The following is a 72,089-nucleotide window of genomic DNA, read 5'->3' on the forward strand; positions in this document are numbered from 1 at the left end:
TACCGCAAAAGATAACGCAGCGCAAAAGCACTAACAAACTGAGCTTCCAACACATGAGAGTTAATAGGACTAAAAGTCACTTATAGTAAAGTTCCGCAGCTCAAGATATAATTGCAGTTAAGCTATGTATTAACGGTTAACAAATATAAATTATTAAAAAAAAAAAAAAAAGAAGACTCCAGTGCACTGGATCATTCGGGTAAAGGCGTTCGTATATTAGTAATTAATATTACTTATTTAAGAAAAAAATAAAAAGAATTGAACGCACTGTGTCGTTGTGGTCAATGCGTTCGTTTTTATTCAATAATGTCACTTACCGTAAAAGTGAAGAATTATTGAGTACACTGGGTTGTTAAAGTAAAGGTGTTCATTAATAAATAAACAAAAATAGTAACTGATTAGTGTTCAACTCGTCATTTGTTGAAAAATGAAAGAAACAACATTTTAATTGGACAAATATGGTTTTGTTTGTATAGCTGAATGATCAACTGCATTTAGTAAGCTTATCTTGCTTTCAGAGAGGAAAAGCAAGAAAAGTAATACACTTAGCTGCTCTTCTCCGTGCATATGTGAGTATACAAGTATAGCTATAGGTATACAGTCAGTTGCATGCATATACGTATAGATTTAGCTTCCCCTCTCTACCACCGATGCACACATTTGGATTTCTCATTTCTCCCTTTCTCATATCCCTTCAGCTCTCCCATGAACTGGGCCTTCGAGCCGTCAGCCATTAAGCCATTAGAAAACGTGTGCATAGTTCCTCTGCTGGCTACGATGAATTGGTGCTTAAGGTGGCTCCAGCGCCTAGTGCCGTATCAAAATGGGGAGACTAAAATTAATCATTATTTTCTTTAAAATATGGTATAAAATTATCGTAGAGACTGTTGTTAGCCATATTCTACATTATATCTGTTACTTTAGTGAGTCAATATAAAAAAACAAAAAAGTTTTATGGTGCCCTAATTGATGAACTGTTACGGTACGGTCCTAAGTTCAAGAGTAGTTATACCTATATATATGTACTCTGCAGAATGCAGACAGCTGAGAGCTGACTTGCACTCGCAACTGTATACTTAGTCTCCGATTATTTAAAGATTTTGTTCGATAACAAGACACTTTTCTCATGTCATCGAAAACTTCGTAATAATATATACAAAATAGTATGTTTTTTACACCTTACGGGTTATTTATATAAGTGCAGCAGTAGGTTGTATATCGCGTAAGCTTGCATTTCCTATCCAACCCGTCTTAAAACTACGATTTTGTAAGCATGATTTCTTACAACTTTCATCGTCAACCTTCATTTTTTTTTATACGAATAGAAAGATGGGAATTCAAAGAATATAATTCAATTTTATTAACCTAGGTTGGGTGATTTATAATTTTAACGTTGAGGACACTGGAGCCACCTTAAATCAGCGTCGAAACATCGGCACACTCTTTAGTATAGGCACTAGCAATCTCCGTACTAATGTCTGATACTACAAAGCTAATAAGCTGTGGCATACATTTATAGGGTACGTTTTTGGTGTTGTCGGTCAGTCGGTCCCATTCCTCAAGTATACCTATGTTCACTATGTGTATAGCTTGACGTGATAGAGGAATTGGACCGACCTACTTATCACAAAAATAAACGTACTCAAAGTATCATGAACCAAGATATTGTAGCGTCAATTATTCCAGCGTCAAGGTCATCAATAATCTCACAGACGTACATGCATTTGTTCTTCAGAATTGTAGGGAATAATTAAACTACCCATTATGTAGTATACAAACCGTTATGTGCTATTAACTATTCTGACACGGAGTACTTCGACCACTTACCATATTTCTCAATTAGGAATTTGATGAGCAAGGGGGATTTATTAAAATTAAATGTATTCAAGTACACTGATTACGCGGAAAAAATCATTGAAAATTTTTTTAATCGAAGGGTCCATGTAAAAATTGTATTTACAGCTTTATTTTACTAATATCTCGTAAACGAAATATTCATTTCATACATCAAACTTACCAAAACCTTTTAGTTATGTTAAGAGGTATTTTTATGGAGTACTAGCAGCCCCCCGTCTCGGCTTCGCCCGAGACTTACTAAATAAAACACCGTAGTGTGTTGACACGTAATGTGAAACATTTTTAGTTAGAAAATTTTACACATATTCCCGATACATCTCAGAACAAAAATCTTCTTATTAAAAACATATTTTTTCGGAATCCATATAGTTTATTTGGTCAAATAATAAGGTGTACAAATTCAAAAAAATAATTGTGCTGAAAATTTATGCCATAAAATAATCGATGGCTATAAGAAGTTGTTGATTTAGTTTCTTCTGTGTAATTCACGAAAAGGGCTATTTTTTAAAGCTGTTAAGATTTTAAACCCCCAAAAAATTTATATTAAAAAAAAATTGTTTTTTCTCATATCTCACAATTTTATTACCAGAGCAACAAAGTCCTGGACCTTTAACCCAACATTTTTATTGCCACAAAAACACAAATACATTTTCTACTCATTAAAAAATCTGAAGTAGGATCTTTAACGATTTCAGAGATTGCTGTGAGGGTACAATGAAAAGCTGATCTCTCACGTAATGGACTCTTAAGTTGACGATTTTGACGCTGCTGTTTCAATCTCGATAAATTTTCTGCGTCAGTTTCTTGACGCCTCAAATTGTATTCATTAGATACATTTGAGGTTTTCTTTCCAATATACCCTTTTGCGACTATTGGTATGCTTACGACTTTTATGACCCCTAAAGGCTATTTTCAGTCAACTTTGTTAATTTTAATACATTTTTTGGCAAGGTAGTTCGACGTCCGATGGCCCTAAAAAAGACCGGTGAGCTTCTTAAGTTAACTCTTTTTTGACTGCAGTTAACAGCAATTGTGACTGCCTGGATACCTCAGGGTGATCTTCTCTGGCTTGCTGTTGAAGACCCAGACTGATTGGGAGAAAAATTACAAAGTCCGAAGCTTTGGGGCTAGTTGTAGTGCTCTTTCCCAACGTCTCCCGGTATAACGTTAAAGACGTTGGTGTCTAAAGCACCTTTTTTATTTTGCAGATTTAGTTGTTTTGGTGATCTTAGATGGGGAGATTGGTTAGTGATACTTGTCCAGTGGAGGCTGTCCCGTTGGCTCAAGTTTTTTTTTCCTTTATAGCTGTTATAGGTTTGCCCAGCGCAGACCTTGGAGAGGATCAGTGATTCCTGGTTGAATGCTTAGAGTCGAGAGGGTAATATAGAGTCGTCGGTCACCGGGTTTCCCAGCCTTGCGAAGAACAACTCCGCAGGTGACGTCTGCCAGTGAATAGCTGACTTGGCTTAATAGTGCCCGTCTTTAGTTAATATAGTCTTTTAGTTGACGAATCGCTTCCGGAAATGGTAATAAAAATGTATTTGTTGGCAAGGTAGTTTACACTAAGGTGGCCCCTAAAAAGAACCGATGAAATTGATGGTTAAGTAGGGAACTTAAATCCTTATAATGGCCCTAAAAAGCGCCAGTGGTGAAACTTCCAGGCTATTCTTTATTATTATTCCTGATGATGAAGAGCTGGCTACGGGTTGCTTGATTCTTACCCTGGGAGTCTCAATGTACGGAGACTGTGATGGAGGGAGGTACGCCACTGACCAAAGAATATCTCGTCTCGGGTCGTTCCCCGGATAACCAACTGCTCAATTGCTCATCTTTAGACGGGAACATGTGGGTAAGCGCGTTGGGGACGCGACTACCAAGAAGGTAGCCGTTGTAGCTTCCCGTGCCCATCACAGCTGTTTTTCCTTGCTTACATTTGTAACCTCAAATTCTTTATCTACACCAGGTGGGATGGTAGGACTGCCACACAACTCTGAAGAGTTGGTGCAGATTGTGCTATGGCTAGATATGTCTCCTGGTATTCTGACAGAGACGGCATCGGTTGGAATTAATTTATTTTTCTTTGATCGCACTCGTCGAGATTCAGGGTGAAGGGACACTTGGGTTCCTTCCCCCTCAGAGAAGAGTGTCGTCCGTAATCGGGATACCCAGCTGCAGGACTATCACCAGCATTCTCTGAACAGCTTGATGAGCTGCCGAAGCTCGACTGTACAGCTAACGATACGCTCCGGCCTATTATAACCACACTTATTTAATTATGTTGCAGGTAGCTTCGATTTTATGTCGACGCCACCTAGCGGATTTTACTGAACTAAAGTGAAAAGCTGGCGTATTTTTGCAAAACTTTGAGCTCATTTATTGCTATTGTTATTAAATTTTTTAAGATAAAAACTATACTAAAACCATCTAAGAAGTATCATGAATCAGTGTGCAAAATTTCAGCAAAATCGGTTCAGTAGTTTTCGCGGTTAGTGATTACAACGGTTTTAGCGACTTTGCTTTATATATTAGTAAGATATGTATGTACATCTGTATCAATAAAATATGGTATTTCAATCATTAAATCAAATCAAAACCTTGTCCATGAACGTTGAAATTATTTATTTAATAACAATATTATATAAGTGTGTTCTGCAACAACAAGATCAATGACACGTCAAAAAAGCCTACACATTTTAGTGGCTTGCACCGTGTTACTTACGAAAAATATTAGAACATAATTGCTATACTTTTTAATTTTGTATAACTAAAGTTGTAAGGTCGATTATCTTCCTTAACTATCTGATTTTTTAAATTAAATATTATACCTGCATATTAAAATAAATCGTTTACTGAACTTATTCGCTACTGGCCCTTTATTTTATCTAAAGGAAACTGCTCTATATGTATTACCCGAAAAGTAACACACGCTCTACAATGCGGACACATGTGTCTTTGTGAGCCTTGTTCTGGTACAATAAGTAGACTTTCTGACACCCGTAGGATTTGCCCTGTTTGCAGAGTTCCAGTTACGCAATCATCTTTAAAAATCTATATTACTTAATAAGTAAGTGTTAAGTTGCATTGTACTTATAAAACCGATGAAAGATTTCACGTGCACATACAAATCGAGCTATGTGACGTTTCATACGTGTAAGTTAAAAGTTATTGTATTAAAATCTTTATAAAACTGTGTTAAGTGTAAAAACATAAATATTTCTTAAATAATAAAAAAAAATCTTAAATTTGGAAATACATTGTTTTAAGTTGCATCGCTCGTCGTAAAAAGTCATATATACAGTAATAATAATAATAATGTATATGTGTGTATCTGTATCAATACAATGTAGTTTGTGAACTATTAAATAAAATCTAACCTTTTTCCTAAAACATTACAATTATTTACATCCAATAAAGTAAGTGATAAAAAATATAATCGACACGAACCAATCAGATTCATGAATGTGCGCTGTTGGTAATATCACAGGGCGAAAAAAAAAGGTATTAATACAATATGTCATGTGTGATTATTATAAAGTTATTTTGTCTAAAATATGGAAAAGTATTGTAGTAGGCCCAGTTTATGATAATATGTTGTCATTGCTGGGTTCCTATACAGATTACTTTACTGTGAACTAATTTGATTAGCTGTAACTTGCTAATTTTTAACAAGTTGTAAATCGCATTTTTGTAGAATCTTATAAACGTTAAAAAAGAGTGTGATAACAAAGATAATGAGTAAAACTAATTAAATATCTGTTACTCTCTTTGTCAATCTTTTAGTAATATCATCATTAATACGAACTCCGATAGAATATAAAAATGGCTTAAAGATGGCTACTTCAGTTATGAGCTTGCTGCATCTGCTTGAACAGTATTTTGTAATAATTTCAAGTTTGATATGTTGCTGCGTTCAGTACATACATTCACACATGCTTACACTGACATACAAATACGTGTTTTTCACTTGTGTGTAGAGCACATTTGAAGGTGTAGACCAATTTTTTGTTTTCGTGTAGAATAAAAATTGTGTCCAACTTTTCGTGTAGAATGTGCTGTGTAGAACTTTTGCTACCCCAAATTGGTTCTACACTTGTGCAAAATGTAATTGTGGCAGTACACAGCAAAAAACCAATGTGTCCAATCATTTTATTTTAGTGCTGAACATTAGTTGTTTACAACACGTTTTCTTAGCTTTGTGTAGGATATCTTGTGTAGAACTTTGGTTACTCCAACTTAGTTCTACACTTGTGTAGAATATAATTGTGCCACTACACAACGAAAAAAAAAAATGTGTCCAACTATTTTTTTTGTGTTGAAAAACAAAATTGCTTACAACTCTTTATTGTAGTTTGGTGTAGAATGTACTGTGTAGACCTTTTGTTACCCTAAAACTTAGCTCTACACTTGTGTAGCAAACAATTGTGCAACTACACAGCAAAAAAAATTTGTGTGCAAACATTGTGTTATATTGTTGAACAATAATTGTGTATAACTTTTTTGTGTAAGATGCTCTGTGTAGAGTTTTAAGGTGTAGGACTGGCCCCTTCTCAATTTTTGTATTTCTGACTTAAAATTTCTTATTTCCTGTTATTTTTCTTTTAATAATTTTTTTTCTCTATCTTTCTTGTTTATTTATGAGAGTTTGATTTTCTTTCATTTTTTTCTCTTTTTTTTTACCGAGAGCTTTTATTAAATCGCTAACTACAGAAGCCCTTGGAATATCATCTGGATTTTTTGTTTGTTTTGTCTTTAGTGTTAGTTAGTTTGTTTGTCTTTAACAAAACTTTGGGATGGTAAAAACTAATTTCATATGTTCTGATATATTTTATTTAACTAAAATAAAATAAAAAATTTAAACGTATGGTATATTTTAAAATTTCAATAAGATCGTGTTGTCGCTGAAGTTGAGGTCGATAGGAAGTGTAGAGTTAGGGTGTCTCCGTGGGTCGTGAGACCGCATTGTTGCTGAAGATGAAGGCAGTTCGTTGTTGGAGGATTGACAGCAAGTATAGGGGCAGGTTGACAGGATCGCTCTCGGACTACCTTTATTTGACGTTATAGTGCATGAGAGAATGTTAGTGTTGGTCTTACAGTCGATGAGAATTGTTTTGCCAGTAGGTCCTTTGAACGAATAGTGCCAGTTGCTAGGTCATACATAAGGAAGTAAAATACTCTCAAATTTTAGTAACAGTTTATTTTAAGAAAGATGTTTATTATCTTATAATTAATGACAGACTGACCCCTTTTTCCTTTCGATTGACAGTAATAAAAGAAATAGGTATATATATACATCGAAAATAATGTCATAGCAACGAGAAAAGAGAAAAATAAAAAACAAAAGATAGCTCGAGTAAATGTAGCTAGAGTGGTCCGTGAGAGAAAATGATCTTCTCGCACCATCGTCCATTTTAGTTAATGGAATACGGCCCCAAGTGGCTTCCTTTCACTAAAGTCGTCGTGCACGTCTTGCTGATCACTCGAGAAAAACTCACCTTCAATTACCTTTTATTCTATACCTCCTTATTAATCTGCCTTCTCTCTCTCTCCCTCCCTCCCTCTCTCTCTCTCTCTCTCTCTCTCTATTACCACCGACTTATCCTTCCATTACAACCATCTCTCTTGCTCTCCCTTTATATCACCGCATTACTGTTCCATTTCAACCTCCCCTCTTACTCTCCTTTTTTCAATAATAATAAAAGAACTGTCAATCAAAAATAATAACAATTTAAAGATAACAACTTAACTATCGGGAATAACTACGATTTTCTATACTTATCAATACATACTTCCAATTTGTCTCTTCTGCCTTGCTCGCGTGCGATAAGGCGCTGTTGCTGCATTGTTTTGACTCATATGTATTTTATTTACAGACAAGATACGACTGCGTGTGTATCGGCAGTACCGTATCCATAGAAAAGACATTTCTTATACGAGAGTCTCTTTACATTGGTAGCCTGGGTTAATACTCGTCAGTATTACGGCACTTAGCGATCCAACCCCTTGAAGCTGTGATTTAACTAAGATTTAAATTCCAAGTCATTTCTGTCATATCAGTCGTGTACTCCATCAAGATACTATAATATTATACTACTGCCTCGATTACTACTACGCTGAAAGATGAGAATTAAAATGGTTTAGTACCCGAAAAAATACGATTCCGTAGTCTCGGATTCAATAAGGTCACTGAAATTTAAAGCATGATTCATCCGTTTTTATTAAATTGAAGGGAAACTTTTATAAATTAAACGCGAAGAAGATTTGAAAATTTTGAAAATTTCATATATATGAGATGTAATAAATAAATTAGGCTAGTTTTTAATAGCACCCCATGAATAAGGCAAGTGTACGAAAGGGGCCACAATTACGATTAGTTTTTGTAAGGGATGTTGAATAACGCTGGTCTTTCTAAAAGTCCGTTAATAAGGCAGCTATTCGGTTCTTTACTTGTTTAGAAAAATAAAAATGAAAGAGACTGTGTGCGTATAAAGGTATTTAGGTATATTAAATATGTTAAGCTTGTTTCTGTTTCCTTCGTTTATTGTGGACTAGCAACCCCTTTCAGTCTAGGCTTTGCCCGAGACTCACTAAACACAACACCGTAGTGTGATGACATGAATTGTGAACATTTTCAGTTAAAAATTTTACATTAATTCCTGACACTTCTCAGAAAGAAAATCTTCTTATTAAAATCATACTTATTCGAAATCCATACAGTTTATGTAGGGATTTTCATTGAAGGATCTTGGGTGAGCATATTCAAATATACAAACTGTTGTAGTGTGTATATATTATTTACTACAGTACATATTACGTACTACTGTAGGGTGCTGACTGCCGTCTGTTTCACATGAGTTACATTCGGCTACTATTTCATGTTTTAAGTTTAATCTCCATCAGTTGCCTGATGAGGTCCGAGAAACTTGGACGAAAAGTAGCAAAAATAAAATAATATATACACACTACAACAGTTTGTATATTTGAATATGCTCACCCAAGATCCTTTAATGAAAATCCCTACATAATTTTACGTGAGCGAATTAAGATAATTTATATATCCATATAGTTTATTTGGTCGAATAATAAGCTGAAAAAAGTTTAAAAAAATTATAATTGTGCTGAAAAGTACTATACGTTCCTTATGCCATAAAATAATCGTTACGACACAAAAAATATATAATTTAAATTTTTTTCTCTTATCTCATAACTTTATTACCAGACCGATGCTACTGCATCAATCTCAACAAATGTTCTGCGTCAGTTTCTTGCGCCTAAACTTGTATATTGTACACTAGATGCCTTTGAAGTATTTCTTCTAATTGCCCCTCTTGCGACTTTTGGCATGGTTAAGACTTTTGTGACCCCTAAAGGCTGTTTTCTGTCAACTTTGTTAAGTTGTAATATATTTGTTGGCAAGGTAGTTCAACTTTCGATGGCCCTAATAAGGACTGGTAAGCTTCTTAAGTAAACTGTTTCTTGACTGAAATTTCTAGCAAACGTGACTGCCTGGGTTCTTCAGGGTGATCTTTTCTGGCCTGTTATTGAAGCACCAGACTAATCAGGAGGAAAACTACAACGTTTGAAGCTTTGAAGATAGTTGTAGAGCTCTTTTCCAACATCTTTTGGTATTACGCCGAAGACGTTGGTGTCTAAAGCACCTTCTTTTTTTTAGACTCAGTTGTTTTGGTGATCGAAGGTGGAGAGATTGGTTCGTGATGCTTGCCTGTTGGAGACTGTCCCATTGGCTCAAGTTTATTTTTCCTTCATAGCTGTTAGGTTCGCCCAGCACAGACCTTGGAGAGGATCGGTGAATCCTGGTTGAATGCTTAGAGTCAATAGAGTAATATAGGGTCGTCGGTCGCCGAGGTTCGCATCAGCCTTGCGATGAACAACTCAGCTCGTGACATCTGCTAGGATGACTAACTTGGTTTAATAGTGGCCGGCTTTACATAGTCTTTTAGTCGACGAATCGTTACTGGAAACGGTAGTAAAAATACATTTGTTGGCAAGGTAGTTTAACCTTGGATGGCCCTTAAAAGAACCGATGAGACTGATGGTTAAGTAGGGAACGTAAATACTTATAATGATCCTGAAAAGGGCCAGTGGTAAAACTTCCAGCTATTCCTTATTATTATTCCTGATGATGGAGAGCTGGCTGCGGGTATCTTGACTCTTACTTTTGAGTCTTTATGTATACGGAGACCGTACTGAAGGGAGGTATGCCACTGACCAAAGAGTACCTTGTCTCCAGGTCGTTCCCCGGATAACCAACCACTTATTGTTAGTCGGGAAAGTGGGCCTGAAAAAAACCTTCTCTGTGGGTATACCGTTAGGACGACCACTGAGAAGGAGATCGTTGTGGCTGTCCGAATTCCTTATGGTTGTTTTCTGTGGCTTGTAGTCCCAGGACGGTTTGAAGAATGGCCATGAAACCCCAAAATGCTACAGCAGATTATGCTCTGGCTAGACACATCTCCTGGTATTTCGCTGGAAACAGTAGCATTTAAGTAGATCACTTTTTTATTGGTGACACTCTCCAATCTTGGTGGTGCGGAATGGAGTTTGGCGTAAGTCGCTTGTTCATTAGAGAAAAGTGTTGTTGGTAGCTGGGATACTCAGCTGCACGATTTTCAGCTTTACGCTTCAAGAACTGGCAATGATCGACCATGAGTGTTCGGTACTTTGCTCGGGGATATAATAACCAGACTTACTTAATATGATTGCAGGTAGCTTCGATTTTACTTCTACACCACCTAGTGGATCCTACTGAACTAAAGTAAAAAGCTAGCGTATTTTTACGAAACTTTGAGTTTATTTATTGCTATTGTTATCAATTTTTTTAATATATAAACTGTACTCAAACTATCTAGGAAGTTTCAAGAAGCAGTATGTAAAATTTCAGCAAGATTGGTTGAGTAGTTTTTGCGGTTAGTGATTAAAACGGTTTTAGCGACTTTGCTTTCTATAATAGTAAGATTCGTATAAATCTTTTTAATCATTTTTTTGTAAAGTTATTATTTTCCATACTTTTTTTTAATAATTTTATTTAATTACTAGTTAAGAAGGTGCAATCTTATTATTGTTTGACAGAATTCAATATTTATTTTCTTTACCTTATTTTTGCCCTTATTACATTTATATCCACATTATAAAAAGCAATACCAGGCTACGTATAATAATATTTTACACTTGGCACACTTAGCAAAATTGATCGACTAATCCACACTCGATGAGTGATTGAAAGCTAAGTACTAATATCTAGCGCAAATAGATATACTTTGCGCAAAGTTTTATTTTCGTTATCTTATTTATACTAAAGGACCGGCACTTTCTGACTCGATGTGCTTGAGCTTCGCAGCTCGCTTCAGTTGTCAATTAACAGTTTTGAGAGTCACAAAGTGCCCAGTCAGCTTTGTAAGGGAACAACTTTCATCTCTTTTAAGAGACTCAAAATTCTATCATAGGAATAGAAAATAATAAATATATTTATGCAAATCATCACCGTACATGGTGTGCCTTGTGAAAATGTTCTATTTTAATACTTTGCCAAGACTCTCAAAATTAAAAAAAACGCGTTTTTCAAAACTTTGAGAATTTTTTAAGCAGAAATTGTAGGATTTTGGTACATACAATCCATCAGTTTTTTGTTTCAAATGTGCCTAAGAATATGGAAATATTTCTTTCAGATCAAAAAAACAACGCTGCACAACTTTTGTGTAAAAAAATTGTTCGAAAAAAATTGTGACCAGGTTGCGCGCTGGCACCATAAATATTCTCATTTTGCAAGGTATAATGAACATGATTTTAAGAAAAAAGTGACTGAGAAAGTATCTAGGATGATGCCGCCGATTTCACTTCCTTTAAAGAGGTTCCCTTGCCCTAGTGTCACCAAATGAGATGTATGTCATTAAATAGTTTAGATTACGCTGAACGTGACGGTGCCCTTATTTATACTCTTTATCGAACAAAATCTTGAGAAATTAATGCTTGAAGTTCGCTGTTTCAACAAGAGTGGTTGTGGCAGACGTACTAAAAATAACGATTTGTAACCTCAATCGAAAGTGTCAGGTAATACGAGTATACACGTATTGTAGATTTTAACTTCATCTTTCGAATTCCGTCGTCAGAAATATGGGTAAACAAACTAGAAATTGAAACAATTGCAAAAAAGGCATCAGTCAGCTTATTTTTTCTGCTACGAGAAAGTCAGTAAAGCCGCTATATTGATTAGCAGGAGCTGGCGCAGTTCAATTCAAATTCAAATGTTATTCAAGTTTAATGACGGCTTACATTTTCAACTTTATTAACACCATTACAATAATATACTGTAAAAACATTTGAGAGATATTCAATGCCTATGAAAATTGAATATTATACTTGAGTTAACACGGTCATCTATATTAAATTTCACAAACTATCACATTTTAAAAGAAATATAACAGTTATATTTATGTTGGTATCCCTACCAACTACTCCAGTTTTTTATTTATCTCAATTTGAGTTGGCACCTCTACATGAGGGAGCCTCCTTAAGCCTAAAGTAAAAGCCTAAAGCGCTCTCTTAAAAGTTTGTCTTTTGCCGAACATGAATATTGTAAGTTATGTTGTACAATCACAGAAAATACAAATTTTTTGTAGTCGTATGTGAAAAAATAGGTTAAATGCAAAATACGTCACATGAAACTTAAATCATGACTTTAACTTAATGTTTTACTAGCGGTAAAAATGTTTTTTCACCTGCTCTGCAACGTAATTTATAATCAAACCTATAAAAGGGTTTTATAGCATCAAGAGTACTGCAATTATTTATAATGGCTTCGAACGTGAGTAATTAATAGCCTGAATCTATAAAAATTGTTGTTTTTGTTAATTAATAGTCTTGTTTGCAATTTGACAGATGAGCACTCCGTCACGGCAATGACAAGAAATTTATCTCGTATATCACACTACTCCGTTGCACTAAACTTATTAGATTTACCAGAAGAATTTTCTAAAATAAAAGCCCACCAACAAACATTATTTGCTGTTCTTTTGAATACCAATAATGACTTTGAAAAGTTTATGGACTTCGCAAAAGATAACGACTTATCTTTCCACGTATGGCTTTTGTTGTTCTCGACGGCAATGACTCAGGATCGGCAGAATGTCTGTCAGAATCCAAAAAACAATTATTTAAAAGTTAACTACGCAAGTCAGGTGCTGGTAAAGTGTGGTGAAGATCCTGTTATAAGGGAATGGTATGCTACAGAACCGACGACTGCCTTACTGACACCGATATTCCTCGAGTGGAGAGAGGAAAATGGATTGGTAGTCAAGAACGATCAAAACTTAATTCAGAGAAGAAAAAATCTAACTGGTGTTTTACTTACAGTCACTTTTGAGGTAACAAGTGTGTCTAATTAACAATTTTTGTCCTGAAATATTTTTGCATCCAAATATATAGCTTCTTTTATGAAACCGTTTGCAGCCCAGACAAATTCCGAAGATTAATCCAGAACATGCTCAACTAATCGAAGAGGCAGCATCATACATGAATATAGTTTTAAAAAAACATAATGGTTCATGGAACACCTCCGATATTGTTCATAGCTTACTATTGTCTCCGAAAAATATTGAAAATTTTGACATCACAGTAACAACCATCGAGCATAGACATGTATTAATGTTTAAAATTCCTGATGTGCAGAAATTCCATGGAATGCATATATTGAAGTAAAAAAAAATTTTGTAATTTTAATCATTTGTTGTTTCGTTTTATTTGTTACTTAATACCTTTTTTTGTAACAGGTTTTTAACAAGTCTATTTGGGCTTATTTGATTTTCCTTGCCACTATCGTACCATGGTTTTTTACCATTCTGGCAATAGTACATAATCGTGAGAATAATTATAGTTCGTCGCTGTTGGACAGTTATATGTACGTTTGGCGAATTCTGGTTCATCAGGAACATCCAGGTAATTGGTTTATGGGCTTATCTTTTTTTTCACAATTACGCATATGGAGGGTGATAATGCATGAATAGTATACAGTATTTAAAACATGACAAAAAATGACGCCCGTGTGATAACTGATTTACAATAATATTTAGAAACCAAACCAAAAAAAAAAAAAAATGTACATTACTTACACGTTTACTCTGCGTTTTGTAAATAGTGGATAACTAAAATTTTTGTCTGTAAGATAGTTCTATTTGGTTTACTAAGACAATTTACAGTAATTTCCTTACTCAACTGCAACTAAAAGGAAGTTTTAAAACTATTAAACACTGCTTTGCAAACTAAGATTTATATTTAATTACCTTGTTTAATAAGGTTTCAATCCTTATCATTAAATACCATCTAATGGTTAATTTTGCGTTAAAAAAATATAATAAGTAATTAGTTAACTATGCCTTTCGTTTCAACAAAATTTACAGATTTACAGCTAAACTGTGCGTCATTTAGATTGGCACAATTATCGCTGTTACTATCCTCCTTTATATTTGTCTCGGTATACTCGGGATGTTTAACCAGCTTTTCAACAGTTTTTTCACCCACAATACCTTTTGAAGATATTCATGGCTTCATCAAGGATGGGACGTACAAACTTATTATTCATAACAACTCAAAACTAACTAACTTGTTTCCGGTAATTTTGAACTTTTTTAATAGCCTGTTCGAGAATGAAAATTTTTTTTAGAAATTATGTCATAATTTTCTTGTAGGGTTTCAACAACGATATGCTTCAGAATATAAGCTTGTATTTAAAAAATAAAAACGAGTTACCAACAACTGAGGATGAAATTCTGGAACAGGTAATAATCAAACATAATTAATATACGTGTAAATTATTTTGGTAAAATATACTAGACTGTACGTGGGTTTTCACAGTGTTTTTATAAGATTTGAATTTCTAGTGCTGTAAATGTTAGTTTCCAACCACAACATTATAAAAAAGGGTCTTGTGAGAGATTTTCATTATTCAATATTGTGTAGGACACGCGTTTCGCTTCAGAGAGAAATTTTATAAATATTTATTATTTTTTGCTATGTTTTGTTGCATGAATAGTTAAGTAGCGGTAAAATAACACGTAAAAAACATAACTTTACTATAATTCCACAAAAATCATAAAAAGTATTCTACAATACATAGTATTTTGAGACAAGGCTAAGAATTCTGGATGATTTCCGGAATTTCTTTACTCATTGGTCATGTTATCAATAATTTTTCTTATGTATTTGACAAATTTCTAAATAACTATTTAATTGAAATTATAACTCCTCCAACCTACTGAACCACGCCACTAAAAAAAAATTATTTGAATGGATATTGTTACCAAAAACAATGATCGTATCAAGTACCATCAATAATATAATAATAATAAAAATCGCAAGCAATAAAAAATGCTAATGATAACAGTTACAGTCAACTTCTCTGGAATATACAGAAATGGTTTTACGATAAAAATAAAGTTTATTGTTAATATTTCTGATCTCCTCTCCCTTACACACTTCAAGCTTGATTAAGAAAGTAAAGCTAAGACCATTCCGAAACAGTTTTCGTCATGCATGGTCGTAAATAATTATCAGGGGTTCCAGGGCGTTTATATTTGCTGACTGTAATCATGGTCACATCATTCAATGAATTCTTTTTTTTTTTTTTTTTGCTAACCAAATAATTTGAAATTTAGATTTTGATAACTGTATGTCACCGGAAAAAAATGCAGAGGCGCTTAGCGCTTATAATGCAGTGACCAAGATATCTTTATGAAAAATAATACTCATGCTGAGGCTTGAAATTTAACACGTTGGTGTGTGACCTACAAATATTTTTTCTTACACAGAGTAGATTAAAAAAGTTAGCTTATGATTAAATTTTGTTTTGTATAAAGATACAAGTATGTGCGTTAGAACAGAGGTTACGGAAATGTTGTATTTTTGATAGTACTACTACTGTTAATTAAATATATAAGATGTTATATATTATACTTTGATCACGCAGGTCTTTACTTATATCAGTATTTTCCTTTCTAAAGACCATTTCGATTGAAATGTTTCAATTATGAATCATTCAAAGGTTTTTCAACTTATAGATATGCAACGAGAGAGTTGCTTTCTACGGAACTGGTAGGCTTCGACATCCTAAAATAGTAGAATTAACATGCAAACAAGTAGCATTTCCGCAAGATAGGCTGCCACCAGTTGGTATTGGCTTCAGAAAAGGCCACCCTGTGTACAAATTTTTTGATTATTTGTAAGTATTTTTGAATGGAAATTATCGTTGACCAGAAATTTTAATAAGGTTTTCTTTCAGCATAAAAAAAAGTATTGAAAATGAAGCACTAGCTAAGTTGAGCGATGTAACTTATTTCAAAGAAAATGTTGAAAAAAAAAATACATGTACACCTTTTGGTATGAGAGAGGTGACACCACTTTATGTACTTTTATTCATCGGATGCCTCTTAGGTTCGATTATCCTCTTTTTTGAAAAATTGTACAAAAAATTGAAATTTAAAAAGCCAAGAAAAGTTTTAATGAAGGATAGAAGAAGAAGAAGAAGAATTCAACCCCTTCGTGATCGTCAAGAGGAACCTTCTCAAGGTTTAAAATTAAGAAAACGGAAAAGATCTGCAATAGAGGATGAAATTGAGAGGGCGCCTTCCTGTAGTCAAGATAACGAGGATGAGATAACAAGGGAGCCACGAGAGCCACGGGAGCGTCCTTTTTTGCCCTTTATTCTTCGAATTTTTAAATAGCGTTCTATATTCAAACATTTCATATTACAAAGCTCATATATTCAGGTCAGAACATTTAGGTTTAAACGTTAATTCTAAGTGCGAAAGTAAAAAGATTAAAATTAAAATGTAAGGCTGGGAGAAAATTAAATTTTGATGCTTTTAAAAACGTTTTATAATTTTATGTACCACTTGTTTGCAGATTGATTTAGTAGTAACGTTGTTAAATAATTTATTTAAAAAAAAGTGGACATTTGTATATTTTTCTATACCATCCAATACATAAAAAAAATACTTTTTCCTACTTCAGGCGTTTTTTCATACTTTTGGACGTTGACAAAAGTTTTTAATTTCTTTTGAGTGCATGCAAAAAACGATTTGTTTATTTTTTTTTGTATGTATTTTACGTCCTAAGGTAGCTAAATATACTTTTGCAGTTAAATGCATAAATGAAAATGACACTCTAAAATGTTCTGTGCAAAAGTGTGAAATGGAAAAACCAGTATGTGGAGTAAAAGGTCCGTCTGTTATATCTAGGATTCGTTTTAAATTTGTTACTTCAACAGTGGTTGACGTTATACATTGTGTATTCGTAGGTGCCGTAAAAAGAATAGAAGATCTTTGGTTTGACTCGAAATATAAGGACATTACTTTAACGTTCATAACTTAATCGAGATTGTTGATAAAAAATTTAACAGAGTAAAGCCTCCAGTGTTTATAGCGAGACGGCCAACACCAACAGCATTACACTTCCATGTCTGGCGGGCTTCAGAGCATAAAAATTATTTTTTTTTTTTTCCTACTCTTTGACAGTATAAGATGGTATTATACTTCATGAATATTTCGACCATTAACAACTGTTTGGATTAGCTATTTACAGCCTATCTTAACAAAAAATTTCAGAAAAGAGGATAAATCTTAATGAAAAATTAATAAAAGATTTACTATCAATATTTGAGGATCTCTACGAATTAAAATACATGACATAAAATTTGAAAGGTTTGTATTACTTACCTGTAGTAGTGAGACACTTAGGACCACTATGGACATTTTCTTGCTTACCTCTTAAAAATTTAAATGTCAGGATAAAAATTCTTATGCACAGTATTAAGAGAACAGAATTGCAAATTGTGCGAAATTCCAGTCTATACATAAAAGTTCAACCGTTAAAAAATGAATGGCTAAAAGAAGGTAGCGGAGCTTTTAACTTTTGCAAATCAATCATAAAAAAAAAAAAAATCAAATGTAACCGATATAGAAAATGCAATTTATGTTATTGGAAAAGCAAAGAGAATAACAAATGATATAGACTCACAAATCCCAACTGTGAATAATATTTTGATAACTTATGTGTTTAAATTTACAAAACTGTAAAAAAATAAACTGCTATAATAGTCAATAATCAATAAAAATAATAAGAAAACTGAATATTTTTGTACATTAAATATTGTTATGTAATGAATGAATGCGTTCAGAGTATTTAATACTTTATGCAAGTGACAGATTGTTTTTGTAAAAGTATTTTTGAATGTCCTAGTGTTTACTTTGTTTGTGAGACAAAATTTGACAAAATATCTTATCTCTTTTAAGTAAATAATCTTAATTTGGATTCTGTCAATGAATGCTTGGATAAAATGTTTACCTCTAAATTAGTTGATGTAAGAAATTTAATTAATGTATGTTACCATGTACATAATAATTATCGTGCTTATTCAACAGACCCTGTCACTGCGTTAGAATTTTAATAAATCACTATCGATATAATAAAATGAATTTTTGCTTAGCATACCTATTTCAACATTATAATAGTTATATTCATCACTATATTACCAATAGATTTTCAATATGTTTTTAATAGGCCAATAATTAATACATTGGTTATTATTGGCAATATGATGGCGAAAGATGGAAAAGTTCACATTACCAATGTAACTACAATACTTTGGAAATGTAGTTCCATTGTCATTCTAATATATTGTTAATTTACACTACTAATATATTGGCAATCCTCTTTAATAATCAGGATTTCTTCGTGGGTTTAACGACGAAAGTGGGCCGGAAAGTCATTATAATCAGGAAAATAAGACATGTGTGAATTGTGCCGAATGGATTTCTCTGCTGCCCAGATAACTGCATCTAAATTACTAATCCAACTCATAATTACCACTAAAAAAGAGAAACGATAATGGAAGTAAGAAATCTGTGGGAGCTAAGACAATGAGTTTTCCTAAATTTTAAAAGCAAAAATATTATGTCAAAAATTGAAATAAGAAACAGATAGTACTGTGATAAATTAATTACAAAGTAATTTAGCATACATTTGAGCATCGTGAAGATTCTTACATAGGTATAAGCAGTTTTTAGTACTTTCAAATAATCTACACAATGGTAGATGAGTTAAGAGTTACGCTAAACGCGTCAGAAAGAATTGGCGCACACGAGGTGGTGACTTTTACTATGATTTTGTTCAAACAAAACACAATTTAGATTTTATTTTCTACATACACACACACCCACACAAACGTTTTCAAATATTTTCTGTTCTATTTTTAAAGAAAGGAAGACGTGGTATTATGACTTTTAATAGACAAAAAATAAATAAAAATATATTCATAATTAATACCATCTGAATTACATAACAACGGAGGACTAAGGATAAAGAATAGAAAGAGAAAATTTTGCTCGAAAGACAAAAAATTATTCGTTTTTGTTTGGTGCTCAAAGTTACATGTTAGCCGCTATTTGTGCTATTTTTGATTTTTTAAATCTCTAAGACTAATAAAAGTGAGAGAAAAAATTTTATTAGCTTTAAACAAAAGTCGTAACATTTTTAAGGATATTCGGGAGTATCATCTAGAAAGAAGAGGATAGGGAGTCCCCTTGGCCTGTGCATCTTGGTCACTTTTATCGCAGATCCCTTTTTGCTTATCACAAACTCAATACTTCCTAACTTACTTTTGTAGTATTCCACTAACTTGCGATTAACGTTAGCATTATCGAAAATGCACTTTAACATTACTTCAAACTTCACTCACTAAATCTTAAATCAATAATTCATTCGTAGGTAATTTTTATCTGTATTTTTGCTTTTTACGAAAATGTTTGTGACCACACAGACGACGAAATTGAGATAACGTGAAGACCCCAATGTTAAAAGTGACGTATAGAAATTGTGAAAACATGAATACAAGTTCAACATATTTTAGATTATAGCAAGGCATGTGTGTATACACAGTGATAAAGGATTACCCTTGCGAAATGGGTGGTGTTTTTTATTCAAAGTACACTCTAAAAATCTCTTAGAATTGTTTAAAGGACATGCCTATTTTAGTTACTATGAACTGAGGAAATGAAACAAAACTGTTTTTCTTCTATATCTGCTCATACTATTATTAGTTACTATTTACAGTTACAAGCTGATGACGCAAAAAACTGATTTCATCCATTTTTTTAGCCATTACCTGACAATTTTTTCTTTCTTTCTTTTTAGTCATCAGGTGTACTGTAGAAGTTGAGATCCGTACTCTAATTTTTTTCTGAACAGGTACGGAATATAGGGTGACTCTACTAAAAAGCTAGGCGAAAAAGAATGTCTACAGCAACATGGTAAATTTTTTTGGCTGGTCACTCGTTGTCGTTTACTTTTCGTATAGTAGTAAGTGACTCTGTTCCTGACTCCGTTAAAACTATTACAATCAATAAATTAAAAGTTCAAAGCTAGATTGTAAGAAATAATTTATTTGTTAATTATAAATTAATGTACTCGTGTAACTCATATGGGCAAAGTAAAAAGAATCGAATAACCTTCTCGAATAAAAGCTCTATCTTTTGAAAATCCCATAGTTGACATTTCTGTTTATGATGAAAGAATTATTGATATCAATTGTATTGGAAAAAAATGTTTTGCAGTAAAACTATTCATAGAACCACTTGACTTATATAATTGACTAATGTGTTCAGTAACAAAGATCCATTTTTTATGTAAACCTAGCGGGCCCCCGTCTCGGCTTTGCCCGAGATTCACTAAATGAAACACCGTTGTGTTGACATGTAAAGTGAAACGTTTTCAGTTAAAAATTTTAAATCTATTCCTGACACTTCTCAGAACAAAAATCTTCTTATTAAAATCATATTTGTTTAGAATCCATACAGTTTATTTGGTCAAATAATAAGCTGTAAAAATTAAAAAAAATATAATGATACTAAAAAGTACCGTGCATTCCTTATGCCATAAAATAATCGTTGGCCATAAGGGTTGTTCATTTGCAGTTTCTCCCGTATATTTTACAAAGAGAGATATTTTTTGAAGATGTTAAGATTTTAAACTCCCAAAAAATATGTAATTAAAAAAAATTTTTTTTCCTAGTCTTACAACTTTATTACCAGAGCAACAGTCTTAAAGCTTAATATCTATATTTTTTATCGCCCCAAAAATACTTATACATATTATACCTATTTAAAAATCTAGAAGATTCAAAAGATTACTGTAAGGGTTATGGTAAAAAGCTTATCTCTCACTTAATAAATTCTTTATTTATTGATTTCAATGCTGCTTTAATCTCGATAAATGTTCATTGTCATTTTCTTGATGTCTAAAATTGTATTGGCTATATGGTTTTTCTGGTATTTACCCAGAAACGTCGACGTTTCGAACGCCTATTTTTCCATGGCACCCGGTTATCTTGGCGATCTGGGATGAAAACCGATTTATTTCCCTTGTTCAAGAAAGAAGAGTGTCATCGGTAGCCGGAATTCCCAGCTGCACGACAAATAACTTTGTTATTGGTGTACTGGCGATGCACGACTTCGATAATCGATAACCCGATGGGGCATCTTATAACCATTCTTTACTATCTTTGACTGCGGGTGGCTTCAACTTTGCCTCGACCCCACCTTGCGGATCCTACTGAACTAAAGCTCAAAGCTAGCTTATATTTGCAAAACTTTGAGCTTATTTATTGCTATTGTTATCAACTTTTCTTGGAAAAAAAACTATGTGAAAACCATTTCGGAATCATCAAGAATCAGTATGCAAAATTTCAGCAAAATTGATTCATTAGTTTTCGTGATTAGCGATTAAGTACAACGGTTTTAACGACTTTGCTTTATATATTAGTAAGATATAAAATTTTTAAAAAGCGCCCCAAACACAGCGTTTTCAAGTCTGGTTTGGCCCTTTCACCTCTTCCTAACTCAGAGACGTCGAGATAAAGAGATGCAGGGAGACTCAGCACTGCTGCCCCTAGTTCAGGTAACGGGATTCTCGAATCCTTTGGGAATGTTCAGCTGATTGTCTATCTGATTAGTAATTGGGGTTCTATTAATTATGAAGGTACATAAAAGGAAAATTCTAACGTTATCAACTGCACATGCGCAGAAGTAAATAATACGTCCTGAAGTGCAATTTTTCATCCAGCAAAAAGCAAAGTTGCAAAAATTCACCTACAATTACGTCAGACGCAATGCTCGTACAGGCATGTATGAACGTATTGGATCAGTGCAAGCGACGTTAGTTGGTTCTAAGACTTTAATGAAGTATTGAGGTAGTAATTAAAATTTTATTGAAGTTGCCAAATCTACGCAAAATATATTTTGAAAAATGTCTCTTTATCAAACTGATAGTGAGAAAAGGGATCAATATTATGGGATCTGAGACTTCATCAGATCAATCTGAGGACAAAAGCAGTGCATTAAATTTTTTCTGCAACACATTGAGTCAACCTAAATTTCTTAAAGTTAATGATTCCAGTACTACAATCGACCTGGATGACGAGGTATGATCTTTGATAAATGCAACAGATTTTTGTATTTCATTTAGTTATTTTAAATTTTGTGATACGCTACTTTTGTAAAAGAACGACTTTCGAAAGCAGCTGGACTGCACGCTATTCACCTCAAGTGAGATCATTGTAAAGGTGAGTACTGATTTTATTTTTCCATTGGATTAGCACGAGACGAGGTATTGATTAATTTTGTTTTCATTCACTCGTATATTGTTGTTCTCAAATACACCGTTGTTATTCTACCCGAGCAGACATAGAGTTTTATAAAATTATGCCAATTATGTTCAGTTTCTTTGGTGTCTTGTGGAATTGCAGAGATTTACGTTGAATTTTCTTTATTGCGTGCTGTACTATGCAACAAATCTAAGTCGTAAATACCCTTATTACGTACACAATCTTTTAGAGAAAATTCTTTCAGACATAATGGAGAATGTCCACGTATAATTGCAGATTTATCGGTGAAAATGTAGATGCGTCACTTTCCATTGCTGTTTTTTAAGATTTTTCAGAAGTCCCAGAAATCCCAGGAGTCACATTTTTCGTCATCGATATCTACAAATTTTGGAAGATAACTTGGCTGCTTAAGCGTATTGTACAATTTGTAAAGTAGGCACACTTTTCTTCATGTTCCATGGTATTGATGCATAGGTTTTTTATATCGTCGTCATAAGTATACTGATATTCTACATTTAGAAACAATTTTTTGGAAGCAGCGACATGTTTGTTGATAATCCTGTACATTAAGTCCTTACTACCCTTATGTTTCTACCCTACTATCACTTTCCTCTTTTCCCTTTCGGCTACGACTTTGACTCGCAAAAAAAATTTAGTTACGAGTTAACACCCAGATAATAATGACATTTAAAAAAAAATCTTTTTCTTGTGTCTGTCTGCAGTAAGACTTTACCATTTTCGTTTATATTTTTGTATAATATCCATGAAAATATTACAGTCGTTTTATTTAAGACCCCCTAATTAGTTAGATGACATTTTTTTTACGGTGAAAAAATTTACGATCGTTATTAATATATTTAGCTTCGGTAGCATATTTGTATCGTAACTTTTCACACTACTGATAATCTTTAGCTACTCATTAACAATGTTTAAACAATAAGTATCCGTACCAATCCAGTACGTCAATCTCGATACATTAGGAAAGTAAGAGCTTATTATCTTTAGACTGATATTGCCATTCTTCATTGGCAGATTAAACTTAATATCACCAATCGATATCTGAATGAAGTCCATGTCTAAGTTTACTAACCTGCAGATCAATAATATATAATTAAGGAAGGGTACGGGACAGTAAGCGATTTTGTCATTTAACGTTAACTTTTGTTCGTAAATAACTGAGAGTTACATTTTTTTAAAGAAATTCCATTTATAGTCATAACCTAAAATCACATTCATTCAACCACCAACTTCTTATACTACCAACTTCAGAAAACTTAAGCGATATTTGTGACATCACGGTTCTTCTTCTTCTAAGGGGTTTTGGTGGCTTCAGTTTGGCTGCTTGTTTGGCACCCCCACTAGGTTGTTCATAGGCTTCGAATGAGGTTGACCGTAGTGGAGCACTTCAGAGTCAGGTGGTTCAGGTGTTTGGACCAGGAAAGTTTTCTATCTTGGTGGGCCTGGAGGAATTAAGTGGAGTTGGATGCTTGAATGGAGGAATTTTCAATATTTATGGAGAATTATAAGGTATCTATTGTATCCTCAGAGAAGATGGTTATGTAGGATTTAGAAAGAGAGATGGATAGGCCATCTTTGTTAAGGTATCTGTTGACTTTGGGGAGGTTGGACCCAATAATGTCCAGACAGAACTCCAGGTCGTTGGATGAAATGAAGATATTTATATCGTCATCGAATTTAATGCATTTGCATAGAGGATCTAGGTGTTTTGTGAGGTCTTTGACACTTATGTTTTGTAGAGGGTGGGGTTGGACATACAGCTTTGGGGAATAACTTGGTAAAAAATGGAAAGGGACTGATAATTCACCATTAACTTTGAATGTAATGAGTCTCGAGGAGGTAAGATTATAGAAAAATTGGTAGATAATTTCGGGTATCCCCACGTCTTTAATCGTGTGTATTAGTGAGCATGGACTTATAGAATTGAAGGCACTTTTCACGTCAATTACGTCAAGAAAGAGGACAGTGGTGCAGCCATTGTTAGCAAAGCTGGAGTAAATGGAGGAGGTGAGAGTAGAGAGATTGCCAATGCAGGATATATTTTTACGAAAACAAAATTGAAGGGGAGAAAGGAGGTAATGATGTTTGAGCCACCAAGTGAGTCTACTACGGATCATTTTTCCAAGAAGTTTGAGAAAAAATTGGGTAAGAGAGATTATTCTAAATTTGTTCCAAGCATATTTTGGGATGAAAAAAATGAGATATTGTCTCCAGGTATCTAGGAAGAGACTTTGAGATAATATTTTGTTGAATAATTCAAGAAGGGAGATTTTGACATTGCTTGGGAGGTTGTTGATGACGATGTTGTCTATTTTATCAAGGTCTGACGAAGAGTTGGGTTAAGTTTTAAGCTGGTTTTCTTGATAGTGCTATTGTTTTTGGACTCAGTAAAAGGTGTGGAGAAAAAGTCTGTAATATTTTGAGTGGCTGAGAAAATGAGAAGAGAAAGTTGAAGAAAAACATGAGTCTTGGCAAAGAGTACGAATGAGATTTTTCATAGAGTCTATGTTTGATTGATTAGTAAGTAAGGATGAAACTGGGAGAGTATTTTGTGTCAAAATATTTTAACAGTGTTCCAAATGACTGTTGATAAGGATGTTGGAGAAAGACTTTCGTAAAATTTTTTAAAGAATTTAGATTTGTGTTTTTTAAAGGTTGCTTTGGCTGATATACCAGCTTCAACAAGGGGATCACATAGATTTGGGTTACGTCTGAAGTTTCTGATGGCGATTTTCCGACTTTTGTCGGCCTCTGCACACTCAGAGTTCCTCCACGGGGGGTGGCCAGGTTTGGGACGCTGGGTGGGGCTGAAGGGAGAGAACGATTGGATAGTAGTAAGAGAGGTGGCGTCTGTCATTTTTAAGTTGAGGAAATTGTATTTGTCTAGGGTTAATTGTGAGGAAGCATCAGCGAAAGTAAACGTCCTACGGTAGTTTTTAAAGGCTAGCCAATAATCGTTGCTGGTTTTCTTAACATTAAATCTGTGGAAGTTTTGGAAATTAGAGGGTAGGGTTACGCCCAAAGTGACTCCAATTGGGAAGTGGTCTTTTATGAAGTTATCACACGTGGTTTGCCATGTGTTAATGGTATGGAGTTAGGTAGAAATGAATGCGAGGTCAATCCAGGATTGGTAGAGTGGATTAGAGCGGCTCGTGTATGTTGGGGATTAATCATTGAGAAATTGAAGGTTGTGGGTAGAGAATGTTAAAATATTGGGCATAGCTGGGAGCTGCGCCATGGTGGGTTGTGAAATTTAAAGTCACCACAGATGATAGTGTGAATTAAATCAGGTATTAAATTTAAGAGAGAAGTCCAGTAATGATCAAAGAAGAGCTTTAGTTATCTAGAGGGGGCTCTGTTGAGTGTAATTATAATGCATAAAGATTGGTTTTTAGTGTGAATGGAGACGGCTAGAGTTTCTAGGATTCTACGCTTATAAAAGGTGTCAAGGATTCTGAATGTGATATTATTACGGATGAAAATAGCTATGACGCCAAAAGGTATAGTTCCACTGGAGGATTCAAAGTCCTTGTTTAATGTTGAGTTGTGCAGCAATAGGAATTGAAGTTGTTGTTTAGAAGTTCTAGGGAGTGGATGACGGGTGATAGTATTTGGGATTGGCCTAATTTAGAAAAGAGTGGACCAAAAATTTTATTGATACGCTCTTTTAGTGAGGAAACAGTTTGTGTGAGGCTTTTAAGAGCGTGGTTATTGTTTGGAGGGAGAAGGTGGGATGAGGAATATGGCAGCTTGAAAAATATATTTAACATACAATATATTAAATTCTAAGGATGAAGGGGTGGCTAGTGAATCATTTTGTTGGACGTTCAGAGACAAAGTAGGATTTTATGTTATAGAGTTTGTGTGAGTCGCTCTTGGTGGTGTAAACCAAACTCGTCACCGTGGTTGGTAAGCCATACTGGCTTTCGTAAATCTGACATATAGCTGCGCTAAGCTGCTACTAGAGTGCGGGATCTATTCCTAGTCAAATCAGTATTTAAAAAAAGTCTTGTAGCTGGCTCTGTACCTTAGAACGATCCATAAGTAGGTTCCGTAAGTGTATACGTAGAAGTAGGAATGAAAAGAGAAGAATAGAAAAATCGCTTGGGTAAGAGGGTATTTAGAGTTAGTAGATTTTAGAACCAGTAGGAGATTAAGGTTTTAGGATATGTTTTGCATAGGGTATTAGATAGCGTTAGAATCAACACCCTAGACTAAAAGTGGTTGTGTCTTATCTTGTTATTTATTTGTTCTTGGGTGTCCAATTGGACTTCATTATGCCACAACACATGAATTCATTTTTTTTTAAAGTATATAATTAAATGGAGAAAAAAATTCCACAGAGGTGCCACGAGTGCATAGAGCGGGGATCAAACCCTAGCTCTCAAAGTGGAAGGCAAACGCTTTATACCACTGAGCCACTGTTAAATAATTATTATATTAGCGGTTAAAGGGTTTCTACAAAAATTACAGAAATTGTTGTGTAGATAGAAAAAAACAATCGCTGAATGAAGTTAAAATAACAGCAGACTCAATGTAATCGTGATTCTGAAAAAGTAGTTAAATATAATTGTAAAATAAAATGATAAAAAAATTAACATATTATGAAATAGTAAATTTTCATTTTAAAACTACATGTGTACTTTTTAAGTAAGAATTAAATACAGCAGAAAGTTAGAAATTATATTTCTCAACTGTTTATTAAAAACTAAAATTCAGAATAACGTAGCAGATTAATATTTTGTCAATAATTCATTGTGACTAAGAATGTATGAGTTTATGTTACTAAGTCATCGTCATGATTTATTTTCTGAAAAGGTTAGATTTTACAATGGAGTACGTACAAATAAAAGTATTTTTTGTAAACACTAACTCTAGTCGTAATAGTTATAAATATTTACTCTTATTCTATGCTCATGAATACTTTATAAGATAACACTTGTGCATGCATTATATACATAGTAATGCATATTGTATTATTAATTAGCATTTTCGTACCACGTATTATATTCTTACGATACTTTACTGTATTAATAGATACACATACGAACATTGCACAGTTCCGTAATATTTTTCTTATTATAATGTATCATATAATCAAGTGTTACAGTTGCAAGAATCTTTATTTTTAAACTGGTTGAAAATTGTAATTTACTTAGGATATGATTACAAAATTGAAATTTTTATCAAAAATAGACATCAATTGTATTACTTCTATTTCTTGTAAATGACGCAACAAACTTTTAGCAGCAAAAGATTTTCTTTCGCTAGTTACTAAGAGAAGTCATCGATTATATAAACTTGGAAACAATTAGAACCTTGAAATTGCGCTATTACTTTTTATATTTGTCTGAAAGTACGAATATGTTACAGTAACTGATAATCGTATTTATATACTTTACTTAGTATAGAGCGATGGTTTGTAAGCAAAATTAATTTTATTCTATTTTATAGCTTCAATAGTTGCTTGTAATAGCGATGATTTCTGTTTACGTAGAAAAAAAAGACATCGAAATAACAAGGTCTAGTATAATCAAAATCTACAAAATTATTTTTAACCACTTATTTAGGACTTTGTTATTGTTGTTGTTTAATAAATACAATTACTTTAATACCTCTGTATATTTATTTTAGAATGGCTGATGCTTACAATAATAACTCAAATTGATGGCTGCACATGACGAATTCATAAAAGAAATAGCGTTTTATAGTTGTGATCAAAGATTGTGCATAGTATTTACTAAGATATGTGTAAATTTACTCGATTTCACAAATTAGTTACATAATAGATTGATATGTTTCAAATTGTTTATTCCACAGGGTAAATATAAAATAAATTATTTTATTAAATTAAAAAAATTTAAATGAAATAAACAATTTTATGAATTCCTCACATTTTAAGGAATCTTAAATTAATTAATTAAACTTATCTTATGTAGAACTGACTACTTTGAAAATAAACGGAATAATCTTAGATTATGAATGTATAGACTCTTTTTAAAATCAATAGTTACTGGACCCTTGGTGTTTTTAAGTTCATATAAGTTATACGACCAAAATAATTAACTTTGATTTAAATATATGCATTATCCCAAATATTAGAGTGATAATAAATTGAGAAACGAAAGTGTCCATTAAATTTTTAAGCGAATAAAAAATGACTATTATCAAATACGCTGCCATAAGATTATCTATTTCTACATATTTTCTACATAATGTAAACTTGATGCATTTTTTACAAAATAAACACAAGTAACATAAAAATACAACTTGTTCTTATTATAACAATTAAATTAATATTTTCATCGATGGTTTATTGCTAAAAAACTTTGCAAGTAAACGATATCTTTCCTATTCTACTTTCTTAAATAATTAATTATCCATACGTTTAATAATGACTAAAAACAACTATTCAGCAGTATAGAAATCATGTTATACTGAATGCTGTACCAAAGTAACATCAATCGCTTACTGTTTTCACTTATTCATTAGAATGATTGTTTACGAAAACGATAATATACATCGTGCCAAGATTTATTTCATCAACTGTTGAATAAAATAATTTACAATTATTTTCAAGAAATGGAAATTAATAAAGAAAAAAAAATTTACAATTTCCGCAAACTATCAAGCCTTTTATAAGGAAAGAACTTTTCTAACACAACAGTAAGAGAAAAATTGTGGCTTATCGATGTGTACGACCAAAAGCTTCTTTAAGTACATCCTCCAAGCTCACAAAAAAATTGCAATGACATTCGGAAAAGCAGTATATTTCCCACTTGCTAAAATTGAAAAAGCCAAACTTCTTTCAAGAAGGGGGTCCACGGGTACTGTCAGCAGATATCATTAGAAAGTGTTGCCACCGTCAAAGAACTCAAGGTCTCCTCCTCCCGGGCGCTGGGGCCTCAGGCCCACACAGTCTCGAGGCGAGCATTCGATCCTAGCACCGGTACCGCATCTACATTCCACGCAATTGCCCGTCGAGTGGGGCAGCATCTCACCCTCTTGGTATGCCCTTCCTGAAAAAGTTATGAATATGCATGAGTGTGCAGTATGATTAAGTCCCTGGATTAAATAAAAAAATTAAGTTAAAATGAAGGATTGATAAAATTTAGCATTGCTGATACAGTGGAAGTAAAATGAGTGCTTAAAAGCATTAATTTTAAATCAATATTAATTACTATCAGCCCTCACAGTCATAAAATCAATGAATATTGTTAGAGCTGCAAAATATTATTGAGGTTTTCAATTTTCGTTCCATCACTTTTCATAAAGGTTTTTTAGCAAGTTTTGGTTCACTAAGAATTTAAATATGCAAAATACGTGATCTTCCATTAGACTGCGAGCTATTTGCCCAAAATTTGAAACAATAATTCTTTTCATAAGCACCGTAGGTCTCTAAACAAAAATCAATATACATATTTTTTCCTTTAAAAATTTCAAAATAGAAAACTTGAAAATGTATTGAAAAATGAAGTAAAATAACTAAATAAAAGGTTTTTGTGGTTTTTAGATTAGTTTTACCATAATTTCAATCCTATCTTAAAAAAACGATAGGTCACGTGATAAAGCCTGTTTATACGTCGCGTGATTGGCTGAAACTGATCAAGCGTGGGTAGATTTGAAAATGAGATTTTGAAAAATCAGTGAAAAGTCATTTTAATTTGTAACTTCATAAATATTAGAATATTACGTGTTACGACAAAGATATAATTATTGTATTTTTCTTTAAAAATATAGAAAATAAATGTAAATTTAGAGGGTTGGCGTGCGGAGCGTGCAGGAGGCGCAGCCCTCTAATCTTAAAAAAAACCACGAAAATATAAATATGATTTAAAAATTGATGTTTTGCAGTTGTTAAATGTGTTTTCATGGCTTTGCTGACATTCAGAGTTTTAAAATAAGTTTTTAGTGCCAAGTTAATTATATCACCGCTGTTAATAATACACGTGTGAGTAAGCTTCTAATCCATGGTATTTTAATTAAAATACCTGTTTTGTGGTAGATAACCTAAAATTTTTGTATCATAAATTGCATCTTCAAATTTTTGTGTGATACACTACCATAATAGGGGCTTAGCCAGGGGATATACCCTTAAAAAAGGACCTGTTGTTACCGCAACGCCTATTTAAAATTTACTAAAAATCTTATTTTAATTAATATACGAGTACATGGTTTTTCGGAAAACAACAATAGAGCCTGGTTCTACAGTTTTAAACTAGTTTGTACCGTACATAAAATGGATAAATAATTTGAAAAATTCTTAACACCTAATTTCAAAGAGCTTATTTTACGACTCCAACTATCGCAGTTTTTGTGAATTGATAAGTATTACTGTAGGATGGAAAGATACAAGATATTATTATTTATAAAATTACTAGCTTACTTGCAGGTGTGAGTGGAATGTAGCAGCTAAAAAGTTACTGTGTAATACGATTTGTAAAAAAAAGGTATCTTTTCCACACGTATGATAACCAAACAAATCAGGGTGGTCTCTTACGTTCATGAATACCTTACAAACCTACATCGTCAGAAAAAAACTTTTTTTTTAAGTACATACTGATACGGTAATTTTAACGTTTTAACCATGAAAAATAAAAACAAGTATAAAGGACCTTTCATTATTTTAAGTAAATTGGGTCTAACGTTTCTTCCTAACTATGAGTGTTCGTGCTTATGAATGTGTGAGCATTTATGATTATGTAAGGGATTAGTCCGTATTGGTCTAAAGTTCCGAACCAGAATTAAGGACTACATATACCTTAATCGAGATCTTAATCAAGTTTGGCCTTGCAAATGCGTTAGTTCAAAATCTTGCCAAGTGAAAGAGCTGTCCTCACCTATCTTGGACTTCTTAGGAAAAAAAGTAATGCTTAATTGTGGGCAAAAAGGGAATGAGCTAGCTCCAACATAATTTAAGCATTATAAGTTTTCAAACAGACCCATCTTTTGTATAGCAAATCTGAACAGATCTTTTTTTTTGACTGTAATGTGTTGTTTTTAGAGCACTTGTTTTGAAAACTCAATTAAATATGCAAAGATGCTTATGACTTCTAATTAATCGTAAATTCCAAAGTGTTAGTGGTTTCATTACTTTGGCACGAAGAAGATGCACCATAAGTACGTTGGATTTCAATGAACACGTTTGATACTGGATAAGTAAATAGAGAAGGATGTAAAGTGAGACAGTAGTTTCAGAACCAACCAAACATTCCTCTGCAATATCTTATACCGAACAACTTACAGATCTACATAGGTACAAACGAGGTAGTACCTGATAAAGGACGTTGTATCAGGCAAGCATCTACGTATTACACAAATACACGAGAGCACGAGAGTATCGTCATCATTAACGGGCCGTAGGCAGTGTAGTCTCGTTTCTCTGACACGGGGTGTGGGTGCTTTGTTCTAACGGCGTTTCAGCCACGACGGAGCTGCGACGAAACGAAGCTAATCTCTAGCTTCTGGGTCCCTTAACAGCTGCGCGTTGTTATCTACTCTCTTAAGTTATATGCATACTCTGAAGGAGAAACGCACCTTGTATTGCATACGATGCACAGCTGCTTTGGTTAAGTATACCGATATGAATAATTCCTCGAAAAATCATCTACGATATTATTAAATACAATCAGCTTGTGGTGTTTATTGTGTATATTTATGGATTATTTTAGAATTTCTGTCGTCAGTTTTTTAAAAAGTAAAAAAAAAAAACTCTTTTTTACCGGCGTTTTCTGGTCGAGAAGACAAAAACTGTCCAAGACTCGAACAAAGACTAGTTAGGTTGAAGAACAATGTTTGATTAAAATTTTTATTGACTCCAAGTTTGCTTATCGAATTTTGAATTCACTGGAAAACCCTTGTCTATCAAACTTAAAAGTCCATTTCGAATGGACTTTTTTGAACCATGTGTATAACGTATAGTTTTTTTGTAAGATCGATCTTATGCATGAATATACTCCTGGAGAGCATTATTGTATCAACGAGAGCCATGCCAAGACACCAATTATTTTCCTGTACGTATAAGTCTTATCTGCCTGTTCTTCTTCTGTCTTCCTAATGTACGTCTTCTGTAAGAGTCGTACCAGCAAAATTCACGATGAATTGTCGGAATTTCATCTTTAGTTGCTCACGTTACAACAAGCCCGTAAGCAGATCCACATATTTAGTGTGATATATACCTTTACTGTGTATCCAAGCGTGTTGAAATAGTATATTCTAAGTATGCAGCTAAAAATGCCATTTTTCGGAAAATATGTACTAGAAATTTAGATGATTGTTCAATAAATACTATTTGGTCAGCACTATAAAATTGAATACTGTAATCCGGAGACTATACACACTACAAGATCACAGGGTATCAATCATCTCTGTCCACAAGTTTTATATTGAAATTTAAAATTATTATTTTTTCAATTTAGTAGAACTATAGAACAAGTTAAGAAGGTTGCTTATGTATACATAATTAGCAATGGGAATTCCAATGAAAGTGTTTGTAAGTTAAAAAAAAACAAAGAAAATACTTCACTAACGTTTACAGAGTAATAGTCAAGATGTTACTCAAAGAAAACTTCATCTTTAAACAGAAAGTCTTACGGGATACCAGAACATCTTGCAACTTTGAACGATGTTGAAACGGGGTAGTTTTAATACGTAATAAATCATGTAATCATTTGTTATCCTAGAGTTACAAATTTTTATTACGATAGGACATTCGTTCAAGTTATCATAAATACCTTAATAGGTGTAAATAGCATAATTTGCTGATCAAATAATATTATAGGGGTAAAATTTTGTGTTTGGTTTACCGCAAACCTGAATTCTTTTTTAAACAGTAAATTTAGGAATCAACCGATGATTACAGGTCGGCTTATTGTTGTGCTGCAATTCGTGGAAGGGAACTTCTCAATCTTTACGTATAAGATTCTCGCGTTGCAATTGTTTAGTTCGTCCCTAATGAGTTTTCCTCCTAATTCAACAATTCTTGGAATCGATTTCTAACTAAAACAAAAATGTGGAACTACTTTGCACGAATTATGCCAATTTGTAATTGTATAACATTTATATGTACGTAGGAAAAAAAATTATTTTTGACGATGTGGAGTGATTGGTATTAAAAGTATGCACACAGGTCTATCGAAACTTTCACGACGAGCTGTACCGCGAAATTACGGGCGTAACTCTGGTCTAGAACTACCCTTTGCTCTTCTCCCCGGAGGTGATGTACCGTAAGACAGGGTCTTGGCGCCTTGAGGCAGGTACAGTGTATACACGGACTAAATGAAGAGAGCAAGAGAATAGTGGAGACTTAGTGGGACGAGGACTCTCCTTCATTAGAGCTCGCACGTTAATTCCCGAGACTTAAGGACTTGCTTGTACCTTATATACATAGGGAGGGGGGGGGAGGATTGCTATCTGACTGTCACTCCTGAGAACCTCGTTTTCGTCACCCCTCCTTTTACGCGCTTCTATAGAAGTTAATGGCCACGCGTGACAGCGGAGTTGGACGATTAATATCGTATACTGTAGATGCACGTGAATAATTTAACGGCTTGTTAACTACGCTTTTGTGCTTTTAATGGATTCCATTAGGATGTGTAAACGACACCTTATTATCTTTTTTTTTGGTTTAATTACCCATTTTTGAGATTCAAGACGAAAGAGATGATATTTATTTTGTCGTAATCACTGTTTTGTTGCATGAAGGGAGTTATTGTCACATTTTGTTTCCTACACACATTTTTCTACAAAATTGTAACAAATCCATTGTATCACCACCAGTTTAATACAAAAAATTATAGAAAGTCTTATTTTTTTTTCATTTCATTGCAAAGATCTATAGCTATTCATGGGCTCTTATAAAAAGGTCGTTGTAAATTCGTAAGAAAAGATACGTTTTTCATTTGAATTCTGAAAACTTCCTGTAAAAGAGCAAGATAACTGAAATTAAAGTCATTATTTTGAATTTTAATGAGACTTACTTTATTGTTCAAATAATTACCAAACAAGGTAATTAAATGTTGATTCAAGCAATAACCAAAATATTATTGTCAACAAGAGAAGAACAAATCGTTCTTTGGGGCATAGTAACAAAAAATGTGGATCTTAAAGGCAATTGATTTTCATACTGTTGTTCAACGGAAATTACCTATAATAAGGTCCCAACCTGATACGACCTAATGTGATTGTTATTTTTCAACTTTCCTCATAGTTTTTTTCCCCTTCAAGACGTTAAAAATCGGCCGAATGTGAGACCCATTTGACAGATACAGTCAAGATATAACGTACATGTACTCATAAGGTACTATTCAAACCACCCTGATGATGTATGATGAGTAGGTTCAACAAGGTTGAAGCCAATATACATGATCCATGTGTGGTTGCACCTTTGGCTCTGATAAACCTATTAAATCCTACTTAATCGCAGTTTTGTCCGAACATCTTACGAAGAATTGTAATAAAAAAGAATTACCCATGAAAAGACACGGCTCTGGAGCTTTTGTGGGTCTCGCAGCAGAAGTTGTCGTTAACGGCGACATCGTCGTGGCGTTCATGGCTGCGGGTACGGCCTGTCTCACATCATTACTTTCCTGATCTTCTTCTTCCTCTTTCTCTTCTTCCCCCTCGTCTTCGTCGTCGTCTTCATCGTCTCCTATTATGTCCGACTGCTCGTCCGACTCCACATTGTTGTCCTGCAATTTCCACCAAATGTTACCTTCTTCATTTCAAGATAGTTGTATGGCTTTTACGACTTACTTATGTGTAAAAAATTTAATAAACTGAAAACCAATGTTACGGATAGTGGTGAACTCAAATAATACATTTACAAAACATGTTACCATAAAGTCAGTTATACTTTCGATTAAACGAGCATTGTGAAGATATTAATTTCATTAATAAAAAATTACAATATTTAAACTGATTCTAAATTGTTAATACGATGAGTGACATTAGTAAAGTTAGACGGTCAGGAAATATTTATTTAAAAATTTGAGTGTTTATAGGCAACTGAAAATTAGATACATACGCAACAGCGAAATTCTGTTTTAAGCACTAACAGAGAATGGTTGGGAAGAGATACGTCAATTATTTTACTTTTTAAGTAAGTTTTTCCTTAATACCAAGGTTTGTAACCAAACATTTTTTTTCCTTCTTCTGAAAGACTTATTTAGGTAGAAATTAAATGTCTACTGCAATTTTTGAGAAATCCTTAAAGAATTTTGAGAAATTGGGTTCGCTGGGATGGTTTTGAATAAAAGATCACGCTACTTTCGTGATGGTAAAATCTTTTCGTCGAATTCGCGGGTGGCGAATCCAAGGTCCCCAAACGTAATCCTCTCTGTCGAATATTTCACTCCAAGCGCAGCGAAACTCGCATGCATGGCATCGACTTTTAAAGAAACGAGCTCACGGAAACGAAAGGTCTTCGATCAAGAGGGGAGATGAAATGAAACTCGTAACTCTAAAAATTTCAGCTCCCCATAGGCGCGTGCCCAAATGTTACCACTGTAAATCCCAGTCCAGTCACAGTACACAATTCACGTATATTACATAAATGTGTATAATTTAAGATAACGTATTTGTTATCCACGTAAATGTTTTAAACGCATGTTACTCTCCAAACTTAGACAGATGGGCATACATACATCAAGCTGGTCGCCGGATGACTCCTCGGAGGCCTCGGGCGGTACCTCGCTCGAGTAGTCCTCTTCGGTCGTGCCAGGATCTGGGCGACCCTCGTTGTCCGATAGCTCTATGCCACCATCGTTGACGTTGTTTTTGTTGTTCCTGTTTTCGTTGTTATTGATGCTGTTGTCCAACTTAGAGGAGAAGGAGGAGTCTGGGGCAAAAGCGGACAATGCCTTGGGCGATCCAAAGGTCTGCCACCAGCAGTACACCTCGCCGGCCACGCAGAGACAATGCGAGCTTTGGTCACGCGATGGTATCTGAAATATTTACTCGTCAGAATTTCTTTTTTGTTTCAATTTCAAGGATACTGGAAGGGGCTTGCAAGAGGAGCTTTACGTGTTTTCTGTGCGACGACAAATACTTTGGAGGGTGAGTTTTTTCAATTCGTATGTTGTGGAATCTTATGCTTTTTAATTATACTAAGATTGGCATGTGAAACAAAAAAAAAATTCCCGTGATCAATTTCATCGTTGCAATCTTTTTGTATCGTATATTAAAATTTTCTCATTTCCATGTTTAAATTAAAAGTTGACTCATCGTATGGTTGAAAAATTTTATAAATACGCTTACGATCCAGCAGTTGAAGTGAAATTAAGGAAGTATTTTGGTAATATTTTATCGAAATTATAGTTATTTTATCAGCTTCAACGAGATACGTCAGGAATAAGAAGCTGCGTTTATAATTATAGTCCCTTCCACGAAAGTATGTACCAACTTCGTTAAAGATAGGAAAAAGTTGTCAACTGAAATAAATTGAGGTTTCTACATTTAATCTTAAAATATTATGATAAGGTGTTGGTTCTAGCAGTTCTTAAAATCTTATCACCGGTAATGTAATTACAAGCTTAGTTGGATGAGGGAGATTACATGCCTTGAGCTATATTCAATATTCCAGCTGAACCATCTCAGTCTCTGTTTGTGAGACCTCGAAAACAATTTCATGTCAAATTAGAGAATATAAAGATAACATTTTTAGTCAAAGAATATATTGAACACTGTACGTGTCGTTTTACACTTTTTAATAAAGAATTGATCTACCAGGGGTTGAATAGAAGAATAGCATGATTAAAAAAATTCTAAAAGTATGCGTTGAAATAAAATTTTCGTTGAGAAATAACAGCATTCGGAGTATAGTGGCTTGGAGCTTTGATTTTGGCTTCAAAGAAGCAGCCCACATAAATGGTAATTACGCGCTATAAACACGGTTTTCGTAACAGCAAAGGCTCATACGGGTCAACTCGATAAGGTCGAGTTTGGCAATAATTCTGTTAGAACTAAGTAATCACAACTTGTGAACTAGTGTCGTACACACTGGCGTTGGAAATTTAGATTAGGATTGAAATCTGGATTAGTGGTAATGAAAGCTGCTGGTGTTGGGCATATAAATATGTGCGCATACGTGTACATACATTTCTCACAACAGTACGCGTTACTGACAAACCAGCTTTCTGCGGAGAAATAAAAATAATTTGAAAAATATCCAATTCAAGCTCAAAAATTTATTGCTAAAAAAGTCGTGACTTCACACAATGTGATTGCTATCCTGTAGCAATCAAAATTAAGAAAAAATTTCCTACAAAATGACAAGCTTGCCATTTACAATTGAAAACTTATCTCTTATTTTACTATGTATGCAACAAAAATTCTTATTCGACTGATCCACAACAGTTTGTTGTACCATGTACGTATCCACCTAAAAGTGTATGAGAGAAAAAATCACTTCAATTTGAGAAGCTAGCAAAGTTTTGAGTAGTGCATGGGATTATCCTGTCTATTTTTTGCGATTAAAAAAAGTTGTTAACCATAAATTAAACACTTTGTTAACTACTGTCTCGATAACCATATGATGCAAGAAAGCCGTGACTTTGTAACACAGGGGGATCATCCACGAGCTGTCAACCATCACCGACGACGCGTCAAAACAACAAAACCCTGCCTGATGAATCCAATGACCGGTAAACAAAACTCTCGATGCACAACGACCGCGAAGCGCCCGTATACAGATCGCGAGGGACAACGGCGAATCCTTCCGCTAACGAAGCCACTCGTGCCGAATGAAATTCCATCCACCCAACCTGACAGGAGCGGAGAACAAAAGGAGCCACGCAGGGACCGTGCGTGGGGCGGCTTAATCGCTGGGCACGCGGGGAATATTGGAGAAATAAAGCCGATGGCGCTCAATAAAAAAGCGACGCGCCCTTATGGAGTGCCAAAGTGTACAAAAGACGGACTTTGCTCGTCTTTTTGGAAAAAAATGAAACGTGGAACAATGAAGGGCAGAGCGAGAGAGAAGAAGACTTGTTTTTTTTTTTTTTTTTCAAAGCGAAACAGTGGTGTACGGGTGGGCCGGGTGACCCCGTTATACTTGCCGAGGTACACACGAGCCTCGCGAGAGCTGCTCGAACTAATTGGATGCAGAGTAATAATGAACGCGCGTATCGATGTCGCTTCTTGCCTTTTTTTATCTTTTGGGGCAGTCCTGTCTGACTCGTGTGCGTTCATTTGCGAGTATGAGCCGTCCGAACGAATGTTTGCTGAGGGAAACTTTTTCTCCCTTTTTTTTATGTCATACTACATGAGATAGAAAGATTTCGTTTTAATTGGGATGAAAATTCACTTGCGTAAATTATACCGATATTCCGATGGCTTGCAAGTTTCCTTGTTTCTACATATGCAGGATTTTTATTCGTTATTTTCAATTAATTGATATTTTGAGTCATGGACAAAATTTTCAAAGACAAAAATTCCGACAAAAATTCCAAAGACAAAGATTCCGACAAAAACTCCACGGACAAAAATTCCGACAAAAACTCCACGGACAAAAATTCCGACAAAAATTTCCCCGAGGACTTAAGGTACTTACTGGCCATTCTAATATATAATAAACTCTTTAATAAAAACACAAATGCCTATTACCCAATGACCCGAGATACTAACTGTCCACTAAAATAAATAATTAAATGTTAAATGATAATACAAGCACCTATCACCCGATGACTTAGGGCGCTTACTGACCACTCTAATGAATCATTAAAAATTAAATAATATCGCCAGTGCCTATCACCCAATGACCTGGGGCGCTAACTAGTCGCTCTAATAAATATTAATTATTAACACAAGCACCTATTACCTAATGACTCGGGGCGTTTATTGGGCTCTCTAACAAATAAAATAATCTTTAATAATAACACAAATGTCTATCACCCAATGACCCAGAGCCCTTACCAGCCACTCTAATCAATAATAATAATTATTAACGTCATTGCCTTTTACCTGATGACCCAGGGTGCTAAATCGCCACTTTAATAAATAAGATAAATTATTAACACAAGTTCCTACCACTTAATAACCTGGGCTGCTTTATGGCCATTCTAATAAATAATAAACTCTCAAATTATAACACAAGTGCCTGTCACCCGATGATCCGGGGTGCTTACTGGCCACTCTACTGAATAGTTGAATATTAAATAATAATACAAGTGCCAATAACCCCATGATTTGGGGTGCTTACTAGCAGCTGTCATAAATAATATGAATTGTTACCACAGGCTTCTTTACCCAATGACCTAGGGCACGTACCGGCCATTTTGATACAAGTAATAAACTCTGCAATATTAACTCACAACGCCTACCACCTAATGACCAGGGGCTTTAACTGGCCACTCTATTAAATAATGTAATGTTAAATAATAACATAAGCACCTATCAGCCAATGACCTGGGGTGCTAACTGGCCATTCTATTGTACAATCAATTTTTAAATAACAACACATGTGCCTATGATCTATTAACACGGAGCGCTTACACGCCACTCTAACAAATATTATTAATTATTCACACAAGTGCCTGTCATCTAATGACCCGGGATTCTTACTAGCCCGTTTTAATGAATAATAAACTCTTAACTAACAACACAAGCGCCTACCACCTAATGACCTGCGGCTTTATTTGGTCACTCCATTAAATATTGGAATGTTGAATAATAACAAAAGCGCCTTTTACCTGATGACCTGGGGTGCTTACTGGCCACTGTTATAAATGATAAAATTATCAATAAAAACGCGAGCGCCTTTCACCCGATGACTTGAAATGCTTACTTGTAACTCATTAATAATAAAATGTAAAGTTATGATACAAGTGCTTATAGAATGATACTATGTTACTCAATAACAAAAAAGCCTATTACAAAGTGACTCAGGGTACTTATTGGCTTATTTATTCATTTGTAGAATGTTAATAATTAACACGAGCATCTATGACTAACTGATCCTGGGTTCTTACTATCAGCTACATTATTTATGGGTTATTGAGTGATAGGCACTTGTGATATTATTTAAGAGCTTATTATTTATCATAATGGCCGGTAAGCACCCCGGGTCACTGTGCGATAAAAGCTTGCGTTAATAATAAATATTATTTATTAGAGTGGCTAGTAAGGGCCATGGGTCATTGGGTGATAGACATTTGTGTTATTATTAAGGATTATATTGTTTATTAGAGTTGCCATTCAACGCCTGGGATTATTAGGTAATAGGCGCTTATGTTGATGATTAATACTTTTTATTATAACGGAAAGTTGGTACCCCAAGTCCTTGGCTGACAGACACTTGTGTTATTTATTATTGATGATTTTCTTATTTGTTAAAGTGGCCAGTTAGCATCCCGGGTCATTGGGTGATAGGCGCTTACTTTAGTAATTAATATTGTTTATTAGAGTGGCCAGTTAGCACCCTGGGTCATCGGGTAATAGGCATTTGTGTTATTATTTAAGAGCTTATTATATATTAGAATGGCCAGTAAGTACTTTAAGTCCTCGGGGAATATTTTTGTCGGAATTTTTGTCCGTGGAGTTTTTGTCTTTGGAATTTTTGTCCATGACTCGATGTTTTGATGTAAAATTGTTTACCTTACAAAAAGATTTTTTGTTACGAAGGTTCGATGTGAGATGCTATGAAGACCTAGAGTTCCGATAGAAGTTAACAAAATTATCGACAGTTCTAAAGTTATCAATAAAAAGTACAAAAAATATCAATAACAGCTCATTAAAAAATGACCACCTACAATTCGTACAACAATTACCATGAGAATAAAAAATTCACGATTTTGGGCTTGAAGTGATTTAATGTGTCGTAAGAGGTTGAACTGAATAAATCTGACATGAGATTCGTGATTAGCAACCCAAAAAATAACCGATTCCAGACTCGTTTCGATGGTGTCTCATCTTTGACGTTTAAATACATGCTTATTATACTATCTATCAATTTTTCCCACATTGGACTACGGCCGATACAATCACATTGATTTTTTCATTTAAATTGCTGTGTTATATATTATAGTTATATCAAAAAAATACATCCGTAACAAACAAAACTTAGGTAAAGCAAGATATTTGACAGAAAAAACTATGTAATATATTACAATCTGTATGAAGTCAACACGAGCTCTTTGATTCATTAAATAAACAATAATCACCAAAAACTGTGAGAATTTTCTCAACAATCAAGTGCAAACTCATGTCTTAAGACAGCGCGACCTTGTCGTTGACTCACCATTTGGCTGTGCGTGTAGACGTTGCCGTCGACGAGGCACTTTTTGTCAAAGGGCTGTGGACTCGTGGCCCCGTACTCGTCGTCCACGTCGCTGCGCATCGCGATGTCAACCTCGCCTATGAGAACCTCCTTGCCACTCCGCCCAGGCGCTAAAACACACAAACACCAATGAGACATCATTAGCACATAATTTTGTTTCATTCGCCCCCCCCCTCTTTCTCCTAAAAGGTAATTCACGTGTACATAGTCTCATCGGAAGTTTTTGGCTTCCGGGGGGAGAAGTAGCGCTAGATAAGGCAAACCGCAAAGAAAGTTAATCCACGTGCACAAGGCGATCAACGGGAGATATGGGGGCACACCATGGCACTGAGCGCCAGAGGGGATGGAAAGGGATGCTCGATCAACGCATACATATATTCATGTGCCATGATAATGGTGGAGGTGGCACATTCGTATGAGCGTGGGCGGGTTCGTATCAAAGAGGTAGGACGGGGAAACGATTTCGCTTTAAAAAGCAATTTTGTACTTTCGAGCTTGTTATTTTCCCGTCAACGACTGGGTAATTGCTTGTAGTCGTTTCCCCTCGCCCGGCTGATGTGTTACACTGCCAGTAGAGGCTCTTGAGACTCACGTGCGTCCTTTTTCGTCTTTTCAAGAAATTGTTCGTGGAGGAGATGGAGGGAACTAGATGAGTAAGCGAAAAAAAAAGTAAAAGTCGTTTCTTATGGGTACCTTAATTAATATCCTTTGCGGTAACATCGATTACATAATTTTAGATTCCAAAAATCATTTTTTTCTTTTTTCTTTTTTAAGTTTAAAAACATTAAAAACAAAGCAAAATTCGCAGCTTTCCGATGCATACATAGAACAGAAGTATTGTCATAAAAACATAACTTTGGCAAACTTCACACTTCCATCCAGGATTTAATTCCCTACTGTTGTTATAAATGGTCAAAAATGTTATAATCATTTAAAAAGATTTTTTCTAGCCTAGTATGGAAACAATACAAGTAAAATGCACTTGTTTGGACAAAAACGTGACTTATTGTTTATTTTGCGCTATGAAAAGTTTGGATGTAGTATTAGAATATTTGTACGTAATTAAACATACACCTACACACATTTTTTCCCAACAAAATACATTACCTTACAAGAAATTCGATACTTTTTTAGATTACACAGGACCACAAAATAAATTAAGTCAAAGTGTATATTTTAAAGTAACCACACGTAGGTATTCCATGTATTTTGAGGCGTTGAAACCCAATCCAAAGTCCATATTGCGCCACTAGGTCGCAATTTTCTTTTTTTAATTAGAAAAATACATGCCTAAATAACAATGCTTTTAAATTCGTCTGTGAAACCTTGAAATGTAATTGTACACATTCATAATTCAACACACACCAACAAACATCAACTTACATATTTTTTTGACAAAATACGAAATTTTGTTTAATTTACCATAATTTTTTGATTAACTAAAACTATCATCTATGGTAAAATCAATTTAAATGGTTAAAAAAAAAAAATTTTTTACATCAAATAACGTTGATGCTACCACACAATGTATATTCATAACTACATGCATAATAGTTCAAATGACTTACGATTCGTTGTCACTTAAAGTATCGGACACAATTTTTATGCTAGATAGAATATTTTCCGCGACATTTTTGAGTAATCATGCAGCGTATCCACTTTTTCTTTTTTTTTTTAGAAAAGGTATTTGGATTAACAATCACGATAAACTAAATCGAAGGTAAATGATAGTAAGTTTGTAATGCGTGTGATACGCACCTACACAGGAACATGTATGCATACACACAATCTAATACGAACCAGGGAGCAACAGCTGCCACAGCAGGTCAGGCTCCCGAGAGCTTTCCAGAGGAGATATCAAGAGCGTGTCAGCATGTACATGGGCGTTATTATCGGGTCCATCGGAAATTAGTCCGACTATCGGATGATCCTCACCTTCTGCTTGGCACACGTATATGGATCAAGGCACGTAGTCTGTCACGTTTATCAAATCTAAGGGTGAGATGGAGGGAGCGGGAGACATCGAGGACAAGAGGGATGGAATACTGTGATACAAGTTGAGTATTACTTTTACTGCTTTAGGAAGTGATCGATCTTCATTAGAGACAGGCATCAGGAGAATATCAGAAAGAAGGTCTTTGATGCATACCCTTAGTTGTGATGCATATTCGTCTGTAGGATTAGATAAAATGCATGTGCAACAACAGTCAAAAGACTTAAATAAAGCTTGTGAGGGTCGTGATTCTATGTAGATGTACTTATTGGAATTTAATATATACTATTACAATAGAGTTCTTATACGTAAAGTCATACACTCATGTGTATTAATATTTCTGGGATCCACCTATGAGAGGGATGGGAGGCATTGAAGACTCGTTGGTATGATGCTGCATTCGTACTGTCCTCAGTATGTATCACAAGATACCTCAGTTGGAGTGTGTAGGAACGTAGTCAGACTCACAATGCCCGTAACTTGTGATGCACAACGTCCCCGGATCATTGATATAAATATTTATATATATATATATTTACTCTCTTGTGATACCTTTGGGTGCGGTAATTTACTAATGCCCTGGGATCAATTGAGTTTGTACTGCCCTGAAGATGCGCCGGTTCATCAGCTACCTTACCTAAAGGATAGTTCCAGTTCGCACTGCTCCGGAGATCCGCTCATTACCTGAGTAACACAAGAGAGAAGTCACTGGTGAACGGGGTAAACCAGGAGACTGCACTAGCCTCTTCTTCCCCCGTTTAGCCAGAGTAGTATATAATGTGATAGATGTAGTATATAAAGTAACAATAAAATGTACACATATAACTTCGATATTTATTGCGGTGTCATAAATGTACAACAGCACTTTGAAGAGCAGAACTCCCAAGCCAAAGTGCCGGGCTCTTTGCTAAAGGTAAAAAGTGATTAATATGTACTGGCATAGGCCTTTTATACCCTCCTGAGAAGCAGCGTCGGTGGCTTTGATTTGACGGCTCAGATAGAATAATTGCGAGTTCTAGTATAAGGTGTATCTCCACGTTTGAGTAATAAGGCGCTTTTACATTTCTTAATGGCACGCGGATTCGAATTCCCGGTAGCTTCGGTTTGGTGGTATATTTGAATAAATCAATGATAAATTAATTAAAATATACTTCTGACCTCACAAGCTTATAACTCAATTCTTTGATTATAAAATCGTATGGAATCTCCCCGTACTCCAAAAGAGCTATTTATTCCAACATGATTCGAGATTGGACAAAAAGTACCGTCTACCATCGTCAAATACTGAATTAACTTGAAATTCACGAAAGCTTCAAACAAATTGACGTCCTACCCTCATTACAGCAGAATTTAGTTACAGACTGGGGTATACTCAGAGTAATGAAAGTAGATAGATGTATATATGAATATAATGTAACACCTACATAACATGAACAACATCATCATATACAACAATAAAAAGATGAAAAAAAATTCATAAGCGTACAAAAGGATCTTCAGTGGTATTATAGTCATCTATTTTTAATATCTCGTCACACAGTTACAGTAATTGAAATCGTTACATATATATATGAATACACTTTGTTTTTTAATATGGGGACTATAGAAAAGTAAAAAAAAACAAGTCAATGTGCCTCATCAGACTTGCTAATTCTACTCGTAATACGCTACCTACTTAACATCCAAACGACTATTACTCTGTATGTTGTTCAAAGTTGCTAAGAAATATAATCTTTTAAACATACAGCATCACGTAACAGTCAAAGAAAAATAATAAAACCATTCTAAAGTCACCATATACTGTAATTCCACTTTTTTCATCCTCCTGTAGGGCCCGAAAACAATTTTTAGCCGGTTCCACTCTGATGACAAATGTTTCCCTCCCCCATTGCTACTACAGCGGCACGTCATCATTCCCAAGTTCGCCCAGCCGTCCAATCTCGCGGAGGCAATCGTACCCCAGCTGAGCCCGTTTCCGCGTAAACGAAAATCGCGCTCCACTCGTCAGTACCAATCAGCGTGTAACGCACGATGACTCTCTCTCTCTCTCTCCTCCGCGTGTAGCACCTACCAACTTGTAGGTGCATACGTACACACGCGAGATGATATCACGTAGGCCTTGGTACAGTCCATGGGTAGTCCACCGAAGCCATTAGTCGCCGGACACCTGACTCTCGTTTTGAAATATATGGCTGCGGAGTTTGCGTCCATGTGTACATCGGATTTGAAAAAGTTGACAGCTCCATCGGAGAGGTACCGCGGTCGTATAGCGTTGTGCAGCGCAACAGATAACGGCATGACGCCAATTGTGGAATTGAAACAGAGAACGCGTACGTTGTACAATCGATGCGTGTTCATAAAGCTTGAGGGTTTTTATCAAACATGTATGATTCGCGTTTATCTTCGGGGTTGTACTTTAAGTGTACCTTACAAAGCAACAAGTATTGCTTGAAGGTACTTTTTTTTAATAACTAGACTGAAAAGTTATGGTTACGCCTGTTCTCGGTGATTCACAACTTGACCGACTGACCTGAATTACACCCGTGTTTTGCGAGCTTTAATATTAAGGTAGCAGGTGTGTTTTAGATTGCACCTGCGATCTCTGACTCTAGAATCGTACTTGTTTCTTGTTCAACGTTTGAAAGTTTATCCCAGATGATGTAGAGTATAACCCCCAAACGTTGCTCTCAGTAAGTATTCTGGAACATTCCTTGGAGCCCAACTTAAGTAAATCAACGCGTTGGAATTATTAGTGTCGCAAAATGAAAAGCCTTGGAGTGTATAGTTATTTTTAAGTTGTATTTAATCACTGAGTTCTTCAATGAACTTTACAAATGTTTGATTCGATCGCAGATGAATATAATTAATCATTACAGTTATCTATTAGGGCACAGTTATAATAGTTAATTCTGAGTCTAAGAAAATGATGATTTACTTATGGTATCAAGTAAATATGAAGAAAAGATGAAGTGTAATGTACTACGTACTTCGAAGAAGTTTTAAGTGGAAATTTGTTGATATTTTTGACGAAATTATGTCACTAACATTACGTTTAAACTGTTTTGTATTTTAAAAGCGATACCAGTTAAGTAACTCCTTTGTAATAAACATCTAATACTTTTCTGAGCGCGAGTGAAGCATTAGTTCTCGAAAAATTCATAAACACGTGATTCGTGTAACAGAAGTCTATTTATTGTATCCATAAAGTTTTTTTTATTAGGTATGTCAATGTTATTTACATGAATGTAATAAATTTTACTAAAAAAAAGTTCAGAGAAAAATATTGAAGTCTAATGTACCTCTAGCATCTGATAAAGTTTTGAAGGAATATATCATTTGAATCGTGAGAAAAGTTTTTGTCTAAAAAACCATAGACCTAAAATAATATTTTTGGACAAATAACTTTTTAGTTAGGACTAAAATATTTGATTTTTTAAGTTTGCTTTATACGGTATTGTAGATCATAAAGTTATCAGTAAAAACATTTATTTTGTTACAGTATTCTCGTAAACACTTTCGTATACACTACTAGTACCTAATGTGACTTATCAATAGTTTTTCACATCAGTATATTTTTGTGTTTCTAGACTCAAAGTGTGAAATAGGCAGTAATAAAATTAATTCACGTGAGGATTTCCACTATCAAAATTCATTGAATTATTTTCAGTTATCACTTGAAAACTGCAAGAAATAGCAAAGAATCTTACTTATCTATCATCATTGCCATAACTGAGGTATATAAATATTTATGAAAAAGTTCATAGATTCGACGAGGCATTGTATTTCTCTTATTCCAGCTCTCATAATTAGTCAAATTCCACACGTTTATTTCTTAAAAAGAAAAAAAAAAAAAAAAAAAATTGCAAGCCCGGCATTCTCATTAGTCCCGCATCAATGCCAACACCTCTTCAAAACGGATTCAGCGAAACTTTTGTTTTTTAGAAAAATATCAGTTCTGTCAGCGAAAAATTCAGCTGGAGGAAAGAGAATATTTGCACATGCAAAAACTGCTGATGAGTTTGTTTGAAGAACGCCAGGCGTGTCTATGACGTGTGTATCATGTATAATTGAGGCTACAGCTCGTGTGTGGGTAAGCGCAGGCCTTAGGGACATTCGGAGGCCTAATTAAAAATGCTCCATTGGGCGAGTCACGGACAAAAGTAAGCTTTTCATGAATTACTGAGAGACATTCCTTCGTTACATTCCGACGCGACCTCCACCGCTACTTGACACTGCTTTTTTACACACTCACACATACACGTGTACTTACACGGAGATAGGCTGACTAACTTTTAAAATGGAAAAAAAATATCGTCTCGCATCGAGAGAGAAAGAGCGAGAGGAAGGGGAGGGAAGGAAGGGAAAAGAGGTGGAGAGAAATCGATAACAAGCATCGTGATATTACCTTTTATGAAAGAGCCACTCTTCAGCAGTGATTTTTCGTCTCTTTTTCAACGAGCTTGTTTCTATTCTGCGATTTTTATTTAACGAAGTACTCTGATAAAATATACATAATAGTTTTGTAATCCTTAACTCAGACATATAATTCACAATTTCGAAAATTTTTAACGTAAAAACGTGGTAATATATTAAGGACATTCATTACAGTTAGAAGGGAAATGTAGAGAGTGCAGTGAGGCAACTGTTTTGAATGCATTTGTATACCCATTTGTAGGCGTCTGAAACGGTTTTTTTATTTAATTGCAAAAATAACTTGTCGATATCTCTGAAAATTTAATACATTAGCTTTATGGTATTGCGTTATGCAAAAAAAATTGGACGAATTCTACCAACCATTTCCTCATGAAAAGATTACGTATTAGATTGAAGTTTTTTCAATGTTTAATATCTAAAAACCGGTGTTGTGAAACGGTCTCAAATGTAACATGTGACTTTTTAACATCATTGTGAATATCCCGTTAAGAAGTAACTAATTTATTCACTGGGAATCATTGCAGTGATCGTTTCATCAGAATTATTTTTTTTGCAGGAAAGTATAGTTCGAATTTACTTCTAATAAGTAAACACAAACAATTTTTTAAGCATAAAAACAATTTTGGTGTATCTTTGATATATTTTTGTCGTGGATCTTCAACGAGTTACGGACAAACGGTGATCAAATTTCAGCCACGTGAGACTTTCATTCTCTATCGTCTGAGAGATCTGAAGCATCTTTCTGTCTAGACTCCACGCTCATACTTACAAGAGGTATATTCCCTAGGTGTAGCTCGACAGTAAGCGGCAGGGTGCCACGTTATATTATCGAAATTAGAAGATCTCGTGCAGTTATATACGTCCATTAAAAGGTAAAGGTAGAGGGGTGGATTGCAGAAGTGGCAAAAGCCACAGCCCATTAATCGTGGCAAAATTTAATTAAGCCTGGGAGGAGCCTTGCTACAGGGGGCTTGAAAAAGGTCTGGCTGGCGATGGATGAATCGAAAAGGCTTATACATCTTCCTGGCCCTTCTGAGCCAATTTTACATCGTCCCTTTGCACGCGCGCAATTCCATACATGTTGGGCCGATTCATCAGAGAATTGCAATTTTAATTAAGTCCGTGCATGCAACTACTTCCTTATCTTAGAAACAGCGCAATTCCTTTGATGATTACGAGGGCCAATATATGACCATCAAAGGGTACTCGCCTCCGTTTGTGTGGGCAAGTGATTCACTCAAGAACAGTTTCTTGGAATTTTTATGAGATTGTCAATTGATTGACTTTTGTGAGATACCAAAAGAATTTGCTATTATACTTTTTTAAAATAATTATTTTTCATCTTTAAAATCCATGTTAAGTTAGAAATTAAAGAAAAAACATGTACTTCCAGTTACTAAGAAGTTTTTCAAAAGAAGACGTTACTCAATGCTTTCTATGAATAACACAATACTTGTTAAAGTAGTGTTGATTTGAATATATATCCACACATTAGTTCTTTTGTGTGGTCCACTCATAAGTTTGAAAGATACAATTTAAGTACGACGAAGTGAAAGGAAAATCCATGATTTAAAAATAATTTTATTTCAAGGAGCTCTGAGCTAAATAATATTTTATTTCAAATAAAATTTAAAATTAAATACATAATGTCATTCGATACAGAAAATACGCATTTATCACCTTTTTATGTTGTTTCATTTTCATTCGTTGAAAACAAAACTGGACATGAACGAAGAAAAACATAATCCACTCATCAAGTCTTCCATCATGTGCACCATCACGTGACTTTTATTTTTATTTTTTTTTGCAGCAATTCGTCAACCTCTGTTATTTTTTCCCTAACTACATTTATGTAACAAAAATGAATCAGAAGGTTGATTCGTCTTTTTAGATCAAAGAAAAATATTTTCACTTCGAGCTTTTTCTCTCGTTCATTTATTGATTGCCTGGAGAAATGATAAGGTCAAGTCGGTTGGACTACATGTCAGTATTTGCAAGATTTAGAAAATCAAGTCAAGATAACTCTAACTAGCGATAGGTAAGACATAAATCTCGTCAGAACTGAGATGTCATATCTTGATGCAATGGCACCGTATAATATGGTACCTAACTTATTTTTAAAGCTGCACAGGCTAGTATAAATAACATAACGATAAAATTGTCTGATTAAAACAAAGTATGGCCTTAGATTATTGACTGCTAACATAGAAAAATTACAGACGACGCAGCCATCCATCCTCTTGGGTACTGTTTGCTGGACGCAGTGATAGTCGCAAGCATCCCCTGACAGCATCAGGTTTATTGATCAGATCTTTTCTACTAAACTTTTTCAACCTATTAATTTTTATAACTCAGAAATAGCAGGGACTAAAAATCAATTAGAAAAAAGTAAGTAAAAATTCTACAGTTTTGGAAAAAACTATTTAATGGATGAAAAAAGCAGAGGAACTATTCCTCTACGTCACAACCTCGATTCCACACACAGAATTTCTGACTCTAGACAAAGTGCGACACTAGAATTAGCTGGTGCAAAAGAAAGGTACGTTGATGGCTGAAAGAGTCTGAATTTAAAACCTTAGAAAACGTAGACGGCAGAAGTGTCGTGAGTTCACTTTCCGCTCACAATTTTTCAAGGATTTCATTGAGTGCTGTCTAGAACTTCCATGGAATGAAACTTTCCTCAGAAACTACATCAAAGAATTATGTGAGTTGGTAAAGTTCTAATTATACAGTCTAACACTGGTACGGCTTATTAAATGGTTCAAAAGATTTTTTACACAAACCTCAATTCAACGAGCACTTTTGATGAATCAGGATTTCAACTCATCTACATAAAATTTTAAGTCTGACAATTCAGCGTCAGTATTGTACTAATTCTCATCTTCGATATTGTAATCAGTCTTACATTCTTTTATACCATCTTACAACCTTTCCATCCTTAAATATTTCTATTCTTTCGTATGTCAAAGGTGTACAATATTTAGATTGACCCTCTTGGAAGTTTAAGCCAGCTGGTTTACTGGTGAATTTATTACGACTTCCACATTAGCATTATGATTACAGATAATCTTCAGAAGGGTTGCTTGATTATGCAACAAAAAATGGTAATCCCACCGATTTTCTTCAAAAAAAAAAAGTAATTTAGCATATCCACTATGAATCTTAACCGTATTTCTTCTCTGTATAGCTATATAAAGTTGACAAGAATTCACATAGCGTTAATATAGAATTCATAGAGATGTTTTTGGTGTCGCCTACCAAAATCTAATACCTTAAAACCGAATAACTATTTCTGTGTGTGAGTTCAAGTGTAATATTGAAGATTGATTGGCTTGATTTTATCAACAATCAAAGTGATTTTATGAAAATTACAAAATATTGTTTCTAGTGGTGTACTGGACAAATGAAAAAAGATAAAAATAGAAAACACCGATGCAAACGTATGAAAAAAGTGGAGAAGAAGTGGAGCCTAGGAGGTGGTAGAAAAACGTGCGGGGCGAAGCCACACGTAGACTTTTGTTATTCAAACTTTTTTTCGCCCATCCCTCTCACTTGCCCATCCACTGCAGCCGTGACTTTCAGCAGCCGAGGTGAGCTCTCGTACGAGCTCTGCGGCTGTACTTTCCAGTAAAGGGCTGACCCCACGCAGAGCTTAGTCGAGAGACTCTGGTGCTGATTAAGCAGCGCTATTATTCTTCGGTCCCCCTCCTCCCTTCCTGCTCCAGGCTACGTAAAAGACCGTACTATTAATGTACATATGTGCCCTTTTTTCGACTCGTTTGTTTGCATAAATATTTCAAACCTCAAATCCACGTTTACTTACTGGGATTAAAGATCTGCCTATCGCACGCATGTGTGTACACATACACACCTAGTCTGCTGAGTTGGTGGTTTTCTCCTCTTCTAAAGCAGCTTTCCTTTAACCATTTTGGAGCCTCCTAGTGGGTGTTTGTTAAGTGCAGAATCGATACTTTTTTTCACATTAATCTAGAAAGAAGTTGATAATTTTTTATGTACTTTGATAATAGGTAGCATTGACACAATCGTATTACTCTTGTAATATTTGTGTCAGAGGATAATATGATTATCAAAGGTAAAAACTAATGCTTCCTTACATAGTAGCTCAAAATGAGCTGAAAACCAATTTTTTATCTCTTTTTTAGCTCTCGTATGACGATTAAAACGTTTCTATATAAATATATTTGTCTGTATGTATGAGCGTCAACTATGTTTCCAAATTCTTTCATTAAAATAATTTTTTTTCTGTGCCCAAGTAGACTGTAGTTCAGTCCCAAAATTTTCAGAACCTATTTCACGGGTTTTTATTTGCTAGGTTTAATCTATTATTGTGGAGATTTTTCTGGATATAAAATCACAAGAACCCTTACATTAGATGTCAGATTTCAAGTATCTAGATTTTTGTCCCATTTCTGGTCAGACGTTGTGTATTTTTGCACTAAAGTTATAAAAATAGAGTAATCAACAGTGGTATTTCAATTTTCCACAACTTACTATTTTTTCGCATGTCTGTGGAACAGTTTCAAGCGAGCTAACATTTATTTTCGAATGCTACTTAATTCAAGTAAAACGAATAAAAAAAAAAAAATAAAAAAATAAAAAAATGATAGTTAAGCCTGCCTAAAAAGTAAATCAGAATTAAAAATCCACTCTCATATCCAATTCAAACTTCCAACTAAACGTAAACAGAAACCCTTTAAAACGTGCATGCCATAAAATCACTTGGAACTAATTATAAGTCAGCAAAGAAAGGGAAAATGAGTTCGATCTTGAAAATTGTAAGTGCTCGTCAAACAGAACGAGCCCCTCGAAGCCGTCCATCATCGACCGTGGCCCTATTCATCCCGCTAAGCTCAGCCCCATGTCGCGAACACAAAAGCGCCGATAAAGCAAGCAGACCTGCACTCTTACGAGGTCTTAATTAAATTCTCCCCTGTATCCCGTGCCACTGAAAAAACGGGACCCAACGCGTTGGAAAATCTTCCACCAGAATTAGCAGCAGCGCCGCTCCTCCCGGTACACCCTTAACGAGCCCTGAATCCCCAAATCAGGATCCTCGAGAGACAAGGAGTCTGTCCTCCCCGCCCGCCGACTCTAATTACCTTAGCTCTTAACCTTCTTTGGTACAGCGCCCACACCGAGGGGACGCATGTGGTGGATCGGTCGAGTAGGTGTACAAGACTTCGACGCGCATGCATTAGACCCCAGCGCACTCAAACCGATTGAGAGGCGCGAAAGATGCTGATAAGGTTGGGGGGGGGGGGCTGCAGCCCAGTGGCGCCGAGAATTATTGAAAACGGGGAGAAGGTGGAGCACTTGGGAAGAAAGAGGGTGCGCGCGGGCGCTAATTGGATTTGGCGCCAATTAGCGATTCGATTGCGGGGGGGGGGGTAATCCGGCTTTTCGAGGTGCCTCAGCCCAAAAGCTAAGTACGCGTGAGAGATTTTTCTAAACATCCACGCTCTCCATCTCCCTCGTTTTTCTCTTTCTAGATTTCGCGTCAGGTGAGCTTTTGGTTTTGCACCTTCTTTTTTTCGAGTAATTGAACTCGATGGTGCATGAGCTTGATTGTGAGTGTGTGAAAAGGGTAGTTCTCTCGGTGTCAGAATTACCGTTCAGATTTCCATGAAATTGGATATGTCCGTATGATTTTTAGACATTTTTATTTTACCCACTTTAAACTATTTGAGCTTAATGAAAAATTACTTGAAAATGCGACTTTTAATTTTAATTTCGAAGGAGTAAAACGAAATCAAAATATTATTTTGCGAAAAATAAGTGGTAATTTGGACCTTGTAAGTTTAGAAATAAGTAAATTTAAATTGAATGCCAGCGTATTCAGCAAGCTGCTACTTGTATACCTGACGTCTACTTGACAACATCTAAAATGAGGTGAGAGCTGGTCGAATGCGAAAAAACGCGCTTGACTAGCTGTGCACTGTGATTACTTCCTTCATTTTTATGTCTCTTAAATTTTGGTAGGTACACTGTAATTTATTTCCTGTAGAAAGCTCTTTTACGAGCTTGCTTGGACTACTTTCCAAAAATATTAAAAGTCTGTTGAGAAGAAGCTCAAAACCTCAAGATATTACCTAATAATGTGTACTGAATTTGAGTATTTCGTAAGAAAAAGTTGATTTAGTTTACTGTCGTACTCAAGGTATGCTGTGATCTCAGTACTTTGCAAATGTATAAAAAAAAGGCGACTAAGGCTCTATTTAAGTTAATAAGTTAAAAATCCATTAACAAAATTCATCAATTACTGGCAAAAAAATATTCACAAACAACTTAAGGAATTGCTTACCTATCCTTACACTCACACGCCATCAGTTAAAAGTAAAGTGCAATAATTGACTTTAAATATGCCACAACGTCTCTAAAATTCTTAAACGGAAAAAAATCGTTTTTCCTCACAATGAAGAGTTTGACAGTATGTTGACATTAATAAAAATAATATTTACCTTAAAAGGTATGAATTCCATTTTAATGAATGAAAAAAAAAAAAAAAAAAAAAAACTACGAGCAACAAACTCAATAATCCCTTTTTTTCACGATCCACAAAGCAATGACAGAGCAATGACAAAGAGCCTGTGGTCGGGCGCGATCGTTGCCGGCTGACCGAACGCAGAGCTGTTCTACTGGTTTCCTCGTCCCGTAGATAAACAAAATCATCAGTTTTCTCGAAAGATTTCGCCGATACAAATGTACACCTACGTACATCTCTCTTTCCCTCTCTCTCTCTCGCTATTGTAGAAACGTATTTGTCGTTGCTACCAAGAGCTGATGTTTTCACAACGACAAACTATGAAGATGGAAAAAGAGGATGAAAAACTCACTTATTTTTTTTCGCGTGACAAACTTTATCTTTGAAGCTGTCGTTTCGTGCTCCACAAAGGAGCTGGATGTGTGTATTGATGCGTGATGTTTTTTCTCCAACTACTTCTTTTAGTTCGAATCCGTTGACGACATTTCAACATGTCAAGAGCCTCTCGTCTTGTTATTTCGTCTTTTCTCGAATTTTATTGAAAAGCTGGTTGAAACTAGAAGCTTTCAACGCATTATTTAATTTTTGTAAGTCTATAATGCACTTGCTTCACAGACATCCCTTTCATGAAAAACTTTGATGGTTAACCCTCTATTTTTTTGTTCAGAATACATTTTTCTTGCATAAAACTTTGCTTGTCCATAAATAATCATTTGTAACAAAGTAACAAGGACTCAAAAAAAATTTACATAAGAACCAATGTTAACGTAAATATTGTTAAAAATTTTTTTTCTCCGAAATGATCGAAACAGGAATGAAAAATGCAACGATTGAACTACAAGTCGCAATTTTTTTTAGATTGATATAACTATTGATATAAATGCGCATTATATCAAATGTCGTTGAGAAAAATGAGCATCTATAATCACACAATTTTTCAGAAGCTTAGAAAAATCTTCATCCGATATCTCTCTAAATGAACAACCGGCAAACTATCGGAGTTAAGAAGAAGACAGCATCTCCGGAGCAAAAGTGAAATTCAAGCTACGAATCCATACATCGCAAGCATCGACACTACACGTAAGGATGTGATGAAAAAAAAAAGTAGTGCACACCAGGTACACACGGAACACGACAGTTACGCCCAAGCTCAAGAGGAAAACTGCACTCCTCCCTTGGAAATTGAAAAGCACAGATTTCACATCGCAGCACAACATCACGAGGATAACACAGTCCTTTTACAAGACTTTAAAACCATCGTCCAATACGTACGTACACCGAGTACGGAAACAGATTGATGCACAATGTGTCTGTTTCCTTCCATATGCTAGACGAAATCACCACGAGTAAGTATTAGATAACTCTGCGTTGATAACCAATAAGTTTGATTATTGGATACCACAGAGCTCGAGCACTCGATGCCGCAAAAGATAAGAAAGTATAGTTAACTGAGAGATTTTTTTTTCACCATTCGATTCTGTTCGAGTACAATTGTGCTATAGACTAATTATGTCACGTGTACTTGCGCTTGATTTATAACTGGTTGAATGGAGTTGGACTTCTGAAAAGCTGAAGATTAATTTTTATGAATACGATGCAAACGCTAATCGAGGATAAACTGATGTTCTTTAATTAACGAGAAAAATAAATAATGAGGCAATTTCAGCGCGTTTATGTTAACTTTTATCGTATGAAAATGGTCTTTAATCTCCTACATCATCCAATTGTACATGTCCTCAGCCGAGTTTTGTAGCCCCACTTATAAGTTCAAAAGAAGTGACTGATCGACATGTATTAACAAAAATAGCCCAGGCAAGTATCGTTAATTGAATGTAACTATTCAGTCTCCTTGACACCATAGAGTGACATCGATGCAATTTAAGAACCCACGAGAGTTTGTGATCAACGCAGGCCAATGGATCCCGAAAAAAATTCAGCGAGAAAAAAAGGCAACACTAAAAAAAGTTAAAAAAGAGAAAAGGTAATCCTTTTCAATTACCCTCGAAAGAAAGAGAGCGAGTTTCTGTAACTACGGGACGATTTGCCTGTTTAATTTGCTCCATTGGCCGTGTGCCAATACGGCTCTTACATAATACAACACGTGCAGCAGTGCTTTGTACCTACGTGGTGGCATCTATACATACACGAAAGTGTACACAGTTGCAAGCGCATCGCGTTCATACAGAGCAGCGCTCGATACTGGAAGAGCCTTCACCTCCCCGCACGCCGTGATTCCCTACCCCTATCTACAAAACCCGCGTACCTATACACATAGATACGACTGTCTCTCTCTCTCTTTCATGCCGATGTTTTCCGCAAATGTTTGTTCTGGAGAGTTGATATCATGTCCCATGTAGATACCCACACAGGTGCACCATCTCTTTGAGAGGATCGCCACGCGGTCCGAGCGAAATTAATTTCACCATCCCTTTTCTCCGTGTAGCGCTGTTTCCTCCTCGAGCGTCCTCTTTTTTGCATCAAAAAAATTCATTATTGCGGTAGAAAAAAAAAAAACGACCCAGATACAAGAGAGGAAAAAGGGGCCGATTACGCGTATATGAGACGGAAAGCCCTATTTGAGGTAGAAGGGCATGGCTTTTTGCATAATACACGGTGACAGTCGATCCAGAAAAACGTCAAGAAAAGCCCCACACGGCGCGGGCGCTGATGAATAGCAAATTGATTTCGCGTGCGACGGGCAATATTTATGAATTGCTCCTCTCGGAGGTCTCTCGTCCGGGTCCGCACCCCCCTGCTTCTAAAAATCGATGCCCACGTGCACGCGGTGGGAGTCAAAGGGCTCCGTTTGATCGGGGGTGAAATTTAACGGCGTACTAATAACCTAAGGGTCTGTTGTGCCTTGCTTTTCCTTGCAGCCTCAAAGTTTTCCGGACAAATTAGCATTTGCTTCTCCTTCGTTTTATTTTGTCTGAAAACTTGTGAGATAATTACCCTCAAGGTCTTTTGATTTTATGTACGGGGTGAAAAATTCGTGCGTGGCTTTCTGTATACTTTCACGTAGCTTGTGAAAGTGATAAATCTACGTATTAAAGCCTTTTGTATTAAAATTCAATTCTTTTTGTTAAAAGCGTACCTTCTATTTCGTTACTCAATTGAATTTTTTTTCCATGAATTTCCAAACGACCGATAAATCAAATCTCCTCGCTCTGAGGATTGCGAGATAAAATACAAGCATGTATCCTGTGTATAAAGAAGATAATTTTTATTGACGTGAAAATAGACCGAGTGATTATTCATCGTGGTCATATTTAAATTATTTGAGCTTCGTATAGCCGCACACTTCATCCATTACTTTTTTAATTTCATTGTCTACATTGTTTTTTTTATCAGCGTGCCCGTTATGTTTCATGAGTGATTTACGCTGTGGATATATTTAATCCACACATTTTTTTTTTTTTTAATTTGCAAGCATAAGAAAATACGTGTATAATAATACGAAAATGGATACAAATTCACAAGAAAGTAAAACAAGTAAGATTGTGCTTGTGATATGTAAAGTAAAAAAAAATCTAAAAATAAAAATACAAATTTATAATGATATAAAAGTACAAAGACTTGATGGCAGTAAAACTGACTTGGCATCGATTTGACAATATATTCAGTATTACAAGTTTGAAAAAATCTATGGTTCAAAAAAAAAAAGAAATATGTACTATGCTAAAAACATACTCACAAATTTGTTGATAAATTATAGATGCAAAAAGAAAAGAAAATAAGAATGATTACTTACAAATAATAAAAAAGGAAAGATAAAGATTTATTTATAAAAATGTAGTATAGTTAAATAAAAAAGAGAAATTGTGTGATAAAGTGTACGGAAACCACAAGAGTACGCTTTCAAATGAAATGAGTAGAGAAGTATGAAGAATAGAGAAAGACATTTACTTCATCATTACAAATTTCTTTTCTTTCCATTTATATGAACTGGTACAGTGTTCAAAAACGTCATAAATAAATAAAAGTAAAGAAACGTAATGATGATTTTATGTACATAACTACATGGTGAGCAGAGATGCTGGAAAAAAAATCAATGAATCTTGTGGGTAAAAAACTAGAACTATAGGCTTGATTCTTTCCGACTGATAATAGATTATTTCAGCTAAAATTTGGGAAATCTGTTTGGATGTTATTATAAATACTTCCTTGAAAAGAATTAATGGTATTTGTATGGACAAATATCTATTTATAGAGAAAAAAATAGATACAAAAATTGAGTATTTCCGTTCAGCATTAATTTACCTATGAAAGTAGCTGAATATCTATCGGATGGTTTTAACGTAATCTTTAGATAATCTGATGTACTAAGCCTATTTTGAATGGTATTATTGAACTGAGTGCACACCCCTTACAGTCATTATCCATGTAGTTTTTACATACAATCCAAGTCAGATAATCCTGAAATCTATCTCATTCCGCCATATGGATTTATCAAAAACCCTGTATTAAATCCATATGTAATCGACAATGATTCTACGTTGGTCGATAGCTTATTCTCCTGGGAGTGCCCACACTATTTAATTATAATTCTTTATTACTATAAATACTTGGGATTATGATTCGTAACGTATATAATAATTAGTATTGTATCAATAAACTACATTTTCCAAAAATTTCACAAAAACCTTAATTATGATACTTTGGTATATAATGCTTGAACCTATCTGTTTTGGTATTATCATGTGGGATGTAGGCATTTTTTAATAAAGAAGCAATTATTCACACAGAATTTATATGGAATTGGTATAGAATTGGTTACCTCAGAGCCTTCAACTCCATAACCTTGTAACACTAGAGCCTCTCAGCTCATAATCTCTGAAAAAACTATTTGTACGAATTAAAAAAATTCATAAAAACAAGCATAAATAATTTGACACTAATTGGCTTCTTAATTTTAATTTAAAAGTTTTGATAGCTGGGGATTTGAATTTTGCGTAAGCTAAATACCATTTCTGAGAGCACTGGTTTTCTCATTGGGAAAGATTTTAGTTCTCATTTCAGGCATAGATCATGTTCAACTTACGTTTGACTCGAAAAAATAATTTTTCCGTCAAATGAGCCTCAAACAGATATAAAAGCCAGATGTTTTGACAGTTTCATAAAGATCAAAAGATACAGTATCACACGAAGTCATAGTGACTGCGAACATATACATTTCAGTTCAGCAGATAAACCTGCACACACGACTACATATATCTCATACAGAATAAACGTATAAGGGATCGTGGGGAGAAAAATCAAAGCAAGCACTCCATCCGATGGCTCATCCTACTTGCTTCTTTCATGTCTGCGTACATGTATCCCAACTCATCCCGCGCATTAATTACCACAGCAGCATCGGCAAAGACAGAGCAGTGACAGAGTTAGAGGAAAAGGGGAGAACTGAAGGAGAAGAAAGGAACTGAAAAGGTCTAGCGCGGGGACACAGCTATGAAGATTAGAGGAGCGGCCGAAGGTTCGAGACGCTGTCAGTAACAGAGCGCATATCGGCATCAACACCGAGGCATGGAGAAGAGGATGGGTCAGAGAGCGGGGCGAGGAAAGGACGAGCTGGAATGAGGAATCGATCGGGCCGACGACGAGAAGAAAATTGGATGGCAGTGCGCGCAGGGACGAGGGACTCGTGGCTGGCTGGCACCAGTTGCCGCAAAACAAATGAACGTCGTGGCCACAGCGGTGATTGGCTATCAAGCGAACTCCTCGCTACTGTAATTCCCTTCCCTCTCAGGGAGAAGGTATGACAACGTCGTCGTTGCACCGTCATCCTCGGTATTAACCAATTGGGGCCTGTTAACGTCCGTCGGATGAGCCGATTATCGAGGCTGGGTAGAGGAAAAAAGAGTGCGCTTATACGCGATGAAAGCCCGAGAATGCCTGATGAGGTCCGCTAAGTGCGTTTGTCGACTGTCGTCATCCCCCCTTCCCTATCTCCTACTCTGTTGTGGCTGGTGATTGCGTTTTCAGATTTAGCCGGTGATTTCATGATTGGCCGGCAAAATTGCTTTCACCCTTTTTTATCTTTCCGTTATCAGCCTCAATTCGCTTGCGAGTTCAAAATTTGTGTGAAATATCAAAAAGTTCTTTGACATATTTCCGTATCGGAATGTCGGAAATGCAATCTGTTTTCAAAAAAGTGTACCTTTATCGTTGAAAGTCATCAATAAACAGTAACAACAATTACGGACTGACACGATAGAGAGCATAACTGTTAATTACAATTACCATTATTTGTTATTTTAATAGTCTTTTGGCTACCTACTAAGACTTAGATATGCCACATTTAAGTATATTTATATCTAATTATGTGTCATGTTCTAAGGACAAGACTTTTTTAATGAAAATGTGGGAGAAGCTCAAATCTTCTTCAATGAGTTGTTCAAGGGACATGATATAAATCGGAGGTGTCTGGTCAGTCTCGTATTAGCCGAGGATCAAACCCTAATTTCACTTGTTAGAGTCTCGGTATATTAGCCGAAGTTTCAACCAAGTTTTTTTTAATTGAAGAGTCTAGTATTAAGCTGACTAATTCAGTTAGGTGCTCTTAAAATTGCCACGTTTAGGATGTAGACATATTCACGTATTCACACTTGGATACTTAACTGATAGGACAAATGGCTCAATGTTATTGACCAATAATACATTGACCATATCCACCTACCCTTAACTTACAGTTCGTGATTATATATCTCTACTGTATAACCGACACGATGGATCAGCGATAGAGTTGCAATCCCGTTGATCACCGAAGTTAAGCAGCATCTGGCGTGGTTAGTACTTGGATGGGGGTGACCGTTGAAGTCTCGCCGTTTTGCCTTTGCTGTTTGCTTCGTAGATCGGTTGACTGTTTTCCTGTCTCTTCGACATCGTGAGCGGGAGGTGTGCTAAATTTCTGCTCCGTTGTCCAAGTCCTCTGCAGCTTGGACACCAGGTCAGAAATGAGGCAGATACACCAAGCAGTTCTAAAACAGGTTTTTCCTACGGGAGATCTCCCGGAGTTTTCCTGATTCACATGACAATCGTCATCGGCAAATGAGGAGTATAAAAAAAATCTATACTGTATACGTTATTGGGATCTCTAATTAGGATGATGGTAAGGACATACATAGAGTGTATTATTCATACACACACCTTCATAAGTATATAGTTTTATATATTACAAGTCCGCATATACCTTCCAACTTCCAACGATCCATTCAAATAATCGCGATCGTCCAGCTAAATCGACCAATGAGCATCAAATAGAGATTATTACCCCCACCTTCTACTCACAATATGCCGTTTCACGCAACCTGCAAATGCAGAGTTTCGTCAATGATTCTCTTGCATCCATCCAGCGAAATGCTCAGTCGATTGCAATTATGATTAATACTGCCTGATTTGCTAAATGCGATAGGATTGTCTCGTATCATCGTGCTACGCAATGAACCGTTGCGCTACAGAGATATAATGAACATGTTATAAGATCTGCGATTGTGGGTTCATGTGCTGTTTTGACCCTTTAATTTGTGACTGTAAAATTGGAACACGTGTGACATGTTTATAATATGGTAACAAAAATAACAACCATAACCATGAAACAACAACTCAACTCGACATTGTAACAACAAGGAGAATAACTTACAGAGAAAACTGTAATTTGTTGTTATTTGTTGTAAAACCATTTTAGCTTTCAAATATTGCAATTCACGAATAAAAGTCCGTGAAAGCTCACGAAAACTGTGACAAGTTTTTTTTAATTAAGAAACTCAAGTTAAAACTAGACGAGGGCAGAAAGAGACAAACGGCGAGTTGACAAAAAAAACTTTGGGTACATAGAACCCTCGAGATCGGGAACGCTTCTTCACTCTCAACAGCAGGAAAACAGAAGCAAAGAGGCGTTGACGAGTGTGCATAGTTTTTTTACATAGATATAACACATAAAAGAATCTTGGTCACCTTTGTTTCTCTCGAGAGCAAAAGGTCACTTCAAAATAGGCAACGAAATAGTACGTCAGCGCTGAGATAAAAAGAAAGACTCTGCTATACGTTACAGGATATGCGATCTCGGATCTCGGGCGTGGAAAAGTACCGTAGGAATATTGGAGGTGCACGTGGATGTCGTAGCTCTATGTTTCGAGTGAACGACTCATCCACCCTGCTCCTCTTTTATTTCGTTATTTCACCGTCACGAAGCACATGGATTATGACACTCGTCCTCTTCTTTCTTCAATAACAAACTGTAATTGTGACAAAAATTGAGCAGTTGTTTATTAGAATAAAAATTCCTTTGAAATACAATATTTTTCATCAAAAAGAAAAATAACAGGAAAAATATGTAACAGATTTTAACAGTGAACTCTTGCGAAAAAAAGTTTTTAGGGCGCACACAGCATTGTGCTCGACTTTGTATACGTATTTCCGGAAGAGCAGCTAAACACTTTTGGATCTATTATTAAAATCTCTGACCCAGAGATCCCAAGCACGTTTAACGTATAAAGTGTAAGTTCGCACTGACGTCAATCTAACTTTATCAATTGTTTTAACTTGTAAATTCTTTCTCTACCATATCTATTCATAATATTAGATTTTATGGAACGCGCGAAAATAGGTTTTATTTAAAAAAATGAATTCTTACGCTTGCAAAGATAAAGTGGCTTAAGAGAGCCTTAAACTAGTTAACGTGAATAATTATGAGCCCTACGTAGGAGACGATTATAAGTGAAAGCAGTTTTAACGCTTATAAATGTCTAGTAATTTTTTTTTTTTTTTTTTTTTTTTTTTCTTACTCTTGGTCTATGTCATGATCATTTTGATAAATTTTACGTGCTCTGACATTGTGAAGTGAGTAGCTAGTAAGTGTGAGCACATTTTTATAATCTTTTAAATTTTTGTCTGCTTCTCTGAATAAAGTTATCTGAATGAGTGCTCGAAACAATTAAGATCATGGAGTTTTAATATATTTCCTCATTGGCTCTTGACTCATTTCGTGCTGAAGTATGCAGTGATAAAACTTTTCATAAAGCTAAAAAAAAAAAAAAAAAAAAAAAGGAACTATACCAGTAACTAGTTTACTAAGTTCATTAGGAAGGTAGTGAGAGTAGAGATGATTGTAGTATATTTTACGTATTTCTGGTCAACGATACTGGGTCAGTAGGAAATGCAAGTGATTTTATGACCCCACCTATATCGTTAAGGAAAATCATATCTAGCAAATAATTTGTTCGGATGTCATTAAATGCTTTATTAGGGTAATAAGCCAGCGATTGAAACGTTACTTAACAACAGTATCGATTTAACTTGTGATAATTGCTTTTTCTTTCCAATCATTTATTCATGAAATGACACTAAATTTCACAAGCGTATAGTTTAATCCAAAAAATATGACCTCCATATGAATAAAAAACATTTTTAAAAAACCATAAAATAGGTAGAAAATCGACTTAATGGAGAAACTCAAAAGTATATTTTTCAAGACTATATTATTCAAATATCAGCATCAATTCAAAGTGGTATCAGTAATAGTATGAGTATTCAATCTTCTGTAAAGACTGAAAAACATCCAGTTTGGAGTAAGTACACATCGCTGATTTACAGTTTATATAAAAGTTAATTAAATTTATTTACGTTCATATTGCATACGAAATTTCACGATAATAACGGCCTGAAAAATGGGATGCATGACGGAAAACTTTTTTTTTTTACCCATACTTGACGAATAATTAATCTGATCATTATACTGCAGCTAGAACTCGTTTGTTTTTACCTCCACGACAGCACTTTAATTTCACACCTCTGATACACGAGGGAGAGAGATCAAGTTGCTACTACGGCCGCACAATGATAAATACACGGCTGTTAAGGGAAAATGATGCTTTTGCACAATACTCTCTGCTGCAAACAAGGGTTGATGTATACATACTATAGTATGTTCCACGAGCAGGTGTGATGTGAAAAAAGAGTACTAAAACGGCGATGAAGGCTGGTACGTGAAAGCGGATTTTTCTGTGATGCAGCTAGTCCGCTGTATAAATATGCAGTGTGCGCCATGGGTATAATTAAGGATGAAAGTGTATTAGTATGTGTAGATGGTATGCAATGTACACATGTTTACGCATGGGTACGTGATTGTTTGCCACCAAGAGATGAAAGCTGGCGATGGAGTTTGTTTTGTTTCCAAATACAGTTTGTGATGGCATGGTTTGTACACAGAGATGGGGAATATTTGATAGAGTTGAAATACTCTGAAATACTTTATTTCAGCATTAATTCAAGTTATCCAAAAATTTAATTACCTTATTTCAATAAAATATCTTAACCTAATACTCTATTTATAATTATATTAGAAATAGTAATTCAAAAAAATACTCAAATAAAATATTTTATTTCAAATGAAATATTCCAATCATTCCAAATTGTTTAAAAGAATATTTATTATTTTTATTTGAAATAGAGTAATTACACTATTCTGTATTAAATAAGAACATCAAATATTTTTGTACTCAATCGTATTACAAAATGTATTTAAATATTGTATTTCAAATACAAATGTATAAAATTAAAGCCTTTTGGGACCGCTACAGTATGGTTTGTTTCCAACTGATTTCCCCACTCACAACACATTCTCCTGGCGAATGCGTAGTGGCTTCCTACATAATGTTAATAATTTATGTATGTATAAACGCTAAGGTTGATAGGGATTTTTTGGTTAAATGATGTCTCACCACGTACCAGAATTTTTTTTTACAGAACACATAAGTTCCAAAACTAATAGTAGCTTCATCCAATTTTCGGCTTAAAAGCGCCATATAATGATCTCAAGGGAAAAATTGAATATAAAAATCAAAAATCATAAATATTTATCCTCAAGACTTAAAACCCAAAGTTATTGTGTAGATATACATGTATGTGTTTTAATATTACATAAGTGCTAATTTTAGATGCAAGGATTATGAATGTAACGAGAACAGAAAAACTACACACCACTCACACACACACACAACATATATTTTACTATGAATTCACCTTACGTTCTTTAACAAAAATTTTATATGGTTCGGTTTAGGCAATACTAATTGACATAATATGATAGTGTTGATTTTTCTTCGAATCATTATAATAATATATTACGTTTAGTATGGCCATAGAATAAGACAAAAATGTAAGCTTTGAATTTCATGGTAACGCAATTTATCGTGGACAACTCTGTTTTCAACTCAAACATGTTAAAAAATCATACTTCTATTTGACTCATTCATTTCAATTACTTTATTAAATACCAATGTCTTTAGTCAAGTATTTAATTTAAATATTTGAAGTACAATTAATTGATGAAGTATTTCATATAAAAAATTTAAAATACAATTGTATTTGTAGTGAATAATTAAAAATACATATGTATTTCATTAAATAAATTAAAATATTTTCATTAAATATATTTGTATTTTAAATACATTATTTAAAAATACATTGACCAAATACAATTGTATTTCAAGTTTTTTGTATTTAAAACATTTTATTTTAAATGTTGTATTTAGAATGAACTATTTACATTTTTAAAAATTCAGTTAATATATTAGATATATTCCCGATCGGAAAGTTAGCAGGGCTCCCAAGCTAGTTAGCTGGGACCTATGTGAGTTGCCTAGGTGGTACCAAGCTATAAGGATTGTAATGGGGCTCTGTGTGGGCGATAACTGGGGACAAAAAAGTTATCGTCTACTTAGCTTTTCCTTGTACGCATCGAGAGATTCGAGAGCAGAGAGGTGTATACATATATAAATATGTATGTATATATACATATACACATTTTTTTTTTAGGAACAGCTGTATAACTGTGTATATTGTAGATTGCAGGTGTGTTAAAAAGTAGAGCAGTCATTACTCATATTAAGTGTTAAATACGAAGATTTACTTAAGTTCGATTATGTTAATAAATTACGATGGGTAAAAAAGAATAGCTTTTATTGTTGATAAATTTAAAAAGAGTTCGTGAGTACATAGAATTTCGAAGCGTAGAACAATCAATAAAGTGGGAGTATTTAATAATAAGAGTTATTTGCAAATAAATTATACTAATGAATGTCATTACGTATTAGACTTATATGTGTCACCTACATTAATTATTAAATGTTATTTTCAAATCCCTCTTTATTTTTCTAACCCTCTCCTTTATAGGTTAGTTGGGATGCTAATATTGGCCCCTTATAATCCCCCATTACACTGCGCTATCTACCTCTATGTATTTGCCCTCTATGTATATATTAGGTAACTGGGTGACCAATGTAGGTCCAACATGAAGCCCTCTTAAGCTTTCTGATCGAGTTTTAACTAAAACACCATCAGTATTTTCTAAAATAATTTCAAATACTGTAATTAAAGTTTCAAAAAATTGTAACTTTATTTTTAAAAATTTTTTGTTTAATTAATAAAACAGTTTTTTTTCTAAATAATATAGTATCTTTTTTTCAAATAATAAGTCTGTTTGTACATAGTATCTTATTAGCAGTTACCATGATACAAAAGATAATAAAAAAATACGTCAAAGACTGAATACGAATATATAAGAATTGACTTTAGTATTGTCATTGCCGCAAAAATACATTAAAAGTAGTTGATTTTTTTGTAAGCTTTAAATAAACAATTGAATGGATAAATTATTTTAAAATAATTTTTTATACTACTTTACAGTAAAGCATACACAAAAAGAAAAGGTACTACTTTTTCCACATAAAATTGAATACACAGCATGAGAACGAGCAAAAAAGCTCATGCCCCTTGCCTTTAGTTTCTCTTCAGAAAACAAGAGACTTTTTTTACTTTTTCTCTCAAAGTGAGTAATGTAATAATTTTAATTTTATTCGGCAACAAATTTTAATACAGTCATTAGTCGAGAACATTAATGCCTTGTTAATATAGTCATAATAGCTAGAGTTAGGAGTGTATCTAGAAGCACGATACGTCCAGCCAAATTAAGTTGGACTGTGCTTGAAACTTACAATGTTACGAGCTTAAAATATTTAATGTCTTAGTTTGACAATAACAATTGAATTCTAATTCTTAAATAAAAGTGGTTTTTTTTCAATTTGAAATAAAAAATAGCTAATAGTGAAAAGTCTTTTTCAATAAACAATTAAATTGTATTATTCATTTAGTAATTGCTATTTTAATTTACAAATATATTTAATCGTTTTCTTAAATACATCATGAAAGATGCCTTGTCTTCACTTGTGAATGCCTTTTCATTGATACTTGAGGCATTAACATGTATCTTTTGCAGAGTTCAATGATATTTAATGTTCTATTCAAACGATTCCAAAATAAAACTTAATTCTTAATTAAAAAATATTATACTTGTTCATTGAAACTGTTTCTAATGAGGAATCTATTTTGATTATTTGTTAAAAACTTCACTGAGTAATGTGAAACCTTGGCTCTGACGCCACAATATTTATATGTTGTAAACAGGACCGTCATGGTGATTTAAGAATTCAGTGTACTTGTAAATCAAAAGTTTGGAAGAAGAGTTTTAATAAGGTATACATAAATTTTGACAATTTATTAAATTTATTCATTCCTTCATTAAGTTGTGAAGTTGCCGAATGGTAAACTGGATTAATCAACCTAAGCTGAAAATAATAACTGTCTGCAGCACATACATTTTTTTGTCAGGATGGTATGCAACGTAAGGATTGTTTTTTCCACTTGAGTTTGAGATGTTTCGGAAATTCGGCATGAATAAGTAGGTGTTCAATACAATGATCACCAGCTGAAAAGTTAAATTGCTTAGATTTGGGAGAGTATTAGAATTGAAGTTAAACGTCTAGTAAATACGAGTATTTTATAAATACTTTTTACTTTAATTTCTTAATCGTCAATCAAATTACTGATAGTAACATTAATGTTGTCGGTTATTATATTACGTCACTATCAAGGTATCCAATGAAATCTGCCAGAACAATTTGTTGTTTAGTAAAACATGAGTGAATCGTTTTCCCAGCATCACAAATATCCTTTGAAACTAAAAAATGTGAACATCTTGGATAAAATTTTCACAATAAATTTAAGTATTTTTTTATTTTAACTTAGATTTATAGTTAAGCCGCACTGCATCGGTAGCTTCTACGATTCTAGGTACATTCATTATTCTTCATTTTAAAATTGAAGTTTAAGTTACAAGAAAAACTGGCAACAAAATATTTTGATAATAATAGTAGTGCATCGAAACATATAAATAAAAATCATTAATTTCACTTTATTTACCGAAATGATTAACCTAATTCATTCTCAAAGCTAAAAGTATGAGTATATACCTAATGTGTTTTTCAGGCAATTTCGGACTTTCCAGGGGAGGGGGGTCCGAAATAACGACAGTACACTACAATTTTGTAGTAAAACTATGAATGTTCATTCCACTGACAAGTATTTTGACAGCCAATCACAAGGCAGTTCATTTTGACTTTCTACTTATGGTGCTCCATGATTGGCTGTCGAAATAATGAACAGTCGTTGCACTGAGCTATCGCTGTCGTCGAAATACACGTCACTGGGACAAACATTCATCATTAAAATTGAAGTGAACTATAGTTTTTCGGACCCCCCCGTTATTTCCGAACCCCCCCCCCACATTTTGCATGTAAATTGCAACAACTAAACAGTCAAAAATGTTACTTAATAATTTCTAGTTAATTAAGCTAGTAATTTATATACCACTGTTAAAATAACTTCTTTTTCTCCCTGTATTCAAGGATAAAAGTACTAGATTCAGGTATCACGAGCAAGTTCCCATTTTTCTCTACGAATATTAATCAATTAACATAGTTTGAAGTTTTATTTTTTTTTTATTTTAAATAACTGACGTCAAGTTAACTTGTTTTTTTTTTTTTTTCTGTGAGGACTTAAGAATTTTTTAATAAATATTGTTAGAAAATAATGTAACGCAATACAACGGTATTGACGGTAATTTAATGAAAGAACTTTAATGATATCGCGACTGTACTTAAAATACATAAAGAAGATATAATAATGACTTAAAATACTGATTATTCATACATAAACAAAGCTTTTTCTACACATATTAAACGTTTGACTGAATCTTTGTGTACTTTCAATTCGATATTTATCTTTTACTACATTAACCAAGACCCAGAACCTCACTTTTTGCCCTCAAAGAGAAAAATAAGATACGCGACTTGGATGCAAGCCTCCACGCCCTTGAGCGCACATTGCGCCCTAAAAACACAAGCAGGTTCCTATGTTAATGATTTTATAAAAAATTATAGTTTACCTTTAATATTTTTGCACTTAGCAATGATACTATTTGCTTTCTTTTCGGGGAATGTACGATGAAGAGCAGCTTTTATATATTGTTCACTGAAGACTTTCTCACCTGTTATTATCTGTATTGACAAAAAGGTATTTGTAAAAAAATTTCTCTTTTAGGCACGACCAATGTATGAAAGTGCCTAATAATTTTGTCAGAGCAAAAAGTGTCATTACTTTTCAAAATAGGCAGAAATTTTTTTGGTATCTTTGAGTTAGATGTCTAAGTTAATGGTTGGAAATCGGACAAGTTTTATGGAAAAATGTTTTTGTAACATACATTTTACTCTAGATGGCAATTCAGATGCTCTATTATTCAAAACAGATACGAAAACTGCAAAAAAAGTTATTTGCCCATTACAGAAATGAATCCAAATTCCACAACAAAACGTTAAATGTAAAAGTTGTAAGGCTCATTAAAATGAAAATTTTTTATACAGTTTGTTTTTCTCTAAAGTGCCTTCTTAACGATTTAATCAACAAAAATCGTGTCACAGTAGCCAAAAAATTATTTTACACTATTTAATTTTTGTACATTACATTTTTAGACAAAACTGTTAATACAAAAATTACAGATCTTCTAAATATACACTTTTTGTACAGACCAATTTCATCTATTATAGCACACTTAATATCGAAAAACGTTTGTTAGTTTAAATTCAAAATTAGTATATTGATGTTAAAACTCAGTTGTATATGAAGACGAAATAATATCAAAACTGAATCCTGTTATTTAAATAACTCTTTTTGCTCTGGTTTAATAAATACGATGAGCGTGACGTACCGATTTTGTTTCAGTAGTAAAGCAACCTGTATAACAATAGTAGCTGTCGTCAGATGGATAAATACGAAATTCTTTGATTTCCCGAAGTTTTTCTAAAATAATCAATGAAACTTTTAATTATTTAGATTTAAACGTGACCGTATAGTTGTCTTGTTAAGTGTCAAAAAGCAACATAAAAACGATTATAGCGATTTTTTAATTTCTACCATCATTAAATCCATTTCCAGCATAACAGAAGCTTTGTCGAGCACGAAGCACATCTTTTCTACGAAAATCAGGAATCAATACTGACTCTTTTGGTTCCTGTGAAAAAAATGTCTTAAACATTGAAATCTTTGTGATTGTTTAGCCATCACGTTTTCAGGAAATTTTTTTACTCTAACTAACAATGATATTACAAAAAAGCTAGCAATTTATTTTTGGAGTGCAAATATCAACAATATTGTAAAAAAGTCTAGACATAGAGTAACTAAATAAAATAATTAAAAGTGGTAAAAAGCATTGTATTGGGTTCCACGTATGTCGATTACAAGTTTTTCCGTACTTCAATTCCATATACCTCTACTGTCTCATATTTTTCAACCAGACAAAAGTATATAATGTACACAAAAACCGCAAACATCATAGATTACAGACCAGAAAAAATATGAAACAAAACAAAACAAAAGAATGTACTGTTTTTTTTTTAATGATAATTTATATTTTTCTTACCGCAAAAACAAAGCTGATACACGCAGCAACAATTATTAAAATTGACTTATTCATTGTGTTGGATTAAAATCCCAACTTAAACTTTTTGTTATGAAACAAGAAACTTTCAGCTAGCCTAGCTTAAATAGGCAAGTATAATTTAAAGATGGTGGGAATTACGTATCAATATATTAAAAATATATTTATGAGACAACTGCTAATGTGTCAGTGATGATAGTGAAAAATGTAAGTATAGCGGAATTCTAGTTGACTGATTGGATACTTTCTTAACCTTAATAATTGTCTATATATTCACCAAAATTATCACCGTATACGACATATTCATAGACATAAACTTGCTTCATTACTGCTAGAATTATTACGCTGCATTGGATTAAAATTCTTTCGAAGCAACAAAATTATCCTAAATTGCAAAAACGATTGTCAAAAAATTCAATGGACGATTGACCAGTTATAATTGCTGCTATACCGATTTACGGCTTTGATAGTATAAGCTGCCAGTAAGATTTAAAGGTATGGCAATTCATAGACAAACTT

At 34.4% G+C, this 72,089-nt stretch overlaps 2 protein-coding genes across 2 annotated transcripts; both read right to left on the reverse strand.

Annotated features, from left to right (window-relative positions):
* Positions 1-29,061: 29,061 nt before the first annotated feature.
* On the reverse strand, positions 29,062-46,104 carry LOC106641341 (uncharacterized). Its single transcript, XM_089589977.1, has 5 exons — positions 45,900-46,104; positions 41,775-41,923; positions 36,184-36,483; positions 35,010-35,229; positions 29,062-29,559 (listed from the first exon to the last, which is right to left on the reverse strand). The coding sequence occupies exons 1-5, from the start codon at positions 46,102-46,104 to the stop codon at positions 29,387-29,389; spliced, it is 1,047 nt and encodes a 348-aa protein (XP_089446103.1). The 3' UTR covers positions 29,062-29,386.
* Positions 46,105-68,579: 22,475 nt separating this feature from the next.
* On the reverse strand, positions 68,580-71,649 carry LOC106644329 (uncharacterized). The gene is made up of 5 exons (XM_014359777.2): positions 71,553-71,649; positions 71,048-71,144; positions 70,842-70,933; positions 70,023-70,134; positions 68,580-68,756 (listed from the first exon to the last, which is right to left on the reverse strand). The coding sequence occupies exons 1-5, from the start codon at positions 71,604-71,606 to the stop codon at positions 68,650-68,652; spliced, it is 462 nt and encodes a 153-aa protein (XP_014215263.2). The 5' UTR covers positions 71,607-71,649; the 3' UTR covers positions 68,580-68,649.
* Between the last annotated feature and the right edge of the window lie 440 nt (positions 71,650-72,089).

This window comes from Copidosoma floridanum, unplaced genomic scaffold (assembly GCF_036245765.1).
Source record: "Copidosoma floridanum isolate Cflo_tuat_1 unplaced genomic scaffold, Cflo_Japanese_pri ptg000011l, whole genome shotgun sequence".
NCBI classification, from domain to species: Eukaryota; Metazoa; Arthropoda; class Insecta; order Hymenoptera; family Encyrtidae; genus Copidosoma; species Copidosoma floridanum.

Coding starts and splice junctions, on each gene's coding strand:
- LOC106641341 (XM_089589977.1), bottom strand. CDS start 46,104: ATGCCGTTATCTGTTGCGCTGCACAACGCTATACGACCGCGGTACCTC. Junction 36,484..41,774: donor TCTACACGCACAGCCAAATG/GTGAGTCAACGA, acceptor TAAATATTTCAG/ATACCATCGCGTGACCAAAG. Junction 29,560..35,009: donor AGAGCCGTGTCTTTTCATGG/GTAATTCTTTTT, acceptor TAACTTTTTCAG/GAAGGGCATACCAAGAGGGT.
- LOC106644329 (XM_014359777.2), bottom strand. CDS start 71,606: ATGAATAAGTCAATTTTAATAATTGTTGCTGCGTGTATCAGCTTTGTT. Junction 71,145..71,552: donor GTATCAGCTTTGTTTTTGCG/GTAAGAAAAATA, acceptor TTTTTTTCACAG/GAACCAAAAGAGTCAGTATT. Junction 70,135..70,841: donor TTACTACTGAAACAAAATCG/GTACGTCACGCT, acceptor TTGTCAATACAG/ATAATAACAGGTGAGAAAGT.